The 72,089-nt window shown below is 40.9% G+C and overlaps 1 protein-coding gene across 2 annotated transcripts; it reads right to left on the bottom strand.

Moving 5' to 3' along the window:
- Window positions 1–12,140: 12,140 nt before the first annotated feature.
- LOC133755275 (nucleoporin p58/p45-like) lies at window positions 12,141–49,312 on the bottom strand. 2 transcript variants are annotated; one of them, XM_062185449.1, is made up of 6 exons: window positions 44,344–44,418; window positions 38,668–38,754; window positions 36,873–36,914; window positions 22,149–22,350; window positions 13,575–13,670; window positions 12,141–12,434 (listed from the first exon to the last, which is right to left on the bottom strand). In XM_062185449.1, exons 4-6 carry the CDS (start codon window positions 22,315–22,317, stop codon window positions 12,265–12,267), a joined length of 435 nt encoding a protein of 144 aa, XP_062041433.1. In that variant the 5' UTR covers window positions 22,318–22,350; window positions 36,873–36,914; window positions 38,668–38,754; window positions 44,344–44,418; the 3' UTR covers window positions 12,141–12,264. The 2 variants fall into 2 exon arrangements, 1 of the variants encoding a protein (XP_062041433.1); XR_009865366.1 differs by lacking the exons at window positions 12,141–12,434; window positions 13,575–13,670; window positions 44,344–44,418 and adding exons at window positions 44,579–44,637; window positions 46,439–46,534; window positions 49,185–49,312 and having other exon boundaries at window positions 22,008–22,350.
- Between the last annotated feature and the right edge of the window lie 22,777 nt (window positions 49,313–72,089).

Genomic DNA, 72,089 nt, shown 5'->3' with positions numbered 1-72,089 from the left:
CTCTCCTTTAAGCCTGAATGTAAACAAACAAGATGGCTGCTTCCCGCCCGCTGCAGCTCCGATTTGGGGGAGGAGGGGATCCTGGATTGTTTAGTCCCTCAATTAGTCCCCCTGAATCACACACTCTTTCCGTAGGTGCTACTCACTCTGTTCCATTTTCTATTTCCTCCCCCACTCGGTCGTGTGTGTCTCAGTGTCCATCCCAGGGTGGGCTAGGGGAAGGGTGGCGACGGCTGGTGCAGCAGTGCCCAACGAGCAGTGGCTCCCAATGAGCGGCGGCTCCCAACAAGTGGTGGCTCGGCGGGGCTGGGCTTCCACGCGGTGGGCGACCTCGTTCTCCCCATAGGTCCTCCGTGTCACATCCACTAGATCCGGGAGAGTTTCCTCTGCAATTTTTCCCTGAGCCTTTTCCTGAGGCTACAGTAACTCCACTTTTATTAAACTATCTTTTCCCAGACTATCGGTGTGCGCCCTCACTATTCCACCATCTTGGCTCCTCCTGCTGTTCATTTATCGGTGATTTTGTTTTAGCATATAATCACTCTGGTTAAATTTAGTTATTTGTTTTTATTTTTTAAAGATTTATTTATTTATTTGAAAGTCAGAATTACACATAGAGAGGAGGAGAGGCAGAGAGAGAGGGGTCTTCCCTCCACTGGTTCACTCCCCAGATGGCCGCAACAGCTGGAGCTGTGCCAATCCAAAGCCAGGAACCTCCTTTCGGGTCTCCCACATGGGTGCAGGGGTCCAAGGACCTGGGCCATCTTCTACTGCTTTCCTAGGCCACAGCAGAGAGCTGGATGGGAAGAGGACCAGCTGGGACTAGAACCGGCACCCATATGGGATGCCGGCGCTTCAGGCCAGGGCATTAACCCACTGTTTTGCCTTCAGGACTTTGAGTCTCAGTACAGTTTTCCAAGCATTTGCTGCCTTGATTTGCATCTGCTCTGCACATACATGGTCAGGTACTTTATTCTCCAAATGGCCGCAGCAGTCAGGGTTGGGCCAGATCAAAGCCAGGAGCCAGGAGCTTCCTCCTGGTCTCTCATGTGGGTGCAGGGGCCCAACCACTTGGGCCATCATCCACTGCTTTCCTAGGCTATTAGCAGAGAGCTAGATCAGAAGAGGAGCAGCTGGGACTTGAACTGGTGCTCATATAGGGTGCCGGCACTGCAGACAGCAGCTTTACCTGCTATGCCAGACCCCTGTTGGACTTTTAGTCAACTGAGTTGTACCAGTCAGGTATTGGGGATTGGCCTTGGGGAAAAACATTGAGGGAAAAAAGTGTAAAAGCAAGGAAAAATCATCCCCCCCCCCAAAAAAAATGTGGAAAATAGCCCCTGTGGAGTTCTGTAAATTTTGACTGTCTTCCACAATCTGCCTGTTAAAGACAATTTTAAAAATCCTCAATTAGTTGTTTTTGTGTTTTGTCCAGAATTTATATTTGTAATAAGCAGGAGAGATGGACTACTGGAGGGAACAGGCTGAGAGTCTCCCCCTCTCCTGATACTGCTCTGTAGCCTGGTCTCCCATCTCAGCACTGCAGCCAGCTGCACTTCTCGAGGTGAACAGTAAGAAGTTCTCTCCTCCTTAACAGTTAACTCCATTCTATTTCTCTCTCCTTGGATGGTTTAGGTCTCCTCATGGCCCTGATTTTTCCATGATGGAAAGTCCCAGAACTTTGCTAAGTCACTCCTTTGTTGATCATCTTGCCTAATGAGATTCCCAAATTTTTATCATTACCTTTTTCTGAAATGCAGTACTCAACATGCCTACGTGTATGTCTGAAGATACCTTAAACTTCACGTGTCTGATCACACTCATGATTCTGCAGGCTTCTCTCCACTGATTCCTCCATCAGTTTAACCCTTTTCAATTAATCCCAACTCCATTTTTTCTCAACAATTAGACAAATGTCCTTGAAATCATCACTGAACCTTCTCTATCATTACCCTACATTTCATATCAACAATTTCCATCAACTCCAATTTCAAATGGGCAAAAAACATAGGATAGTAAAAGAATGTTTACAATTCTTAGTCATTAGGGAAATGCAAACCACGAGATACTACTTTGTACCTTCTAAGATGGCTATAATAAAATAGATCCAAAATCAAGACATGGAGGAGTTCGAACATTCTTATATGACTGGCAAGAATGTAACAAGAAGAATCCACTTCAGGGACCATTGACAGTTCCTCAAAATGTTAAATATAGTGTTGTCATCTGATGCAGCAATTTTATTCCTGAGTATATACCCCAAGATAACTGAAATAATTTGAACATACAAAAATCTGCACACAGCAATATTACTTATAAAAGCCAAAAAGTGGGAGCAATGTAAATGTCCATGAGCTGGTGAATGGATAAATTAATAAAATAAAGTACTGTTACATGCTGCAATTTTCTTGGAGGTGATAAAAAATTTTAAACCTAAACTGTGATGAGACTGTATATAAAACTTTATGAAGATACTTAAAACCATTGTATACTTCAAATGAGCGAATTGCACAGTATGTAAATTATATCTCAACAAATCTATTTTAAAGTGAATTGTATAATTAAAACAAATAAATGTTTAATTAAGTATATTCGGTCAATTTTATTTTTTATTAATTTTTCCTACTCCATTTGTGAATTCTCCACAATAAACAATTGTGTAACTCTGTTACAATTCACAATTGTATAACTCTGTGTAACTCTGCCTTCTGAATAAAATAAATAAAAATATTTTTCAAAAAGGTCTCAGACAAAAGGAAAAAAATCTGTGGTATTAGAATGTAATGGTAATGTGGTATGTGGTAATGTAATGGTAATGTGGTATGGAATGCAATGTGGTATGAATGGGGGTAGTATTCCAGATGGCCTTGGAGTGTGAAAATATCAGAAGGGGTGGATAGGAATACTAGAAACTGGACTGTGAGTTGCCTTCTATATCATGCTAAAGAGTTTGGAACAAAGAACTCCAATAAGTATGGACTTGATATAATCCTATTTGTATTTTGAAAAGATAACTACAAGAACTCTGATGATGCATCAGGTAGAGACAATGAAATCTGAAATACCAGATAAGAGGCTGTCTCAACAGATGACATGAGATTTTTCTTTATAAGAAGCAAATAAAATATCTGCAATTTATGGGGCCAGTGCTGTGGGTTAAAGCCCTGGTTTTATATGCCGGCATCCCATATGGGCGCTGTTACTAGTCCCGGCTGCTCCTCTTCCGATCCAGCTCTCTGCTTTGGCCTGGGAAACAGTAAAAGATGGCCCAAATCCTTGGGCCCCTGCACCCACGTGGGAGACCAGGAAGAAGTGCCTAGCTCCTGGCTTTGGGTAGGTCCAGCTCTGGCCATTGTGGCCATTTAGGGAGTGGACCAGAAGATGGAAGACCCCTCTCTCTGTCTCTACGTCTCTTTCTAACTCTGTCTTTAAAATACATAAAATAAATCTTTTTTAAAAAAAACCCTCAATTTATTTAGATAAGCTATAAATGGTTTCAGGTCCATGGACAGCACTGTGAAAAGCCGTTCCGTCAGAGAGCCACATATAAAATTTCAAGTTTTATACTAATTACATTAAAACAAGTAAAAGAAACTAGTGAAATTAATTTCATTTTATTTTACAAATATATTATCATTCCAACATGACAAACATAAAAATAATAATGAATTGTTTTGCATTTTTTCTTGCACACTAAATCTTTGAAATCCAGAGTAAATGTTATATATAAACAATTCTCATTTTGAATGCTAATTTTCCTTGAAACTACCTGACTTAGATTTCATAACATTTGAAGATGTAGTCTCACACACCATGTTGTTCCAAACATCCACAAATGTTGCCATATTTTATATGCCCAGTCACTGCCTATGTTAGACAGCGCAGACTTCACCACCATCCAGCTAAGGCAGAATGACTGCCCAAACACCCATGGTGGCTCACTATTGGTATCCGCTCAGTATGTGTCCAATTATCAGTGGGCACAGGATTTTAAAAGTAGGGAGTCACTAATTCTAAACCAACTGAAAATAAAACACAGGATATAGGAGAAAAAGGAACTCCTGAGACCAGAGGAATAGATGCCAGATGCATTATTAGTTTTGGCTGAGTTATTGAAAAGAATATTATTCTTGAGATTGATTCTTTGTTCAGCTAATACAGGGGTAAACAATGACCTGAGTCATTCTCTTCATATTAATGCACTATAAATACACCCATTGTAGCCCCATTATAGAACTGTAATTAAGGCCTTCTGTTTAAAGCTATGTTTGGATTAGAGCACAGCCCTGCTACAAAACACCTGAAGATGATGAATACAATTTGTAAAAACACTTTTTAAATGCATATTTGTGTTAGCAAAAAAAATAAGGTAAATTCTTGGAAGCCAAAAAGGAGGTGAAAGTGTGAGGAAAGCAGGACACTGAGACTGGTGGCTGCTAGTAATCAAAGGCTTAGATGTTCCAAGAGGTGCTCTGAAGACCAGCCAAGATCCAGGCTACTGGGCCAGTCTCCTTAGCTGTTCTCCCAGTAAACTCTCTCCTTCTTTGCATTATAAGTTTTAGAAGAGTACATAATATCTGTCAAAAAGGCATTTCCCAGCCCTACTTGAAGTTTAGGACTTAGTTCTGGCCAACATGATGTAAGCAGAAATGAAGTATGCAACTTCTAGATGTTATTCTTAAAAGGAAAGGTGTTCTCACCTTTTCCTTCTTCCTGTGAACTAGAATGCAAATACACCTGGTCATTCAGACAAGGACATAACTCTGAGAATAGACGATCAACACTATTAGAAGTCTAGGCTTAACACTTAAGATGTTTTAAAAATTAAATAAGTGGCTCTTCATAAAAAGTTATGTTCATATTTATTACAACTACCTATTTTTAAATTTTTCTAAGTCAAGTTAATCTTTCCTTGTACATTAAAGAATTTCCTTTGTATGTTCACCACATCAGTCAACAAGAACTCTCACCTTCTAATCTGCATTTGGGAAGAGTTAAAAGACTGGCCTCTATTTAGATGGCCTTGCTTGAATCTGCATCCATCCACTAACTATGTGAGGGACTATTATGTTCCTTAACATCTGTGTGCCTATTTTCTGTCTGTAAAAAACGAATAAAAAAGTAACCACCTCCCACAACTGAGAGTTAAATGAGTTCACAGGAAAGTTCTTAAGAGTAAGTCCTGACAACAGTAGTCACTGTTCACTTGCTCTCCAGGTAGAACCTCTGTTTCTATTGAATAGTAATATGAGAATTGATTGCAAATTCTCTCCCCACACTGTACTCTTTATGTTGTGTGTGGGCATGGGGGCAAATTGTTGAAATCTATGATTAACATAGAATTGGTCCTCTGTATATAAAGTCATACTGAAAATGATCCATAATAAAGAAAGAGATGAGAGGGAGTGGGAGGAGGATGGGAGCTGGGGGTGGGGGGCATGGGGGAAAGAATGACTATATGCCTAAAGTTGTATCTATGTAAAAATGTATTCATTAAAGAAAAAAAAAAGAAAAAAAATGGAAATAATGAAAGTTTTATAAATGAAAAAGACTCCACAACAACTGATCTGCAGTTCCATAGTATCTATCAATTTTTGCCCGTGTATATCTAATTCTACTTGCACAGTTTTAATTATAGCATAGGATACGATGTTATTTCTAAGTAAAATTTTGACAGATCTCATGTTTATTAAATTCATGAATTTACAAAAGTCTGGTTTTGTGAAAGGATGTAGCCATGTTTATAAAGAATACAATTTTTTAAAAAAAGAGTAAGGCCTGGCTCTCAGTTAGCACTAAGTGCTAGCTAACATTATCAAGTGCAGACAACATCCTGCCCATATTTATATTCTCCTAAGTGTCTAGAGGTGGCTTGCATACAGCAAATGATTAAGGAACATTTGCTGAACTCAACTGACTTGCTAATGGGTTGCAAAGGGGAATTGGAATGACAAGTATTTCTAAGTAAAACCACTGTGAGTCTGACAGGCTTTTGGTTGTTAATTGACAAATAACTTAGGTAGAAGAGGAAAAATGCATTAGAATGAATGAGTGGGAAAAGGCAAAAACCATTCTGGACCCCAACCAATTTTTCCTATAACCCTTGTTCTTTCCTCTCTGCTGTTTCTCAGCACCTGAAGCTTCTTGCCTTTGTTCCACTGTTGTCTCGGGCTCTTTAAGGGATTGCTCAGTTTCCTCTCTGTGTACTGGCAAGAAAAATATCTAGTCTCACTGAGCCTGAGCACATGGTACTCCTGGGTTACAGAATTTAGGCAAACCTTCCTAGGAAGGATTCTTTGTTAAACAGTTCCTAAGGTTCCCGCCTTATTCTTTCCAGCACAGGGATGGACACTCCCCACCCCTACTTGCTGAGATGAGTGGTTGTCAACAGTAGAAGGTCAAAGACAAGTTGCACCATCTGGCTCTTACTTCTTCATGAAGTCCTTTACGCTGTCAACATTACTTTCCCTCCTGTGATGTCCATAGCTCTTGGTACTCACCTTCCCTTGCCCTGCTCTGTGGCCTATTGTGTATTTACTCCCCCATAAAAACTGCAACCACACTGCCCTCAGAGCCTTTGTAGGCACATGAAAATGTGCTATTCCTGTATCACAGGTAGGCAGTCTAACTGCACATTGGCAGATGTGGGTTCAAACTCAGTTCTGTGATTCACCAACTAAATGACCTTGAGTAGCTGTTTAACCTAAGCCTCAGTTATTCCATCCATGAATTAGGGACTTCTGTTTTTTACATATTTAGATTAAATATGATCAAGTACATAAAGTACCAAATATGGTATCCTGAATTGATGACGCACTCAATAAATGGATATGTTGAGATGGGCAAATAGAATTGTCAATTAGATTTAAAATAGGTTGTTCACCTGATTTTCCAAACACTGGTCAGTGTTGGTGAGCCTCAGGGACTTGTCACCCAAGAGTCCTGTCTTGGTGTGTGCTTCCCAGAGTGCAGTGAAACCAAGTTTATTCACAGTAAGAGACTGAGGTGCCAACAGAGGAACAGGAATGCCGAAGCAGAATTTTTTTTTTAAGATTTATTTGTTTATTTGAAAGCCAGAGTTACACAAACAGAGAAAGAGAGGCAGAGAGAGAGAGAAAAAGAGGTCTTCCATCCACTGGTTCACTCCCCAATTGACTGCAATGGCCAGAGCTGCACTGATCTGAAGCCAGGAGCCAGGAGCTTCTTCCAGGTCTCCCACGTGGTGCAGGGGCCCAAGGACTTGGGCCTCTTCTATTGCTTTCCCAGGCCATAGCAGAGAGCTGGATCAGAAATGGAGCAGCCGGGACTCGAACCAGAGTCCACACAGGATGCTGGTACTGCAGGCGGTGGCTTTACCCACTACGCCACAGCACCAGCCCCTGAAGCATATATCTTGACAGACCACTCAAACCCAAGTATTTCAAAGAACACGCATGCCATATCAGTATTTACAAAGGTACCATTCAAGTTCTCTTCTTGCAAAAGACATTCGGGATTAGGAGATTAACTTGTACTTACTCTATTATCACAAAAGGACAATTAATTGGCATTTGTAATAATGCAAATGAACATCTATCTACTGCAGGATAAAGATCCACACTCAGAAATAAAACCAAGATGCTGCTAGGAAAAAAAAATCAAATAAAAGCCACAAAACCTTGAGAATAAAAGACCTAACATGTACCATGCTATACGTTTTTAAAATGTCAATTCTCAAGGTGGATGTTCTGGCAGAGCCCGCATCCCACATCAGGGTGCTGGTTCGAGTCCTGGCTACTCTACTTCATATCCAGATTCCTACTAATGAGTCTGGGAAGGAAAGAGATGATGGCTCAAGGGATTAAGAACCAGACAGAGTTCCTGGCCCCTAGCTTTAATTTGGATGAGGCCTGGCTGTTGTGGGAATTTGGGAAGTGAACCAGTAGATGAAGATCTCTTTCAACCTTTCCAGTAAATGAAAAGTAAGTTATTTTTTAAAATGTCAGCTTTCTACAGATCACACTGTTTTGTAAGAAAATGCAATCAAGGTTCCCACAAGTTTTTTTCTTTTTTTTTTTTTTAAAGCAAATCAAACTTCATAAAATAGGTACTAAAATTCACCTTAAAGAGTAAGAGTCCTGGAGCTGGCCCTGTGATGTAGTAGGTTAAGCCTTCACCTGCAACACCAGAATCCCATATGGGAACCAGTTTTGAGTCCCAGGTGCTCCACTTCTGATTCAGCTCTCTGCTAATGGCCTGGGAAAACGCAGCAGATGGCCCATGTGTTTGGGCCCCCGCGTCCATATGGGAGACCTGGAAGAAGCTCTTGGATCCTGGCTTCTGATTGGCCCAGCTCCAGTCAGTGCAGCCATTTTGGGAGTGAACCAGTGGAAGACCTTTCTCTGTCTCTCCTTCTCTCTGCCTCTCAAATAAATAAATCTTAAAAAAAAAAAAGAGAGAAAGAGTCCTAGAACCACCACCTTACACAAAACAAACAAAATAATGTACAGTGGCTTCCCTCCCAGGTACCAAAATAAGCAACTGGCTACAATGATTAAAGCAGTGGAGCACTGGTACAGGACTAGCAGATGCTGTAGTGTGTTCAGGGTCATGCTATCCAAGTGCTTTACAGTGGATGGTATTATCAATACAACTGCCCATGTAACATTTTAAAAATTATGAGAGGAAACATCTTCTATTTGTTGGTTCACTACTCAAACGTCTGCACCAGCCAGATTGGGTGAGGCCAAAGCCAGGAGCCTGGAACTCAATGGAGCTTTCACCTGCTGCTTCCCAGGATACACATTAGTAGAAAGCTGTACTGGAAGCAGAGGCGGGCCTCAAACTCAGTCTAATAAGGGAATGCAGGTATCCCAAGTAGCATCTTAACCAACGTGTCAAATGTCTGTTCCTATCCATGTATCTTACCCTGTTTGGGAATGATGATACCAAGATTTTAAAAGGTAAGTAAACTGCCCCATGTCAAATATGGCCAAGGCAGGGTTCTAAGCCTGGCTGACTCCAGACTTATCTCCCTGAACAAACAGTAATGTTCATTACTGACAGAGTTCCTATACAGCACAGAGTTCCTATACAGCATTACGAAAGAACCCAGGACTGATATTGCAGCACAGCAGGCTAAGCTGGTGCTTGCAACACTAGCATCCCTTATGAGCCTGGGTTCAAGTGCTGGCTGTTCTACTTCCAATCCAATTAGCTGCTCATGTGCTTAACAAAACAGAAGATGGCCCAAGTCCTAGGTCCCCTGCTAACCACAGGGGAGACCAGATGGAATTCCAGATTCCTGGTTTTGCCTGGCCCAGCCCTAGTAATTGTTGCCATTTGGGGAATGAAGCAGTGGATGGATAGAGTATCTGTCTCTCTCTCTAATTCTGCCTCATCAAATAAATAAATAAACCTCTTTAAAAATGATAGGTATATTGAAAAAGAAAAAAAAATCCCTAAAATAACCTGGTATAAAAATGGAAAGTATGTAACATGCAAATACATTATTAATGTGCAAACACTTTATACATATGTTAAAAAGCTCATCCTTGCAAGTACTTACTATTAGGATGTTAATAAGTAGGACTATAGAGAATGCTAGAAAATGATATTCATACATGCTGATAAGAATGTACCTTTACAAAGCATTTTTGGAAGACAATCTGATATCAAAACCTATGATCTATATATCTTTCCAGCAATTCTTCTAAACACTGAATCTTAGCACAAAAAGTCACATACATGACTACTCACTCCAAGCTCTTCCACAAAATCAAAATAATGGGAAGAACTTAACTGTTCATCAGCAGAGGAGTCGCTGGAATAGATCACTGTAAATCCATTTATAAAGTATTATATGAAAAGGAAATCAATAAGGACTGACATGGAAAAATGTTGAGGGCATACCATTCAAGGGGAGAAAAGAAGTTATAGAATCCATAGGTTTAAAATATTCATTTGGTAAAAGAAAGGGAGTATCTAAAGGTGAATGACAAAAGACAAATAATACAAAAGAAAATGAGAACGAGAAATGAACATGCAGATACACATATTGAAAAAGACAATTTTTATAGAGTGGACACTCTAGGGATAGAAGCGGGATTGGGGCCTATGAGTTGAAACAGACATTTGCATTTTAGTTAATAGTTTTCTATAAAAATGTGCAGTGTTTTTGTAATTTTGAGAAAGCAAATGCAAGTGACAAAGAAGTCACTATTTTGTGTTTAGTCTTTTGTTTAGAAAAATAGCAAGATGGGTAAACACTAAATGGCAAAACACTAAAGAACAACTAGAGAGAATAAAAGAGCAGTACTAAGAATGTTACAAATTAAGAATAACCACTGACACCTACATTCAACTCAACTGACACAATAAATTTTATTGCTTCTATAATAATACTCTGGACAAGGTAAAGAAAATGGGCACAATAAAAACACATGTAAACTCCTGTCACAAATTAATCTTATATATTTCCAGTGGTTCAACACAGTAAATGTAAGATACAGAAAGAAAAAGACAAGAAATACAAATATTCAGATTTTATGGCACAACACAATGTTTTCTAAAAAAAAGTTTGTCATAACTGTTTATGTAATTCTGACAGTAATTCAAAACAACAAAAATTACACCTTTCTCCTAACCTTCCCTACAATCTGGATGTGAGGACTGTAGTATTAAAGAAATATGTAAAAATAAGTTTAGTGCTCAGAGACAAATAATTTTCCTAATTTTAATGCATCAAGGTGCAAAAATTTCAATTAAAAAAGCCAACCATTCATTACCCTATGTAGATAAATAAGAGACTTGACAATACTTTTATAACAAAATCCAACCAACATTATACTATAAATACATGTGTGTGTATTTATATATGCAATACCTATTTTTAAAAAGATGATTTAGTGAAAATGACTCTGAAAATATTCATAGATGCATATTATGTACAAACCCTTCTATATAAAAAATTAAACTATTTTTAATGAAATCTCATGTTCACATGCACCTGAAAATTGTACTTGAAAGATAAATAGGTCTATCTAATGGTTTCTTTCTGAAATCATGGCTAAGGCAGTTCTTTCCAAGGGTTCTACCCACTCAACATCACTAATACTAACCAGTATAGACAAACAATACACAGATTCAGCCTGACATTTCTAAGCATTATTTCCTGGAGCTCTGCTCACTGCTAAAAGAGGGGAGAGTTTATTGTTGTGCTACAAAGAATATTTTTGTTTCTTAAAATATACAGTTTCTCTATTCCAAATGAAGCACTTACTTAAGACATTAAGAGGCTAAGAAGCCACTCCATTTGGTGTCACTATGAATATCCCTATAACAAAGAACTCTGTGTTGGAATAACTAGAAACGTTCTCACTAAAGTAATAGTGCATCCTTCACCTGCATAGAATCCATTTGGCTTAATCACTCTTTGCCCCCCAGAACACCAGTCTGGAGTTCAAATGCGCTCCTGGAGGTCCATCTCAACTACGAAAAAATATTTCACAGAAACCATCTGAGGATATATAGGATAATCAATAAATCTGTTTGATGAATCTTAAAATATTAAGGTTAAGATGGAGTGAAAAATGGGAAAGAGTGGGGGCAATGAAGTTGGGCAGCTCAAATAACCACTTCTCTAAGTCTTTAAACAAATAGCTGCAAATATCTAGTTCCTCTAACTTTTTATTCTACTAGAACTGAGGATCTGAAGGTTTTAAAAGGTGAAAAATTGAATACCCCTAAAGAGGGAACAGTCTGAGGCAAAAATTGTAGATCTTTAAATATGTTTTATGTGTACACACAATTGTGTGTATTACTCTGTATATATTTACATGCATATTCACAAGATGCCCTGCAGTGTAGTTCAAAAGGCCTTTATCAAAAATCAGTTTCTAATATAGGCCCTAGAGTTCATACCACCTGTACAGGAAACAAATGTGCATATATTCACATATTGTAAGCCTTATCAACAAAAAACATTTCTATTAACACTAGGTTAAATAGGTTAACTGTTTCTTCTATTATCAATCAGTGATGTAATTAGAACATTTCTAATACTGAGAATCAAAATAATGAAAAAAATACAACTGAGTCTTAAATTCACAAGAAAAAAGATACTAAGTATGGCAAACATGAACAAAGTTGAAATTCCAGAGTAGGGAAAATATCAAAACTTTATAAATCTCTTGGGATGCAGTTTAATTACCGCATCACTAGAAAAATAGACTCATCAAATTAACAGCACTGCTATGGATTCTCTCAACATTTCAACCCATATGTTTATCTTTTTCCTCTTTTGTTTCCAGCTGGAGGTTTCTTCAACTGAAGGAGTTGTCCTCCTGTTCCAAAACCTGCAGAGGCAGGATTGGACGCCCCAAATGTCAAACCAGCTGATGCCGTGATGCCAGGATTGCTGAAGGTAAACCCAGATGTACTTGAGCTGCCAAAGCCTTATGATTAGGGAAGAAAATATTCATATCAGAAGTTAAATCACAGAAACAAATACAAAAACTGGGCTGAGTGGTAAAATTCTATCTGAAAGAATACATAATTTGTAAGACCAGCAAGTAACTCAGCTTTCTGAATTTCTAACATGGAATTTTATAGGCAAATAGTTTAGCCAGCAATCAAGTGGCACCTTGAAAGACAGAAGTTTAGTGATGTAGGCCAGAAGAGATACATTAGTACAATAAATCTGCAACAAACTTCAAGTTACCAGGAGCTTTGCTGTTAAACATATCAAGGCACCTTCCTCCTCAGCCCTATGGAAAGATCTTAGCAACACCCAGAAGACACTCTCATGACATCCTGGACCCAGTCCTGCAACCCCAGGTCCTCGAAGAAAGCCTCAGCTTACAAGGCTCTGGACAGAGGACACAAAGAGCAGCACTTTCTGTTTTGAATTCATAAAAGCCCTTGCAAAACTAAGATCAAATCCTACTTATGCAGTATTTAGATTATAATCCTGGTATCACTGAATTCTGTTTTCTTACTCTGCTGGAGATGTTGGTTTTCATTTAATATTAATTCTCTAAATTTAAACATATCTTAACTATTACATCATCATTTCAGACATGCTACTTATCCTTAAACATTGCACATTAAAATAAGCTGTTATCTAAAAATAGAACAAATGCAAGCAGAGACAGAATCTGGAATTTTCTCCTAGAGGAGTCAAAAGACAGTGCCTATTTCAAAAATAAACAAGGAACTCAACCATCACTTGTAAGGTTGTAGAATTCTTAAAGCCAGAGGAACTTATAGTTGAAGAGTATCTCTTTGGAATAGAAAAGGTTCTCCTTCATCAGTAATGATAAAATCTTGGTTAAATGTTCATCATTATGGGTTCATTTTTCCAATAAGGAAGAAAACATTGAACCGTGAAGCTAATCACTGGGTTCAAAATGAATCTCTACTAGTTAAGAGAAGATACAAAAACTGTATGATTATGTAGGTTTGCATGCTTCATCTAGGAAATATAAACTGAAGTAGGAATCTTTTTGAGTTACTGGAATAATAACACTTATACTTTCAAATAAAATAACTTGAAACTTTAAATTTGCCTGAAATTCAGGCAGAAAAACACAAACCTGCACTAAGACTTCCTGAGGGCTTATTTGTTGTTCCAAATCCAAATGTTGAGGCCCCTGTGGTGCTGCATCCAAAACCAGAGCTAGTTCCAAATCCTAGTGGAAGGGTAATAGAGAAATATACAATGGTACATAAAACACAGGTTAAAGGATGCTTACAAATAAGATCAAATTTATCAAAGGTATAATAAATACAGTGTTGAACAACATGACTTCATTAAGGAAATCTATTTGTCCTGTTGCATAAGACTTCTGTAAGAACAAGATTAATTTTGAAGTAACACATAAGTATTTAAACTAAGTTTATGACCCCTCAGTAATTTTTTTTTTTAATTTTTTTTTTTTTATTTTTTATTTTTGACAGGCAGAGTGGACAGTGAGAGAGAGACAGAGAGAAAAGTCTTCCTTTTTCCGTTGGTTCACCCTCCAATGGCCGCCGCGGTAGCACGCTGCGGCCGGCGCACCGCGCTGTTCCGATGGCAGGAGCCAGGTGCTTCTCCTGGTCTCCCATGGGGTGCAGGACCCAAGCACTTGGGCCATCCTCCACTGCACTCCCTGGCCACAGCAGAGAGCTGGCCTGGAAGAGGGGCAACCGGGACAGGATCGGTGCCCCGACCGGGACTAGAACCCGGTGTGCCGGCGCCGCAAGGCGGAGGATTAGCCTGTTGAGCCACGGCGCCGGCCTGACCCCTCAGTAATTTTTAAAGAAGGCCATATAAAAATAAGATGATAATAGCAGTGCTTCTTCTAAATGTGAAATTTTATTGAACATTCAAGAATGATTTTTGAAAAAATTATAAACAGATCTACTTGAGGAGTATTTCATTTTACAAAACAAAGATTCACTAGGTTAATTAATAAACATGACATGTACAGCAAGGTACAATAGAAACATACAAAAGGTAATTTTATTCCACTCTTTACTAAACCATTTTTGGCTAATCAAAAATCTTTACCATTGAAAAACTGCATAACCACATAATAGTCAATTTCTTTTAAACTATTCAATAACAGTAGATTCCCACTACACTACCAGCCAATGCAACAATGAAATATTGGGTTTGAGGTGTTATGTCTTTCCTCTTAACAGATTTTCACAATTGGAAAAAAACCCTAAGTATTTTTCATCACATAGAGTTCATAAATATAATTCTCAGTGCTTGATGACTGGTATCCAAGATGCTCTTGAAATAAAGGTGAAATTCATTTTAGAATGTTGCTTTACAACAGCTTATATAAAATTACTGAGTTTGTTGGTCATAGCCTGTTACTGAGGAATACATGGCAAACTGGATTACAGATTGCGAGAGTTATACTGTCTGCCATGATTCTTGTAACTCTTAGTGAAGAGCAAACTCTATAATAAATAACCAAAATACTTTATATGCTTCCTTCTTCTTTTAGTAGAAATAAATAAGAAAGTCTTACTCATCCTGCTATAAGGTGCTTGGCAAAACATAACCAACTCTCAATTATCCATACCAAAGGATTGTGAATGTATTTGTATTTAGCAGGGTGTTTTCTGCAGAGGACTTACCTTACCAATTATAGTTAACTTTGAAGCTATTAAAATAAGCTTAATTACTTATAGAGACAAGTATAGATATAGGCAAATAGGCCAAAAATACTTAGACATGGACAGAAGGTGTTTAATTTATAATAAAATCATTTCCCCATTTAACATGCTTATTTTCAGAGAAAAAAATATGATTATCCATGGAACAGTTTGGATTCCAAACTAATATTAAGACTAACACTTTTTATACTTTTAATTACACTTGTTAAAACTAATTCTCAAGTTCATATTTCAGTATATTGCTTTGAAAAGAAGAATATCCCTACCACTTATTTTTTAATACTTTTTATATTTACTATTCATAGAAGGAATGATCCTTTCAAGTTTGAAATCTAATATGAGAAAGCAATGACTATGTTTAGAGAATCATTTTTGCAAGATGGGAACTTAACTTTCCAAAATAGCGGCAGATCCTCTTAGAAATATTTTTAAAGCCTAGTATCAATTCAAGTGTACTAATAGTTCAATGAAATATTAGAAAAGTTAAAGTGTACTTCCAAGGCTTGAAGAACCTAAGCCACTTGATTGCAAGCCAGTGTCAATACCTGAGTCGAATGGCATTCCAAAACTAACTGCCAGAGATGGTTGTGGCCCTGGTATAAAAACAAATGGGGGGGGGGAAACAAATTTGCCTTACTCTTTCAAGATTAAAGTTTCTTTATGAAATTATTTTAAATGAACAGTGATTACTTTTAACAAACTCCATTTATTAAAACTGTTTTCAGGATATCTCTCCAGACTAATCTGTCCCAAATGATTTACCTAACCAGTAAAAAAAAAAAGTTAATTAACTTTTTCAGAACTAGACGTTAAAAGAGACTTACCACAGTGAAAGATATTAGTTAAACCTACTAAATAATTTGAAATCTTTAATGTATCATAAATTCTATTTGTTTTAGATTTACTTCTAGACTTATTTTAGATCTCCCCACTTGTTTCCTGAGTAAAATCTCCCCACTTGTTTCCTGAGTAAAACTATTTGGTGCAATCAGTAAAGGGGTTTACAAAAAAAAAAAAAAAAAAAACCAAAACCTTCTTAGTTGTTAGAGTCAAGTCTCAATTGATCAAAAGAGACTGAGACTAACATGGGAAAACTATCATGTTACTTCATAAGAGTTAATACCCAAAAAACTAGGCAGCAATTTTTTATAAAATATAAATGATAAATGCAATAAATAGATAAAAACAAGACAATGTTTTATTTTGTTAAATTTATTGTTCATTTTAAAGCAAACCAATTACACAGTAACATGACAATTCCAACTTGTTCACAAAAAGTGATAATTGAGTTCTCTTCTTAAGCTCTGCTACATTACACCACTTATCACCTGATTAAATAAGATAGATAATGAACATTTACAAAGGCATCGCTGTATACCTTGACAGATTCAATACATTCAATATTTCAATTCAGAATTTTCTTCCCAACATTTTGGAAAATGTATTTAGATGCAAAATGATTAGCCATCCTTTTCCCATTGATACTTTAAAGATTTTGGCTGAGTTTGTTTGGCAAGAATAGCATCAAACTTACTAGCCTCTCTTTCTAACACCTATTTTTTTTTAAACTAAGTAGAATACAAAAATCTAAAAATCTCTCATTTGATAAATAATTTATGAAAATTAATAAATTTCATAGTACAATCTTCAGTCTTGTCTTTTTCAAGCACAGTGATCAGTGCATCTCAAAATTGAGGGAAAACATAATATGCATATTAAAATTTAAATTTGCAAAGAAATCAAAGCCTTCAAGTTGTCCAATGAAGAATGAGGTTTATATATTCAAATGGTAGTGTAAAATTATAATAAAACATTAGAAAAAACTGAGGAACTACATTCTACTACACTGGGACAGAAACTGGACTTTTCAAATAGCTTCTACCCAGAAAGTAAAGGGCAATAACTAATAGCAGCCAGAGTTCGTATACTATTATCAAAATAAAAATAAGGAAATTAAAAAAGGATTTATATTTTTATATCCAGTTTGAGGTCAATTTGAGAATAAAATATCTGCCTAGCAGCTCTTTTGTAAAATGTTACCATAGGAAAAAGAAACTAAGCATATTACTTTCTTACTTCTAACAAAAAGATTTTAAAAACACACATCCAGTTTCTTTAACATTGAGAGACTTAAGTGTTACATTTTAATAGGAGGCACTGCTGGTGGAAGACCCAAAAGAATAATCCACACCACAGCCCTCAGCCTTCTAAGTCATAAGAGTTTACTCAAATAGCATGTTTTTGTTGTGTGTGGGTCTGTTTTAAAAGAACAACAGAACATAATTTCTCTAATCATCAATCTTCAGGATATAGGTAACCAAGAACTCATTATCTAGTAATCATAAGACTTTCCATTGCACAACAGATACATAATTTGAGTTTTGTACATTCACACAAATTCTGAAGGCAATATCATTTATAAAACTAGTAGGCAAATGTATAACATTTTAAAATAGTAAATACTCATGATAAATATCTCTAATGCCAAAGTATTACCATATATTACACTCTGGCCACCATATCTATTAGTTTCATGGTTAGAAAGCAGAATCTATGGCCGGCGCCACGGCTCACTAGGCTAATCCTCTGCCTTGCGGCGCCGGCACACCGGGTTCTAGTCCTGGTTGGGGCACCGATCCTGTCCCTGTTGCCCCTCTTCCAGGCCAGCTCTCTGCTGTGGCCAGGGAGTTCAGTGGAGGATGGCCCAAGTCCTTGGGCCCTGAACCCCATGGGAGACCAGGAGAAGCAACTGGCTCCTGCCATCGGATCAGCGCGGTGCACCGGCCGCAGCGTGCTACCGCGGCGGCCATTGGAGGGTGAATCAACGGCAAAGGAAGACCTTTCTCTCTGTCTCTCTCTCTCTCACTATCCACTCTGCCTGTCCAAAAAAAAAAAAAAAAAAAAAAAAAAAAAAAAAAAAGTTAAAAAAAAAAAAAGAAAGCAGAATCTAAACCCTTCAGGCAAAGTTACCTAAACAATTCAAGAAGTCTGCTATGAAATCTTCATGAATTCAATGAGAGACTTAGTTCCATAAATAAAAACAAGTCAGTAGTAACAGATACCAATGATTGCCAGTGAAATCTTCATGTAGAGTAACATTTTACAAAAGTTACCATGTGATATGTTCACACAAAACAAAAATCAAGTTTAGCTCTGTAATTTATATTTACCAAAATAAATTCTACTTTTTGAAAAGTAAAACTGTGTTCACAGGAAAAGGACTGAAGTGCTAAAATTTTTATAATTTTCCATGATCACTCAAAATGACTAATGTAATTAGTATGGTTAACTCCTAAATCATATTTTAAGGTGATGATTTAAAAAAAAAGAAAACCAAAAAATGCCTTTTGCCCAGACTGAAAAATTTTACTTATTCTGATTTAATGGGGGAATGTTCCTTTGGTTATTAAATACACAAAATCACAGAACCACAAGAAACTGAGAAAAAATACTTAAGGTTTCCTATTTCCTACATCTTAAATTTCCTATTGCCTACATCTTAAATGTCCAAACCTACACTAAAGCTACAAAAGAGGAATTCCTAACAAATGTCTAGGCTCTCCTTTTTTTTTTTTTTTTTTGGACAGGCAGAGTGGACAGTGAGAGAGAGAGACAGAGAGAAAGGTCTTCCTTTTGCCGTTGGTTCACCCTCCAATGGCCGCCGCGGTTGGCGTGCTGCAGCCGGTGCACCGCGCTGATCCGATGGCAGGAGCCAGGTGCTTCTCCTGGTCTCCCATGGGGTGCAGGGCCCAAGGACTTGGGCCATCTTCCACTGCACTCCTTGGCCACAGCAGAGAGCTGGCCTGGAAGAGGGGCAACCGGGACAGAATCCGGTTAGGCTCTCCTTTAAAACAGCAGCCAAGTCACATGAGAAAAGTCTTACTATGTAAACATCAACAACTTTAACCTAAGTGTCGAAACACAGTAGCAAAACTCCATCCCAAAACAATGATCCAAAAAAAAAAAAAAAAAAGAAAGAAAGAAGGAAAGAAAAGTAAAGAGCAAGAAAGAAAAAGAAAAAATCTAAAAACTTATCCTAAATCTTAAGGAAGCATGGGAAGCTCTGGTGGAAATGTGTACTCAAGCTCTGCCAGAATAGAAATGATACCTGCATGACATTCATTTCATACACAAGGTTTTTCAACAATTCTCTCCAGTATTTAGGTCCATTCCTCCACCTCCAAGAAAGACTATATAGAAACCACCTTCAGAAGGTAGCAGTCTAAGAAACTAGCTGATCTGTGCCCATATTTACATAAACACAGTCAAGAATCTATACACCCATAAAAGCAAAAAACTGAAATCTGTACAAGTCCACAGTGAAGTGTATAAGTAATGTACAATATCTAGCTTCTTATAGATGGTATAAAACTTATAATTAGCACTTTAAAAAGATTTCATGTTACAGAGCATAAGGGATAACTCACTGAATACAAAACAATGCAATACACAGGGACACTGTTAGCCTGTTTGCCCAGCAGTAATTTGTGAAATCATTACATATGTATATAACAGAACTCATAAATCTCACATTCATGATGATAATTAAAGACTAAAATGCTAAAGATTCTGACTGGGGAGGCAGAAAGAAATGGTCTACAGAGCATAAGAGACCTTTTAAGAACAAAGTGGAAAAGGGAAGACAATGCAAAATTGTTATCACTATTGGTTAATGTCTCAGTTCTAAAAATATTGTACATTACTTTTACACTTCACTGTGGACTTGTACAGATTTCAGTTTTTTTGCTTTTATGTGTGTATAGATTCCAAATGAAAACACTGTAAGATTCTTAGACTGATAAATCACAACCTGCCGCTTGGTTAGAAAACCCTCATGTGGACTTCAAAAACTGCAAAGAACACTAAAAGCAATCAAAATTTCCCCTGGCAAAAAAGGCTTGGCAGAAGTCAGACAAAGCACATGAGCAAAAGGGCTCCTTGGCTTGATGACTCTGAGTTAAGTTAATGTTCTCGACAATCATAGAGGTCAAAGACCAAATCTAGGTTGTTTACCTTCCTATCCTCTCAAGCATAGCACATAGTAGGAACTCTTATTTATAGAATGAACATATATTATCACATGTCCATGATCCCAAAATACATGAAAGTCCACAACTTCTCAAGACTGCCTACATAAGAAAGTAAAACAAACAAACAAAAAAACAGGTCGCTTTGCTTCAAGTTTACTTATTTACCATACTCATTTACAGTGAACATTTTAGGTAACTGACTTTTTTCAAGTTTTATTTACTACAGTGGAAATCAACTATACTTAAAGAATACTTAACCACACCCACACTTATCTTAGCTACTTCTTTAGGATTAATACTGGCTCTAAAATGAAAACTGGTACTATGATTGGTTTGATTAGCTGGTTAAATAATCATGAGAACAAATGGTTGTATCACAGGATTGATTCTTCAGAGGAATCAAACTCATGACTTTTCCCCTCTATAACTTGAGATTGCAACCCTATACTACAGCCAACTCAAAGCTTCTAGACAGTGCTTATGTGAACCACCAGTCACTAGGGTCCAGCCATGGATTATGGCTGGTTTGGCATAAATCCATCAATTCTTTTTTTTTTTTTTTTTGACAGGCAGAGTTAGATGGTGAGAGAGAGACAGAGAGAAAGGTCCTCCTTCCATTAGTTCACCCCCAAATGGCCACCATGGCCGTTGCGCTGCACCAATCCCAAGCCAGGAGCCAGGTGCTTCCTCCTGGTCTCCCATGCGGGTGCAGGGCCCAAGGACCTGGGCCATCCTCCACTGCCTTCCCGGGCCACAGCAGAGAGCTGGACTGGAAGAGGAGCAACCGGGACAGAACCAGCAGTGCCCCAACCGGGACTAGAACCCAGAGTACTGGCGCTGCAGGGGGAGGATTAGCCTAGTGAGCTGCAGCGCCCGCCAATCCATCAACTCTTTATGGACAGCAAGTCGATTCTGTCATCTCCAAATGTGAAGAATAATTTTCTAAACTGCCAATAGGGAAATCCAGATTGCTTCCCTAATAAAAGCAGCCTAAATGCAATCTAAATACATACTTTCTCCCTTTTTGCGTACTATAATTTCCTACTGGACTCTATGGAACTCTCAGAAAAAACATATACTATAGCATAACCAATAAGCATCACTCAAAAATTTAGGAATGATGAAACAAAAATCTATATCCATTAAGGCTATCCTTTTCTATGATAAGTCTCAAGCCTGATAATAGGTACTGGATGAGTAAGATGACAAGGCATAAGCTTGGAAATACCTCAGGAAATACTGTAGAACTAGACCTCAAAAATGTTCCTCTGATTAGAAGTGGAATTACACAGGTGACTAAAAGGTTCTGCTTTCTAGTATTTCACTAAATATTTTCAGCTCCCACATCTCAAAATATCTTGTTTCTGCTCTTGCTACCGGTCTGTTTTGAGAAGGTACAAACAACTTTAGCATGCGTCTTCAAATTATTAAGAGAGCCTGTATATTCTGTTTTCGGTCAACACACAAACAAACCTACTGATCTTCAACATACCTTCAGTCAATAAAAACCTACTACATCCTGAAAGAGGGTACTTTGCAATTTTTATATTTGAAGGAAATGAGAATGCACCATCTATCAGTATCATACATGAAAAATGCAATGTTTGGACTGATGATCTCTGACTTTAAAACAATAAATGATACAATCATGATTTTAGAATCTGATATTCTTAAGTGTAATTCAGTAGTGAAACACCATATTCTAAAGGGCATTTATAGCAATACAGCAAATAACATTTAGTTCACAATATTCAATATCTAATTGATATATAATTATTGCTAAACTACCCTGTGTGTTTTTTTTTTTTAGGTATGTTTCTAATTGTGTCCATCACAATTTCTAGACTGTATTGGAATCTCTATTCATAGAAATTTTTTCAGTGCTCACACAAAAGGAAGACTTATGAAAATGCACATAAATGTTCTGCATTTGAATGGTAAGAAGCTATAACTTGAATGCATTCACACCTGTAGCAGGCTGTTGCTGCTGTGTAAGTGTTGCAGCCATGATAACAGCTGCTGCATTTGGCATGGTGCCGAAAGGGGTGGGTCCAGTAGTAACTCTGGGTGCATTCTGCCACTTCTTGGCTTCTGCTCGCTTGGCTTCAAACACATCTACTGCATCTCCCAAGAACATTTTCCTGTAGCCAAGGTACTGTTCTTTAAGCACCTAAAGGAAAGCAAAAATAAGTAAGTACATAAACAACAACAATAACAAAAAATGGCCAATCAAGCTCTCTGTTGACTTTTATAATATAACTATGAAATAAGTTACCAAAGACAGAAAAGACACTGTCAATATTATATGAACAAAGTTCATAGTTCCAGAGCAGGAAGAATCACAGGTTCATAAAGAGGTCTGGTTTATACAACGCAATATCTGCCTTGATTAAAGTATTAGTAAGAATTATTCTATTTTAAACCAGAATTGTTAAATACTTTATTTAGCCTAATTTAGACAAGTTTCATGAAACTTTTTTTCAAGAGATACAGTGTTTTCATATTTCCTACCTTTCTTAGGAGAAACCTATAATTAAAAGCTATTTTATCCTTTGATATGGATGTCAGTATTTGATGTTTTAGCTCCAAATTTTGCTACCATTATAATAAACTAAGTGGGCTTGCCATGGACTGAAAACCAAGGAAAGTGTGGAGTCAAAAACAGGATATACAATGTAAGAAAAAAAATCTAAAACATATTGTTCTATCTCAAATCCATTCTACCTTCTCCTGTGCAATTCCATGCCACAGTCATATACTGTTTGGCATCAGTATCCCACCCATTTTAATTTTAGCTCCACTTCACATAATGGGAAATAAAGAACTAATTCACTGACTCGAAAAATAAACCATTAAAAAGACCTGATACCAGCCATGATTATTATAACTAGTTGCTAAAATTAACAAATTTGTTAATGTTACTGAGGTCTGGCTGTCTAAACAGATTATCTAGTGAGAAACAAAACAAAAAAAAATTTCCTGTGAGTTTTTTTTTTGTAAGTTTTTTTATTCATTTATTTGAGAGGCACAGTTACAGACAGAGGAGGGAGAGAGAGAGCGGTCTTCCATCCTCTGTGCAGATCGGATCGCCGCAGCTCTGGCCATTGCAGCCATCTGGGGAGTGAGCCAGCGGATGGAAGACCTCTCTCTCTGTCTCCATCTCTCTCTCTGTAACTCTGCCTATCAAATAAATAAAATAAAAATCTTTAAAAAAAAAAAGGATTTAAAAAAGATTTTAAAAAATCTTAAAAAAAAGGTTCACTGCCCACATAGCCATATTGGCTGGAGCTGGGCCAATTTGAAGCCTGGAGCCAGGAGCTTCCTCCAGGTCTCCTACCTACATGGTGCAGTGGCCCAAGCACTTGGGTCATCATTCACTGCTTTTGCAGGCCATAAGCAGTGAGCTGGATCATAAGAGGAGCAGCCTGGTCACAAACCAGCACCCATATGGAGGCTTAGTCTACTGTGCCACAGCGCAGGCCCCGAAGTTTCTTTTAAAAAGGGACAAGCCTAGAACTTAGTTTGCAGGGCTGGTGCTGTGGCACAGGGGGTTAAAGCCCTGGCCTGATGCTCCGGCATCCCATATGGGTGCTGGTTCTAGTCCTCGCTGCTCCTCTTCCGATCTAGCTCTCTGTTATGGCCTGGGATAGTAGAAGATGGCCCAAGTTTTTGGGCCTCTGCACCAATGTGGGAGATCTGGAAGAAGCTCCTGGTTCCTGGTTTCAGATCAGCACAGCTCCAGCTATTGTGGTCATCTCGGGAGTGAACCAGCGGATGGAAGACCTCTCTCTCTCTGTCTCTACCTCTCTCTGTAACTCTGTCTTTCAAATAAATAAAATAGATCTTAAAATAAAAAGAATTCAGTTTGCTTACTAAATTGAGGTGAAAACAAATGGTAACATTAAATCTGATCACAGAATATCTTTGATTCTTGAGAAGGTATTAACAAAAATTAGGTCAAAATTTCATGTTAAATTTATTCAACATAATCTAAGATTGTTTTATGGGACTCTCAACCTCATGATTTTACAGTTACTTACATTACCAAAAAATGGTATTTTTTAAACCAAGAAGAGAGTATCATTGGATAAACATGTGCATTTACACATTTATACCTGCAATTTACTTTAAAATACTTCAGGAGAACCAAGGCATCCCTGGGTGAAGAATGGATAAAACAGACTCAGCAGGGTCTTGATAATGGTTGAAGTTAGGCACCTGGGCATTCATTACAATAGTGTTCTACTTTTGTGTATATTTGAAAACCATCACAATAGAAATTAAGGAGGAAAAATATTCACACAGCAGACTTCAAAGGGCCAACAGAGAATCATCTCTAACAACTGGAAAATTAAAGTACCATTTATTAGACTAAATTTTCCAGAAAATCTGATAAAAATCCCTCCTTTAAAACAATTATTTTAAAGCAGAAGGTCTAAAGTGTGCACGATCATTTCAAAAATGGTGTCATTTAACTTTTTAAAAAAATTTAAATTCTATTTAAAAGCTTAGTTGAATTAAAAAACTTTTTAAATGGAAGATTAAAAGTGAAACTATCAATAATCTTGATTTAACTAGATTTATTTTAATTCAGGTTTGGCTACTTTGAATTTTAAAGGTATCTGTTAGAAGTCTACATAATTCTGGGGCTGCCACTGTGGCTCAGCGGGCTAACGCCCTGGCCTGAGGCGCCGACATCCCATATGGGCGCTGGTTCTAGTACCAGTTGCCCCTCTTCGGATCCAGCTCTCTACTATGGCCTGGGATAGCAATGGAAGATGGCCCAGGTCCTTGGGCCCCTGCACCCATGAGGGAGACCTGAAGGAAGCTCCTGGCTCCTGGCTCCTGGCTTCGGATCAGCACAGCTCTGGCCGTTGCGGCCATTTAGGGAGTGAGCCAGCGGATGGAAGACCTCTCTCTGTGTCTCTGTCTCTCTCTGTAACTCTGCCTGTCAAATAAATAAAATAAAAATCTTTAAAAAAAAGAAGGAAGTCTACATAATTCTATGAATTTCATCACTAATTTATTTTATTTACATTAATAACTTTGCATGTAGGTGCCTTAAATTCTCCAATTAAAAGATACAGAATGACTTTAAGGAATAAAAGAACAAGACCCATCTATTTGCGGCCTACAAAAAAAAAAAAAAAGAAAGAAAAAGAAAAGAAAAAAGAAAAAAACCTTATCAACAAAGATACACACATACTGAAAGAGAAAGGATGGAAAAAATATTTCATGTTACTGGAAAACAAAAATGAGCATGTATAGCCATCTAAATGTCAGAAAAAATACACATGAACACAAAAACTCTCAACAGAGACAAAGAAGGACAATTTATAATGACTAAGGGAACATGTGACTATAGTAAATGTATATTTACAAAATGCCAGGGCACCTTGCTATTTAAAACTAATGCTAATAGATAAAAAGAGAGACAGAGTTCAATGCTATGATATTGGAGGACTTCAACACCCCACTTTCATCACTGGACAGATCAACTAGAAAAATAATAAACAAAGAAACAGAGATAATCTAAACTATGGACTAAAAGGACCTAATTAATATCTACAGAACATTCCACACCACAGCTGCAAAATACACATTCTTTTCAGCAGTGCATGGAACTTTGTCTAAAATAAACTATATGATAGGACATAAAGTAAGTCTCAACAAATTCAAAAATAATTGAAATCATAGCACTATCATTTCTAACCACAACGGAATGAAGCTGGAAATTAACAACCTAAGAAACTAGAAAATATACAGCAACATGGAGACTGAAGAACATGCTCCTGAATGAACATGGGGTCATAGAAGAAATCAAAGGGAAATTAAAAAAAAAATCCTAGAAGTAAATGAAGATGATGACACACATGTCAAATCTTATGGGATACAGCAAAAGCAGTGTTAAGAGAGAAATTTATAGAAATTAGTGCCCACATCAAGAGATTAGAAAGCCATCAAATAAATGATCTAACAATGCATCTTAAGGACCTAGAAAAAATAACAACAAACCAAATCCAAAATTAGTTGGATGAAAGAATTAATTAAAATTAGAAAGCAAATAGATAAAATTTAAAAAATACAAAATATCAGTGAAATGAAGAACCAATTTTGAAAAAGAAAAAAAAAATGATGTACCATTAGTCCAACTAATCAAAGAAATGAAGATGTAAATTAATAAGAGATGAAAAAGGAGATGTTACAACAGATAACACAGAAATAAAGGAATAATCAGGAATTACTACAAACAGCTATATGCCAACAAATTGGAAAATCAAGAAGCAATGTATAGATTTCAGGACACATAAAACCTACCAAAACTGACTCATAAAGACAAAGAAAACCTAGACAGACCAATGAAAAAGAAGGAGATTGAATCAGTAATAAAAAATAACTACACATTTCATGATGCTCTGAAATATAAGTCCTTACACCAGGATGGTGCTCTCTGACCCTGAGTGGGCCTGAGCATTAAAGGGAGGAATGTGGTAGAGGATTTCCTGAGGTGAAATAGAAAAAATCCTATCCTAGGAATGATCAACATCTGATTGCAATGTAACTAGGATTCTGCTTGCTGGCACAAAGTGATGATGATAACACTTGCCATACAACATATAGCTCAGTATATGTGTAGAAAAAACAATATTAGCAACCATGTATGTATGCACAGTATTGTATGTGAAATTAGAATATCCAATGAAATGTATTTGTGTAGCTAAATATGGGAGAAAAAGAAACTAAAATGATATATGAGAAAATGTCCCTCTTTGGGGCACAGGCTTTGGATAAAAATCCAATTGGAGGGGGCCGGCACTGTGACATAGCAGGTAAAGCCACTGTCTGCAGTGCCAGCAACCCTTATGGGCACCAGTTCAAGTCCCGGCTACTCCACTGCCAATCCATCTCTCTGCTATGGTCTGGAAAAGTAGTAGAAGATAGCCCAAGTCCTTGGGCCCCTGCCCACTGCACGGGAGACCCGGAAGAATGTTTCTGGCTCCTGGCTTCGAATTGGCCCAACTCTGCCCAATGCAGCTATCTGGGGAGTGAACCAGTGGAAAGAAGACCTCTCTCTCTCTGCCTCTGCCTCTATGTAACTCTGCCTTTCAAATAAATAAAATAAATGTTTAAAAAAATCCAACTGGCCCTTATGCTGACATAACAGTAATAATAATAAAAGACTGCTTCCTGCCTTGATGACTCATCTATGTTCAAATACCACTGCAATCCACTCATAATTTATCACTAGAAGGGAATTTAAATTGGGCCCAAACAGAGTGGCACAGTGGGCTAAGCCACCCCTTGGGGCACCTGCATCCCACATAAGTGTGGTGGCTCCTGTCCCAGCTGCTCTGCTTCTCATCCAGCTTTCTGCTGATGTACGTTAGAGATAGCAGATGTTGGCTGAAGCATCTGAGCCCTTGCCAATCATGTCAAAGACCCAGAAAGACTTCCAAGCTCCTAGCTAGGTCCTCACCCAGCCACAGTAGCTGCAGGCATTTGGGGACTGAAACAGTAACTGGAAAATCTTTCTGCCACTCTGCCCTTCAAAGAGATGATAATAAATGAACTATTTTACAAAAGAAATATAGACAGATCGAGAAACTTAAAAATAAATTCATGATTAACTTCACTATTAACAACTCAATTTTGATAGTGTGGTATTCTTAATTTTATATATGAAATAAAAAGTAAAAGATTTGCTGTATCCTTGTAAGGAGTTAAGCAAGGAGGCAGAAACAGAGAGAGAGAGAGAGAGAGAGAGAACAAGAGAGAGAGAGAGAGAGAGGTCTTCCATCTGCTGGTTCACTCCTCAGATGGCTGCAATGGCCAGAAGCTACACTGATCCAAAGCCAGGAGCCAGGAGCTCCTTCTGGATTTCTGAGGAGGGTGCAAGGGCCCAAGGACTTGAGCCATCTTCCACTGCTTTCCCAGGGCATGGCAGAGAGCTGCATTGGAAGTGGAGCAGCCAGGACTTGAACCAGCACCTATATACGATGCTAGCACCACAGCCCTGGCCCCAACTGCATTTTTTAAAAGATAGCAACTGATATAAATAAGGGCTTCAAAAATTTACTTCAAAAAACATATATTTTCCATAAATGTCTGGTAGAAATTAAACTTGTATTAGTGTATTTATATAATTTGTTAAATAGTATAATTATATTTTAACTTATGTGTCAAAATCTCTCAAGCCATTGGGTGCAAATAGTTAACTCCATAGTTGGTGAAATTTTTATTACCTATTAAAAGCACCCTACCTGGGCCAGAACAATTCATTGTAAGTGAGTAGTTTAATGTCCAATATCCCTTTATCTGGGTCAACAGTTATAGATAGGGCTTTCCAATTTCTTTGTATGGTTGCACCCAACCCCTCCTGGCCATCAGCTTAAAATTGCCCTGGCACAGCAGCTTAGCATGCTGTGCCACAACACCAGCCCCTCTGTTCCTTTAGTAACTCTTAGTATGTACCAAGTGTTCAAAATAGTACCCAATCTCTTTATTGCATGGTCTTTGTGCAGTACTTAATGCCATCATTTTGGTTCACTCTCCCCTCCAAAGTGTTTAAAACTATTAAAAATGATTAAGCATGATAATTTTCCAGACTAGAAAAAAATAATTGGTAGGATTGTCTTCAAAACATAATCTGCCTGGAATGTATATGTAAAAGAAAAAAGGGTGGGGATAGGGAATAAACATGCCCAGAGAACTGTCATCCAAAAACAATAGTTTTGAAGTAAACATGCAAGGTATTGACATTTGTTATGTCACCTGCTCCAGCACCCCTGTAGATAATGGAAAACAAAGTAGATGTGCTCCAGTTAGTAACAAAGTCTTCCCATCCAAACAATTGAGGTAAAACAGCCATTCCTGAGCTAGCCATCACATATTTTATCTTTCTAAATAATATATATTTTTAAAGTAGAACTGTAGAATTAGACTTAAATAGAATAAATTTATTTAAAAATCCAAAACGAGGGGCCGGCACTGTGGCATAATGGAGAAAGCCTCCTCCTGAAGTGCCAGCATCCCATATGGGTGACAGTTCAAGTCCTGGCTGCTCCACTTCTGATCCAGCTCCCTGCTAATGCACTTGAGAAAGTAGTGGAAGATGGCAAGTACTTGTACCCCTGCGTGTATATGAAGACGCTCTTGGCTCCTGTCTTCAGCCTGGCCCAGCCCTGGTCACTGCAGCCATTTTGGAAGTGAACCAGTGGATGGAATCTCTCTCTCTCTCTCTCTCTCTGTCGCTCTCTCTTTCTGCCTCTCAAATAAATAAATCTTTAAAACATTCTCAAATCCAATAATAGGTTTTGATATTTACATTAATTTTATTCTATCAGTCAGCCTATCTGACACCTGACCCCTGCCTCATATATAGCTGAGGTCTGTCCCTTTATATGAGTAGTAAGTAAGGTATTCACTGCCTTATTGCATTTCCACAGTGAGAGGGAAGAACCAAAGAGAATGCCCCACAATAAAGCACTTTAGGGTGATCGCTGATAGATAACATGGTGAGTGCAATACGGACAGAAGCTTCCCACTGGGTGAATGGGAAGACTAGTTAAGGGCATCCAGAGTTCCAGAGGAAGGGGATACTTTGGTTCTTTTCACATCGCTAAGAACAAAGGGCCCAGGACCACCCAACAGAAAGAACAGAACTTCATAATGCCCTCAGCCTTTCAGCAATAATACATCTGTTGATCCTGAAACTTCATAAATATATCTGGAAGACATGTGGAGGAAAGCAGGCTGAGTCACCCGAAAAGGAGCCATAGAAGGGCAGTTCCAGTTGTCTGATAGCTGAAGGGACCACCATGGATGTCTTCAAGTGACTTCAGACTGCTGTCACCAGTGGTTTGACTTGATGTCTGAAGATTTCTACTCTATGTGTACTACATACTCTGTGATCAACACTTGGGCCTCAATTAAAGTCATATTATGACATGACTCAGTCTTGCACAATAACAATTTTTTTAAAAATTTATTTATTTGAAAGGCAGAGTTAGAGAGAAGGAGAGAAAGAGAGATCTCCTTTCTGCTTCATTCCCAAATGGCCACAATGGCTAGCGCGAGGCCAGGTCAAAGCTAGGAGCCAAGATTTCATCTGGGTGTGCCATGTGTGTGCATGGGCCCAAAGACTTGGGCCATCCTCTGCTGCTCTCAGGGAGCTGGATTGGAAGTGGAGCAGCCAGGACTCTAACCAGCACCCACATGAGGTGCCAATGTTTCAGGCAGTGACTTTACCTGCTATGCCACAGCACTGGCCCTCACAATAACAATCTTAATGATATCCATGTGAAGGACATAGGTGAAGTCACTTTTAAACAAGAGGGTGGAGAACAAAAGGGGAATACTAAGAAGACGGGCCAAGACACAGGGAAGGTTGGGGCAGAGAAGAATCACCCTGGAGAGGATTGTGCAGTATTGTGGAGAGAGCTGCTTAACACAAAGGCTTTTCTCCTACAAGCATGATGCTGAGATGTTGAGCCCCTCACTTGGTGGCATGAGTGGCTGGCATAGCACAGGTGTTGAGACTCTAGGGTCCCCAAGAGAACCCTAGCCCTATCCCATGCACTGGATCTGAACTTCCCAAAGAGCAGTTAGCATCCTTGGCAAGGAGGTGTAGCCTTATGGAACTTCCCCAAACTTCCCAAAACTGCTGCTGTGCTCTCACACCTTTTACCACCACTTCAACCACTTCTTTCCAACTGAGCCTCCTACTCATTTTACACTTTGCTTCCTTAGGAAAAGAGTGTCCTGAAAAAGGAGACATTTGCCAGTGCTGCAGCTTAATAGGCTAATCCTCTGCCTGTGGCGCTGGCACACTGGGTTCTAGTCCTGGTCAGGGCACTGGATTCTGTCTCGGTTGCTCCTCTTCCAGTCCAGCTCTCTGCTGTGGCCCAGGAGTACAGTGGAGGATGGCCCAAGCGCTTGGGCCCTGAACTCACATGGGAGACCAGGAGAAGCACCTGGCTCCTGGCTTCAGATCAGCATGGTGTGCCGGCCTCAGCATGCAGGGCATAGTGGCCACTGGGGAGTGAACCAACGGAAAAAGGAAGACCTTTCTCTCTGTCTCTGTCTCACTGTCCACTCTGCCTGTCAAAAAAAAAAAAAAAAAAAAAAGAAAGAAAAAGAAAAAGAAAAAGAAAAAGGAGGGATTCCCCCAGAAACTTAGGCCTCTAACGTGGTTCCTCCACCCCTAATCCCTGGAATGCAGCCAGCAGAAGGAAGGCAATGGAGGGCACAGGACAGTTTGAGGCAAGAAGTGAATTTCAGCAGCTTCAATGAGCAAGAGGCACAGTACAACTCCTGACTGTGACTGTGACTGTCTATGAGTCAGAGACAAGAAGCAAGAGTGTAGAGGGCAATGGGACTGTGGCACCCATAGAGGGTAGAGATTCCTGCTGTGTGTTACAAGAAAGGAGAGGGATGACTTGCAAGGGCAGGGAGGAGGTGCATGTTTTACAGCTCACTGAGTATTTGGCCATCTATTACGAAGCGGGTTTGAAAATTGGCTCCTGGTTTAAAGAGACTTTGGAAAGCAGCACTGAAAATGCAACACACTGTACACAAAGGGACCTCCAGAAGACTGTCTCTGCAGGCCAGAAGGTGATGGTGTGGTTTATTCAAAGTCCTAAAAAAAGTAAAGAAGAAAATTGCAAACCAAAATACTGTATTAAGTGATTATGTATTTCAAAAATGATACATAGACAAACCTTCCCAGAAAAACAGGTCAAGGTGTTTATCACCACTCGCTATTCCTGCCTTATATAAATACTAAAGAAAATTCTTCAAGTAAAAGGAAGAGAATGGTAACTGAATAAGGAAATCATGTGAAAGTAGGAAGTTCATCAGCACATGTGCATACAGTGTCAAATTCAAACCACTAATATCAAGGTAATATCAATTGCATTAGTATAAATGTTAAAAGACAAAACAATGAAAAACAACTATGGCAGCAATACTTTCTGAATGATATAAAAACACAAAATGTGACATCAAAACATAGATCGTTGGAGGAGAAGAAGTAAAGGGATAGTTTATATGAATTACCAAAATTAAGGGTATCAACTTTTTAAAGGAATTATCTATTTGGAAGGCAGAGTGACACACACAGGGAGAGGCCTTCCAACTGCTGGATCCCTCTCAAAATGCCTAAAATAGTTGGGTGTGGGCAAGGTCAAAGTCACGAGCAAGAAACTCAATTCTGGTATTCCAGGTGGATGGCAGGGGCCCAAGTAGCTGGCCACCTATTGCTGCCTTGCCAGTCACCTTATCAGGAACCTATAGCTGGGACTTGAGCTGGCACTCAGATCTGAGACACCAGCATCACAGGCAGTGGTTTAACCTGCTGTATCACAATGCTGGCATCAGATTAAAACAGCATGTTATGAGATGTTTTATATAAGCAGAAGTGCAACTACTAGGAAGAAATCTATGAGAGATCTCTTAAAATTCAAGGCAATATGTATTTTCAAAAAACCATGGGAATATTTTAAAATAATTTTCACCAAAATAACCTAACCTTTTAATTCCAATGTTTTTGAAACATCCTCATAGACAACCAAAAGCTTTTTGGGGGCTGGCATTATGGTGTAGTGGTTAAAGCTGCTGCCTGCAGTGACAGCATCCCACATGGGCACCTGCTCAAGACCTGGCAGCTCCACTTCTGATCCAGCTCTCTGTTATGGCCTGGGAAAGCAGTAGAAGATGGCCCAAGTGTTTGGGCCCCTGCACCCATGTGGGAGATCCAGAAGAAGCTTCTGGCTTCTGGCTTCTGGCTTCAGATCAGCTCAGCTCTGGCCATTGCAGCCATTTGGGGAATGAGCCAGAGGGTAGAAGACCTCCCTCTCTCTTTCTCTCTCTCTCTCTCTCTCTCTCTCTCTCTGCCTCTCTGTAACTCTGCCTTTCAAATAAATTAATAAATCTTTTTTGAAAAAGCTTCTTTAAAATATTCAAAATATTTGATACAAAGTAATCAAGTCACAAAGGACATAGAAATGAGAAGAAAAAGTTGAATAAATTTACAAAACAAGAAATGTTAGTAAAATCTTAGTAATAAATCCTTTTTTTAGTGAACAGTTCTCTTTTTTAAATATTTATTTATTTTAAAGTCAGACCTACAGAGAAAGAGGGAGAGACCAAGAGAGAGAGGTCTCCCATCTGTTGGTTCACTCTCCAGATAGCCACAAAGGCCCAGGGCTAGGCCAGACCAAAATGAGGAGCTAGGAGCCTCTTCCAGGTCTCCCATGCAGGTGGCAGGAGTCCAAACACTTGGACCATCTTCCACTGCTTTTCCCAGACTATTAGAAGGGAGCTGGCTAGGAAGCAGAGCAGCCAGGATACAAACCAGTACCTACATTTGATGCTGGCATCACTGGTGGCACCGTAACCCACCAGGCTCAATTCTGGCCTGAGTAATAAATTTTTAACTATTAATAATTTTTTGGAAAGTAAATGAGTTAAATTTTCAAAACAAAAGCCATGGAGTGGATGCATGAATAAAACAAAACTAAGATATGACTATATGTTGGATACAAGAGACTCATTCACTCTAAATCATACTGACAGAATGAAAATGAAAAGACAGAAACACAGTTCAATTGAACAATGCATGAGAACAAATGGGTCTAACAGAAATATACAAAACCTCCATCCAAAAGCAGTAAAATGAAAATTCATCTAATGTGCACATGGAATATATGTGGTCACACATTAGGTCACAAAGCTACTCTTTTCCTTTCTTTCTTTCTTTTTTTTTTTTTTTGTTGGACAGGCAGAGTGGACAGTGAGAGAGAGAGAGAGAGACAGAGAGAAAGGTCTTCCTTTTGCTGTTGGTTCACCCTCCAAAGGCTGCCATGGCCAGCAAGCTGCAGCCGGCACACCGCGCTGATCCGAAGCCAGGAGCCAGGTGCTTCCCCTAGTCTCCCATGGGGTGCAGGGCCCAAGGACTTGAGCCATCCTCCACTGCACTCCTGGGCCACAGCAGAGAGCTGGCCTGGAAGAGGGGCAACTGGGACAGAATCTGGTGCCCTGACCGGGACTAGAACCAGTGTGCCAGCGCCGCAGGCAGAGGATTAGCCTATTGAGCCATGGCACCGGCCCACAAAGCTAGTCTTAAAAATATAAGACTAATATTATGTCAAATATAATTTCAAATCAGTGACATGAAAATAGAAACCATTACAGGTAGTTTATAAAATTTATAAATATGTGGGAATAAAGCAATATGCTCTTAACAACTATTGGTTCAAAAAACACTTAAAAATGAAGTTAAAAATATCTTGAGGCATGGCCGGCACCGTGGCTCAACAGGCTAATCCTCCGCCTAGCGGAGCCGGCACACCGGGTTCTAGTCCTGGTTGGGGCGCTGGATTCTGTCCCGGTTGCCCCTCTTCCAGGCCAGCTCTCTGCTGTGGCCCGGGAGTGTAGGGGAGGATGGCCCAAGTGTTTGGGCCCTGCACCCCCATGGGAGACCAAGATAAGCACCTGGCTCCTGGCTTCGGATCAGCGCGGCCTTTGGAGGGTGAACCAATGGCAAAGGAAGACCTTTCTCTCTGTCTCCCTCTCTCACTGTCCACTCTGCCTGTCAAAAATTAAAAAAAAAAAAAAAGAAACAAAACATAAACAAGCTTATAGAATGCAGCAAAACATATCACAACATCACTCCAACATAAAAGATCTGGAGGCCAGATCTAAGCTTACACCTGTAGTGCCAGAATCCTATATGGGCACCAGTTCGGGTCTGGCTGATTCTCTTCCAATTCAGCTCTCTGCTATGACCTGGGAAAGCAGCAGAAGATGGCCCAAGTGCTTGGGCCCCCTGCAATCATGTGAGAGACCCAGAGGAAGCTCCTGGCTCCTGGATTCAGATCAGCCCAGCTATGGCTATTGTAGCCATCTGGGGACTGATCCAGTGGATGGAAGACCCTATTCTCTGTGTCCCCCTCTCTGTCTGTAACTCTATCTCTCAAATAAAATCTTGGGGCCAGTGCAATGGTGCAGCCAGTTAATACCCTGGCCTGAAGTGCCGGCATCCTATATGGGCGGTGGTACTAGTCCTGGCTGCTCCTCTTCCAATCCAGGTCTCTGTGATGGCCTGGGATAGCAGTAGGAGATGGCCCAAATCCTTGGGCCCCTGCATCTACATGGGAGACCCAGAAGAAGCTCCTGGCTCTTGGCTTTGGATCAGCATAGCTCCAGCCATTGCAGGCATCTAAGGAGTGAACCAGTGAATGGAAGACCTCTCTCTCTGTCTCTACCTCTCTCTGTAACTCTGTCTTTCAATAAATAAATTAGATCTTTAAAAAAATAAATAAAATCTTAAAAAATAAAATAAAAATAAAAGATCTGAAATAATCTAGTAACCTAATGGTATCTATAACTCAGTAAATTAAGAAAAATCTAAACATAAAGTTAGCAGAAAAAGAAGCAACAAAGATCAAAACAGTAATAAAAAATAGATCATGAAATAATAGAGGTAAGCATATTCTTAAATCTTGACAAAACTGACAAATTCTTACATCAAATAAAAAAAGCGCAAATAAAACCAGATATGAAGAGATGCTATGATTGATAGCAGTGCAAAGGATCATTACACATTAATATGAATAATTATGCATCAATAAAATTGATAATCTAGGTGCCCATGCTGTGGTGCAGTGGGTTAAAGCCCTGGCCTGAAGTGCCAGCATCACATATGGGTGCTGCTTCTAGTCCTGGCTGCTCCTCTTCTGATCCAGCTATCTGCGATGACCTGGGAAAGCAGTATAAGATGGCCCAAGTCCTTTGGCCCCTGCACCCACATGGGAGACCCAGAAGAATCTCCTGGCTTTGGAAGGGTGCACCTCTGGCCACTGCAGCCATCTGGGGGTAAACCAGTGGATGGAAGACTTCTCTCTCTGTCTCTATCTCTCTCTGTAACTCTGTCTTTCAATAAATAAAATAAATCTTCAAAAATAATAAAATAAAATTGATAATCTAGGGGCCAGCAAGTGCTGTGGTGTAGTGGGTAAGGCCACCATCTGCAGTGCCTGCATCCCACATGGGTGCCAATTTGGGTCCTAGCAGCTCCACTTCTGATCCAGGTCTCTGCTATGGCCTGGAAAAGCAGTGGATGGCCCAAGTCCTTAGGTCCCCTGCACCCACATGGGAGACCTAGAAGCTCCAGGTACCTGACTTTGGATCACTCCAACTCCGGCCATTGTAGCCATTTTGGGAGTGAACTGGCAGATAGAGGTTCTCTCTCTCTCTGCCTCTCTATAACTCTGCCTTTCAAATAAATAAAAAGAAATCTTAAAAAAAAAAAAAAGTAACAGGGGCCAGTGCTGTGGCATAGCAGGTAAAGCCACTGCCTGCAGTGCCGGCATCCCGTATGGGTGCTAGTTCGAGTCCCGGCAGCTCCACTTCTGATCCAGCTCTCTGCTGTGGCCTGGGAAAGCAGTAGAAGATGGCCCAAGTCCTTGGCCCCCTGCACCCATTAGGGAAGACCTGGAGGAGGTGCTTGGCTCCTGGCTTCGGATCAACACATCTCTGGCTGTTGAAAAAAACTTTCAAGAAATTTGGTATAAAAGAAATGTATCTCAACACAATAAATGCCATTAACAAGCTCAAATGTAACACCATAGTCAGTGAAAAGTTGAAAACTTTCTCAAAATTCAAAAACAAGATAAAGATACCCAGTCTCACCACTTCTAATGCATCTAGTCACATGACCTCCAGTCCAAGCATCTAGGGAAGAAAAAGAAATAATGACACGCAAATAGAAATGAAGAGATTAGATTTTCTGTGTGCTGAAAACATAGCTTTATATATGCAAAACCAAAAAGATCAGTTACCACAATTGAGTGATAAAACGGAAGCATGGTTAAATATATACAAATCAATAAATGATTCATCACATTAACAGAACAAAGGACAAAACCTATATGTGTATGTAAATAATATCTACATATGAAGTGAACAAGAAAAAAATGTTTAAAAATATCAAATCCCAAAATATAAAGCTGAGGAAAAAAACCCATGTGATCATCACATCAGATGCAGAAAAAGCATTTGATGAAATTCAATACATTTTCATGAATAAAAGGACTCTCAAGATTAAGTGTTCAGGGTCCACTGCTGTGGAATAGCATGTAAAGTTGCCACCTGCAGTGCTGGCATCCCATATGGGCACCTTTGAGATTCCCAGCTGCTCCACTTCCAATTCAGCTCTCTGCTATGGCCTGGGAAAGCAGTGGAAGATGGCCCAAGTCTTTAGGCTCCTACAACCATGTGGGAGACCTGGAAGAAGCTCCTGGCTCCTGGATTCAGATAGGACAAGCTCTGGCTGTTGCAGCCATTTAAGGAGTGAACCACCAGATGGAAGACATCTCTCTCTCTCTCTCTCTCTCTCTCTCTCTCTCTCTCGGCTGTTGCAGCCATTTAAGGAGTGAACCACCAGATGGAAGACATCTCTCTCTCTCTCTCTCTGCCTTTGCCTCTCTGTAACTTTGCCTTTCAAATAAATGAATAAAATCTTAAAAAAAAATTAGATGTCATCCTAGAAATATACCTGAACACAATGATGGTCATACATGAAAACCCCGCAGCTACCACCAGAGTCTTAGTGAAAATCTGAAAGCTTTTCCTTTAAGACTTAAAAAGACAAGGATATGCATTCTCATCATATCAATTGCATATAGTACTTAAATTTCTAGCTAGAATGATTAGGCAAGAAAAAGAAATAAAACCACATGAAAGTGCACAGAAGTAAAATCATCTGTTTGCTGATTACACTATCTTACAAGATGCCTAAACTATCTTTAAATATCTTGCAGTATTTAAAGAGTAATATAAAAATAATATAAAAGGGGGGGGGGCGGCACTGTGGCATAGCAGGTAAAGCTGCCGCCTGCAGTGCCAGCATCCCAAATGGGCTCCAGTTCAAGTCTCGGCTGATCCACTTCTGATGCAGCTCTCTGCTGTGGCCTGGGAAATCAGTAGAAGATAGCCAAAGTCCTTGGGCCCCTACACACACATGGGAGACCCAGAAGAAGCTCCTGGCTCCTGGTTTTGGATCGATGCAGCTATAGCCATTGCAGCCAATTGGGGAGTGAACCAGTGGGTAAAAGACCTCTCTCTCTGTGTGTGTCTCTCCTTTTCTCTCTGTGTAACTCTGATTTTCAAGTAAATAAATAAATTTTAAAATAATAATAATATAAAGGGTGATAGACAAGATTACCAATAGGAAAGAAACCCAGGAAAAAAAACCTGCAATTTAATTTCTATAGCTATAAAATAGAGTAACTATAATAAAAATCCACTTGTAAGCTAAATAGTTCAGAATAGGAACAAAAAATTAATAGAATTTGAAATACGGTCTGATTCCAAAAGCATATGTCAGGAACCTGATCCCCAAGGCAATAATTTAAGTTCTTAGGAACAGATTAACACTAGTTTTAAAATGGCCTGAGGCTATGAGATTTTTCTCTTACTCTCTCACCATGTAATGATGTTTGTCATATTAGGATGCAGGAATATGGCCCTCTTCAGGTGGGTCTTCTTGGCCTTGGACTTCCCAGATTCCAGACTATAAGAGATAATTTTTTCATTATAAAACTATCCATTTTATGCCATTTTTATAACAACACAAAATAAACCAATACATACTTTCTAATCTCTTAAAAATGTTTATTTATTTTGAAAGGCAGCGTGATAGTTAGAGATAGAGAGAGAGATAAGATCTACTATTTGCTGGTTTATTCCCCAGATGACCACAATGGCCAGGGCTGAGCCAGACAAAAACAGCAGCCTAGAACTCCATCTAGATCTTCCACATGGGTGGCTGGGCCCAAGTACGTAGATCATCATCTGCTGCTTCCCTAGGTGCATCAGGTAGGGAGATGGGTTGGAAGAAGAGTAGCCAGATCCAAACCAGCACTCCAATATGGGATGCCAGCATTGCAGTTGGTGGTTTAACCCATTGCACCTCACTGGCCCTGATATTTCCTCATATTTATGAAAGAGAGAAGGGAAATGCAGAAAGCTTTAGCAAACCATGAAACCAATATACTAAGCTAAAGTACTTCAAAAAGTTTGCAGAAAGTGGAAGTAAACATAAGCTCACTTTGGTGAAAACATTTTTAAAATCATATGGAATCTTTAAAATTTTTTAAAAAGATTTATTTATTTGAAAGGCAGAGTTTACAGAAAGATAAGAAGACAAAGAAAAAGATAGATTTTCCGTCCATTGTTTCACTCCCCAAATTGCCTCCATGGCCAAGCTGCGTTGGTCTGAAGCCAGGAGCCAGGAGCTTCTCCCAGATCTCTCACAAGGGTGCAGGGGCTCCAGGACTTGGCCCATCCTCCATTGCTTCCCCAGGCACATTAACAGAGAGCTGGATCTGAAGTGGAACATCAGGGACTCAAACCAGCGCCCACAGGGGATGCTGGCATTGCAGGTGGCAGCTTTACCTGCTATGCCACAATGTCGACCCCTGAACTTCTTTTTGTCCAAAAAATATTATCTATTTATTTTATAGGCAGCATGCTAGACAGAGATCTTCCATCTACTGGCTCAAAAAACAAATGTCGGCCGGCGCCATGGCTCACTAGGCTAATCCTCCGCCTGCGGCACCAGCACCCTGGGTTCTAGTCCCGAGTGGGGTGCCGGTTCTGTCTCATTTGCTCCTCTTCTAGTTCAGCACTCTGCTGTAGCCCGGGAAGGCAGTGGAAGATGGCCCAAGTGCTTGGGCCCTGCACCTGCATGGGAGACCAGGAGGAAGTACCTGGCTCCTGGCTTGGGATTGGCGCAGTGCACCGGCCGAAGGGGGTGAACCAATGGAAGGAAGACCTTTCTCTCTAACTCTGCCTGTCAAAAAAAAAAAAAAAAAATTCTGCAATGGCTGGAACTGGTCTAGGCTGAAGCCAGGGACCAGGAACTCTATCCAAGTCTCTCACACCTTTGGAAAAGCTCCAATTGCACGGAGCTGGAGCAGAACTGGAGCAACTGATAACTGAACTGGCAGTATCAGTGTCCCTATTGGTGACTTCATCTGCTATGCCACAAAACTGGCCCCATCAATGAACTTCTTGGAAACTCCTAGTGTGAGCACTTCAAACAAAAATTTTTGCATTAAAATAACCTTATCTTTTATTTCAGCTCTCCAAAATCTGTTTGGAGTATCCTCATACATGCAATTGGAGCTTCAGGTAGAAAAAGAGAATGAATAAATCACAAAATGTATGTGTAGTCATGTGAGCACTGGGTCACATCCTGGGAGGTCCACTTCCAATCCAGCTACCTGCTAATACACCTAGGAAAGCAGCAGAAGATGGCCCAAATATTTGCACCCCTCTCACCCATTTGGGAGACCTGGATGCAGTTCCAAACTCCCAGCTTTGGTCTGACCCAACCCCAGCCATTGTGGCTGTTTAAGGAGTGAATCAGGGGATAGAAACTCTTTCTTTCTTTCTTCCTCCCTCCCCCTTTTCTCTATAATTCTGCCTTTCAAATAGGTTTTTTTTGTTTGTTTGTTTTCAAATAAGTTTTTAAAAATAATAAACCTTCGGGGCCGGCGCTGTGGTGTAGCGGGTAACGCTGCTTCCTGTGGTGCCAGCATCCTATATGGGTGCTGGTTCGAGACTTGGCTGCTCCACTTCCAATCCAGTTCTCTGCTATGGCCTGGGAAAGCAGTAGAAGATGGCCCCAGTCCTTGAGGCTCTGCACCTACATGGGAGACCCAGAAGAAGCTCCTGGCTCCTGGCTTCAGATCGGCACAGCTCAGGCTGTTGTGTCCAATTGGGGAATGAACCAGTGGATGGAAGACCTCTCTCTCTCTCTCTCTGACTTGCCTTCTATCACTGTGTAACTCTGACTTACAAATAAGTAAATAAATCTTTAAAAAATAAAAATAATAAACCCTCATAAATTTCCTAAAATACATGGCTGAAAACAAGCTGAGGAATAACTAAGTAATGAATTTACTGGAGATACATTCACTTTCTTTTGTCTTAGAAACATGTACAAATCTCTGGAATCATATCTGGAAGAAAAGGTATGGAGGGAGTTCAAAGAGAAGTGACTGGGCTTGATTCTAGATTCTACCGTGAAAAGCAAGATCATGATAGAAACGACTTGAGAATAGTGGACACATCAGCTAAAAAAAACAAAATCAGATTCTCCACAGGGGAAGATTTCCTTCTACATAGAGAGGCAGGAAAATGCTCCCTGAAAGAGCATTCATAATTCTATCACTCAGTAGAGATTAAATACATTATCTAAAGGTTAATGAAAACATTTATTTGCTATTGATTTTTTATAAAAAATCAATACTACTGCAAAGAAATGCTATAATTTTGAGAATTATTATTTAAATAAATTGTAGTATAACAAAGAAACAATCAACATGGTGTGACTAAAATTCATGAAGAAAATACTGGGTAGAATTAGCCATTTTTCTACTGATACAAGTGTTCCATAAAGGATTCCACATTAGTGCTTTCCATAGAACTTCTATTGCTTTTATACATCTAATATTCCATAGAAAGTATGACTCTTACAATCAATGTGTGTTTTTCCAGGAGCCAGGAGCTTCTTTTGGTCTCCCACATGTGTGCAGGGGCCTAAGCACCTGGGCCATCCTCCACTGCTTTCCCAGGCACATCTGCAGGAAGCTGAATCAGACATGGAGCAGCTGGGACTCAAACTAGTGCTCATATGAGATGCCTGTGCCACAGTTGGCAGCTTTACCTACTTCACCACAGTGCTTGCACTACTACATTTTGCAATTGCTCTAAACAGCATACCTCTTTTATTTACACTTTTATGTATTTCTTCCCTTCAATGTTGGCTTTGTCATTTTACTTGCTTTAGCCCATGGAACATCAGGAAAGATGATACAAAGTTTTAATAATTAACTGCTTACTGGGATTTGCTTTACTGGACATAATTACCTTGTGAAAAAGCCTGGGAGTTGCCTGTTGGAGACACAGGATCCAGCTGAGATATAGTGCCAACCACCAGACACATGAGTGAAGCCATCTGCAAGGCACCAGCTCCAGTACAGGCCCCAAATGACTTAACCCTCATTTGTGTGCTCGCTTCAGCAGCACATATACTAACGCTCATTTGTGATCCCAGGCAACACCCACAGAGGAAGTACCTACCTGAGCCCACCTTAAAATGTTGAATCAGGATTATAAATATAGTGGTTATACTTTAAATTTGCATTTTTTTTTTTGTTGACTTGTTGAAAATAAAATGCTGTTATGTACTGGTGAGAAAAAAACTGATTTACATGCCAAATACAATGATTAAAACTTCATGATCACATGCAGATATATTCATGAGCATGAGCCATGCCAACCAGAGGGATGTCAGCAAGGTCACTGCCACATGATAGTCTGGAAATCATAGACTATGCTCCAGGGGCTGGTGCTGTGTAGCAGATAAAGCTGCCTCTGCAGTGCCAGCATCCTATATGAGCACTGGTTTGAGTCCTGGCTGCTCCAATTTCAATCTGAGTCTTTGCTATTGCCTGGGAAAGCAATAGAAGGTGGCCCAAGTCCTTGGGCCCCTGCCCCTACATGGGAGACCTGGAAGACGTTCCAGGCTCCTGGATTTGGATCCACACAGCTCTGGCTTGCGGCCATCTGGGGACTGAACTTGTGGATGAAAGACCTGTCTCTCTCTGCCTTTGCCTCTCTGTAACTCTGCCCTTCAAATAAATGTTAAGTTTTAAAATGACTATGCTTCAATTTTTTACATATATTTTGCATTGTATGTCATTTCACTTGTATTTATCAAAACCATTAATAAAGGGATTGATTGCCATTTTAAACATTTGAAAAAGTTTAATATTAAATGTCTATAGAATTTATGACTATCAACCATTGATAACGAATTAAGTGAGAAAAACTTGAATTACAAACCTTTGGGGCTCACACAATCCATATACATTATGGGGAGAAAGGATAAAGACATTCATGGTCAAGCCAAAGTCTCTTTAAACAGTTCTAAATTGACTGTGACTCCTAAAATCCATCTCAAAACTAAACATGAGTTTTGAACTAGCTGCGGCAAGACAGCACTGCTCAAAACTGAGAGGGCCTGATATCCACAAATCATGTGACACTGGTCCACTCAATTATCTCCTAAAAATCTACTCTGTTCCTTCTCTCTTATAGGCAGGTGGATTCTTGCCACCTCTCTTGTCCTGCCAGGAAGAACTCTCAGGACAGAGGGGGCATCATCACATCTCTATACCAACTGTGGTTATAGACTAGGCTTCAGAGAGCTCCAACTCTGGAAATAATGGAAGCAGAATGAAGTACTGGGAATAGGTTTGGGGGCAATATAGATAGACTCTCAAATAGGACAAATTACCCCCTCCACTGCAGGCAACACCTTCAACACCCTTCCAATAAGTAATATTTCCTAGGGCCTTGCTTCTCATAGATCGCACAAACTTTCCAAAGTCACCTGGTCTGTAGTAGCTTATGCATGAGCTAAGATAGCATCACTCAGATCTCTGGGCAGTAGGATGCATGGTTGCCTCAGCCATACCATGCTAGGATTCTCCTTTAAAAGGGATTCATTTGTTCGCCTGTGAAGCACTAAGCTGGTGTGGACCAAAGGGTTATCCTTTAGGTGGATTTCCATTCATGAAATCATTCTTCCTTACAGCAAACTACTTTTTTCTAAAGAAAATAGGATCATCCTTCAGCACTCCAATTTCCCTTAGATATCCAGTATTCTTGGAAACTAGCATCTGTGTGACTATAAACCCATACATTGTTATGGGCAGGATACACAGGTACAGCATGGGGCAGGAAGTTTCACTTGCTGAGGAGACACAACAAACCCCACAAATACAACTACACTCTTGTGAACAGGCTGCACACACTTCACAATGATATCTCTGGGAAATCAGGGCTATGTCACTGGTACTGGGAATGCCTTCAGGTTACAGATGGATAAACCAACATCATATAGGTCAGTAACAGGATCCTCTAGGGGCTGAGCTGGAACTAGACTCACTCCAAACACCTCCTGGCTCATACAATCTGCAGGTGCTCCTTGCCCCACTGCCATCTTGGATTGACCACACCATTGTGGAACATGTGAAATCAGATTCTGCATGATGGAATAATACAGGCCTTCTAGCAAAGCACCTACCTCCAGCAGAGTAATCACTCGAAGCTCAGTCCATGGTGGGCTTCCTCACCCTCAGACCTTAGGTTTTAATGACTGCTCTCCCTCACAGGCCCAGAGCTGTGGCAAGCATCTCCCTATCAGGCCTCACCCACCTGAGAACCACGGATGCTTCTGTTCCTAAAAAGAGGAAAACACATGTTCCACTCCCCAGAGACCCCCGTGGTCTGTGGGCCGCATCTTTCCCTCTGGCACTTACCTTCAGGAACACAGAATACAGTCAGTGCCTTTGAACCAGCATCAGGACAGTTGCAGAGTCTAGAATTTCAGGGAAGGAGAGGACAGGAGTGAGCAACATGACCTGCACTGAGATAGACCTGAAAAATCCCTTCCCATGGACCTGTGCTGGTGCTGTCATGGAAGGGAGAGACTTCATTTCCCCTAGGCCTCTGCACCCCTTCACAAAGAAACAAGAAAATGATGTGTCTATTTCCTGGGCACTCAGCCCTGCTACCTTGAGACCAGATGTGATGCATCAGAATTGGCCTCTATCTGCCAACCATGTAGAATACTGGTGACTAATTTATGGATTCACAAGCTTACATTTTAAAGGAATGTGTGAGGAATAGAGAAATTATACTGTGGACAGTGGTGATCACTGTCATAATTATTTTAATTTTTAGTTCAGACAATTGCACTGTATTTATAGAACACATATGTTTTTAATACAGATCTTCCATAAAGCATGGGAAAAATTGCAATGAGTATTTTACTTTAAGATATTTGAACAAGAAATTGATATTACTATGGCACTCATGTCTAACCTTTAAAAAGATGTTTGCTTTGCAGAGATGGTAAGAAATGTAGACAAGAAACCAAAAAAAAGCTAAAAATGATGACCATGAGAAGACAAAGAATGAGAGAAAAGTGAACAGTTCTAGAAAAGAGATAGATATCACAAAGTGAGGGATCACACTGAGCTAAAAACTAAAGGTAAAATTCACAGGCTGCTTCAGGAGTACATTTACATAGCACTTAAATGTTGCATTTAAATCGTATCTCTGTATGAGATTGCTCACTCAGATTGTACCACCTTTTACATTTTTACTACTGGTGGTTTGCAGAACAATAAATCCTGTGTTTTGTTGCAGTGTGTTCTATACCAGTGCTCACCATTCCTCCTTCAAATTGACTGTACATAGTTCTAGAATTTTATAGCTTTTAAAATTTTACATCGCTATATATCCAAAGATTTGTTTTATTAATATGCAATAAAGGCTTAGAAATTAAAAAATAAATAAATAAAAAGATGCTTGCTCTACTCTATTAAAGTAATTTGTGAATCTTCCATGGATCATATTTGAGAGTTGGGAAAACTCTTCTATTGTATACGCTGGAATAAGATATGAGGTCCTAAGGTGTGTGCCTCCCAAATTCATTGTACAAATACAAAAATTACAATGTCTGATAGCTACTTGCCTAGGAACTCCTGAAATCCATCTGTTTATCTGTGTCCCTTACACTTTTGAGAGCAGGACCTCAACTTTCCCTGACATTTGCTGCTTTGTGCCACCCACTAGACAAGGAGGTCAAACAGAATTTCATGGATCTCCCACTACTTAAGAAGCTCCTCTCCAAATAGAGATGGGCATGGCTCCTGTGGTCAGGGCTGATATGTTCTTGAGTGGGAGTATGATGTGCTAACTCTTGGTTAACAACCTACCCATGGTTTCCTCTATACCTAAGATATCATTTGCACTGCTCAAATTCCTGTGGCTTCTCTGATTCTGCCCTTGCTCCACAGTGACTTTATTTCCACAAATTAAGGAATGAGTCTCAAACATCTAAGCCTAGACACCTGCATCTCAGACCAGAGAAACAACCCTGCCATGAATATATAGATCTCAGTTATACTCCTTGAGACAGAAAATGAACTTGCAGGTATCAAACAGCTAGTCCGTACCAAAGAGCATTTGGTCCTTATGTCCTTTCCTAGGAATGGTTCCTCCTATTTAGGTGGTCATACACCTCTGCCACCAGGAGCTGCTCGTACTAGGATTGGAGGTGTGGATTCTGGGAGACTTCCTGAGAAGAGAGAAAGTAGGAAGACCACACTCACTGAGAGTTTGCTGTACGAGGCACTCATTTTCTCTGTGTCCAAGCTGTATACTCCATGCATTGGCTGGACTTCACAATTTGGAGGATTTATCTTTTCCTGTATGCAGAAGAATGAATAGTCCCTGTTATGAAGATACAGGGACTGACAATCAGGGAGCAGGATTGACAAATGCAGAATCCAACAAAGATTAAGAACTATGGACAACATTTTCTGATTACTGCTACTAAAAATATTTAGTCATGTTCATGTGCAATCTGGCCATGTTTGGTTTATATTTATTTATTTTACAAATATATTCTTTAAACAGATATTTACATAAAATTAATATCACCTTTCTTCACAACCCCTGTCCTCCTATCACTTTTCTCTTGTATTTATATCCACATGTCTCTAGAAATATGCAATGAAGGGAAGACAGATTTCATGTGGATTTGAGATTGGAATACTACAATATTAAATATTGCATAAAACTCTGAAATAATCCAATACATACTTTTAAAAATATCAGAAATCATATAACTTTCTTATGTAGTATAATTGAGTCATCACTATAGCTCACTTATCATGGGATTCATGAACTAAAAATATACATACAATTCATTCCTTTCCAGTTCTTGGTAGCCATCTCTGCTACCAATTTAGAACATTTTAGCACCTCTACAAGACAGTAGGAGGTGGGGGCAGTTGGCCTAGTGCTCAACATGCTGCTGGGGACACCCAGATCACATAGTGCCAGGGTTTGTGTGCCATTCCCACTGCTGGTTGAATTCAAGCTTCCTGCTAGTGGAAACCCTGGGGACACATCCAGCATGCAATGGCTCAAGTGATTGGGAACCTTAAGCCATTTTGAGACCTGGATTTAGTTCCCAGCTCTCAACTTTTTAAAAGTTGTTTTAAAAATAATCAATTTGTTAAAAAGAGAGAGAGGGAGAGAAAGACAGAGAGAGGAAGAGAGATTGTTCACCCAGTAGTTCACTCACCAAATGCCTACTACATCTAAGACTGGGCCAGGCTGAAGCCAGAAACCTAAGATCTCAATCTGTGTTTTCATGCAGGTTGCAGGAACCCATGTACTTACTAAACATCGCCTACTATGATCACCTACTGCTTCCCATGGTGTGCACCAGCAAGAATATGGAATTGGACGAGCAAGGTTCAAACTCAGCTACTCTCTGATATGGAATGTAGACATCCCAAACAATTTAACTATTACACCAATCACCCATCTCAGCATAAAAAATTTATATTAGAGTATCAAGTAGATGTTACCTCTTTTGCTCTCATGGAAAACATTTACAAACAGAAAACAAACCTTTGAACTATTGATTTTCCATGGGAGAAAATGGTTTATAATGCGGTAAGTTTCAGGGTAGAAGTTGGCATCTGGCTACTTGGGGAGATCTCTGCATATTTATGGGTTTGTTACCAGACTCAGTGCTCTGGATTGGAAATGATTTGTCCCCTCTGAAACTCATGAGGAAATTTAACCCCAATTGTGAGATATTAAAAAGTGGGTCCAAGGGCCAGCGCTGTGGCCTAGCAGGTAAAGCCACCACCTGTGGTGCCAGCATCCCACATGGGCACCAATCCAGCTCTCTGTTATGGCCTTGTAAAGCAGTAGAGGATGGCCCAAGTCTTTGGGCCTCTGCACCGGAGTGAGAGACCCAGAAGAAGCTCCTGGCTCCTGGCTTCAGATCAGTCCAGCGGGTTGTGGCCACATGAGTGAATCAGCGAATAGAAGACACCTCTCTCTCGTTCTTGTTCTCTCTCTCTCTCTCTCTCTCTCTCTGCCTCTCCTTCTGTGCCTAACTCAGACCTTCAAATAAAAAAATGAATCTTGGCCGGTGCCATGGCTTAACAGGCTAGTCCTCTGCCTTGCGGCGCCGGCGCACCGGGTTCTGGTTCTGGTTGGGGTGCCGGATTCTGTCCCGGGTGCCCCTCTTCCAGGCCAGCTCTCTGCTGTGGCCTGGGAAGGCAGTGGAGGATGGCCCAAGTCCTTGGGCTCTGCACCCGCATGGGAAACCAGGGGCTGGCGCCTGGCTCCTGGCTTTGGATCAGCGCGATGTGCCGGCTGCGGTGGCCATTGGAGGGTGAACCAACGGCAAAAGGAAGACCTTTCTCTCTGTCTCTCACTATCCACTCTGCCTGTCAAAAAAAAAAAAAAAAAAAAAGAATCTTAAAGGGGAGTGGGGGGAGGTCCAGGTCAGACTTTGTAAGAGGTGATTAGGATAAATCCACTTATGTGATTAATGGGTTAATGGCTGATCTCTGGGGGTCTGCCATGAAATCCACTTTAATTGGCCTCTCTCTCCCTCCCTGTATTTGTCTCCGAGCCACCTCAGGCCTCTGCCAGACGCTGCTCAACCTCGGACCAAAACCTTAAGCCAAATAAACCGTTTCTACCGCCCACCCGGCATGGGACGCTGTGCTCAGGTAACAGGACAAGGACTCAGTGCCCCAGGAAGAGCTACTCCAAGAGAACCTGGCGGTGTACCTGAGACTCCACTCCCTGTGTAGTTAGAAAAGTCAGGGGAATCAGGGCACCCTGGCCAGAAAGAGGGGCAGGAGGACCCGCAGACCACAGCTCCTCCCCTCAGTGCAGTCCACAGTCTCCCTGAGGGCCGTCCCGCCCTAACTGCACAAACAGGGCAGACCTGGGGCTGCGGTCCCTGGGCTGAGCCCGCACGGGCAGAAGCCCGGGTCCTGGCCACCAGCGCAGCTCCCACCCGGTGGGCCCCACACTCACCATTTCCTCGCTTCCAAGGCATTCTGGGGTCCTTGGGCGGCTCCTGAGATGAAGAAGTTCACACAGCGCAGCCACTGAGGCACCCGAGCCCGCTCAGCAGCAGCACAGGGGACCCCTCCCAGCGCTGCCACAAAGCAAGGTCCCGCGGGGTTCCACAGGGTCGCCCTGACGTGCCTGATTGGACAGTGACCGCAGCCGGCCGCGCGACATCACAGAAGGTGCAGCCAATCAGAATCCCCTAGGCTGGGGCGGTTCCTTGGGGCGGTGCCTGGTAACAGGGGCGGTGGGGCTCAGACTGAAGCTGCCTTCTTCTCCTGCCCGGGTGCTCCGGCAGCAGGGGGTGCTGTCCCTGCTCTGGTGACTTTGGCTTCTGGGCGCCCTCAGCTGTCTGTGGTCCTGCTGGATCCTGTGAGCCCAAGCTTGCTTCCTGAGAGCTGCAGTTCACAAGATGCTTGCTGAACGCTGCCTTTCCGGCAGTCTTGGCTTCTTGCTGTTAGCTCACGTGAGGTTTTGTAAAGCTGTTTATCTGAATGTACTTAAAGACATCACATGGACTATTTTATCTTTGATTTCTCTTACAGGGATTTGTTTGTTAGTCTCTGTTTTGTCCTTCAAATCGTTTTCTGTTTATTTCCTGCTGGTGAATAGCAAACCAGTTGAGGGCCTATATTGACTTTCTACCCAGTAATCTTGTTTAATTTTGTTAATATTTTCTGTTATATATGAATTATGTTGGATTATCTGTTGATAGTGACATCACCCACATATATTGACAGTTTTGTTGCTTTAAAGTTGGTCCTTTCACCCAATATTTCATTTTTATTAATTTATCTGACCAGAACTCATGTACAATGTTGAAGAGAAATAATGAGAACAGACAACTTTGTCTGGGTCTGCTTCCAGAGAAAAAGATTTAAATGTTCTGTGTCAATTATGCTGTTTTTAATAGGCTCACTATAGTAGGTAATCTTAGTTGGAATAATGAAGTTGCTATGATGTACTATTCTAACAGCTTCTTATTTAAGGTTAGATACTAAATTTGATTAAGTCTTCTAATCTAAGGGATTATGTAACTTTTTCTTGTATTTTCACTTACACGGATAATCGACACTCATTTTTAATTGTCAGCCACCTTTGTATCTTTTAGTATATCCGGCTTGTTATTAGTATATGACTTTATATATTGTTTAACACAATAATTTTTCTTAGAGTATTTGTATTGCTTTTTATTCAAGAGATGTTCCTTAAATTCCTTTTTATTTCATGTCCTTATTTGATTATGCCATCAATAGAATATTGGATGTACAAGGGACGTCTTTACTGCATTATATGATGATACTACTATAGGCTTCGTAAGAGCAGGACAAGGTAATCTTTATTTTCCCAAAGAAACTGTTTATCTAATGAGTACAAATTTCATAAGTACAACCTTAGGAATATAGTAATTCTTCTGATCATGCTCATCCTTCACCCCAACTCCCACCCACATCCTCCTCCCTCTCCCATTCTCACCCATTCTCCATTAAAAAAAAAAAACAACAAGTCTTTCTATACAGTCAAGAAAAGTGCTGTTCAAGTCATTGCTTCTTAAAGTGGCAATTTCACTTCTACAGATTTCCTTTCAATTTATTTATTAGTTATCGCAGTATATTTCCCTTTCAGAATGGCTTATTTCACTAAGTATGATGATTTCCAGATTCATCCATTCTGTTGCAAATGACAAGATTGCATTTTTTAACCACTGTGTAGCATTCCATAGAGTACATATCCCATAATTTTTTTATCCAGTTTTCAGTTGACACACATTTGGCTTGATTCCATGTCTTAGCTACTGTGAACTGAGCTTCAGTAAACATGGGGGTGGGGTGCAGATAACTCTTTTATTTGCTGATTTCATTTCCCTTAGGTAAATTCCCAGGAGTGGATGGTTGGGTCATATGGTAGGTCTATATTCAGATTTCTGAGGTATCTCCAAACTGATTTCAATACTGGTTTTACCAGTTTACATTCCCACCAACAGTGGATTAGGGTACATTTTTTCATACATCCTGACCAGCATTTTTGGTTTGTTGGTTTCTGTATGAAAGCCATTCTAACTGGGTTGAAATCAAACCTCTTTGTGGTTTTGATTTGCATTTCCTTGATGGCTAGTGATCCTGAACCATTTTTCATGAGTCTTTTGACCATTTTGGATTTTCTCTTTTGAAGTAGGTGTTCCCACAGGGGGCTGGCGCCATGGTGCGGGGCCCTCGCGTGTCCCTCTGCAGGCTGGCTGAGGCCCGCGGCAGATGCAGGGTCCTCCTGCCAAGTGGAGGCGTCCGCGGACTCCTGCGCTGGGCAGGCAGAGCACGGCAAGGCTTGGAGCTGGTGTGGAGGAGGCTCGAGTGTCCGCGGCTCGAGCTCGGAGAGCCTCCTGGGCCTTTTGTGTCCATGGGCAAGCTTGGTGGGCTGGCTCCCGACGGTCTTACCAGGTTCTGGGGCGCCTCTGTCGGTTCGCTCCTCCTCCTCCTCATCGTCAAGAGCAGCCCACAGCAGCTTTCAGGAGTGGCTTGGTTTCGAGCCTTGCTGAGCCAGCCCAGGGCATGGCTGCGCGCAAACCAGCTTCTTCCACTGGGCTGCCAGGTCCCTGGCCACGCTGCCCACGATCTCGTGTCTTCGCAAGCCCTTCACGGTGTTCCGCACACAGGTCTGTGCCAGAATGTCTGAGGTCATGGGCAGGGCCGAGAGTCTCCTCAGATACTTGTGGAGTTTCTGGGGGTTGGTGCTGGTGGCCAGGCGTGCGTGCAGCCGCCTGACCTCTTGCAGTGGCCATTCTGCCTCCATGGCTGAGGGTGTCCCGGCTCGGGGACTGGCTCGGGGCAGCGGCTGGCTGGATGCGGGGCACCGGGGCCTTGCTGACTGCCGCTGGGCTGGTCTGTTCCTGGGCCCTCGGTTCGCAGGGCCGGGGGTTGCAGGCAGTGTGCTGTGCCTGGAGGCTCAAGCGCTCTGGCTGCAGACCCTGGCCTTACATAGCCCTAGATTCCACCCCCTGCAGGCACCGGTGAGCCACGCCCTGATTGACACCCTGTGCTGCCCCGCCCACTGCCCAAGGCCTTCACTGCTCCTGATTTGTTGGTTTGGCAGTACAGACCACCTTTAAGATTGAGTCTGCGCAAGGTCCCGCTCCACCAGTTCTGTGTTTCCCCCTTGGAGAGGAGAGGTGTGGCAACAGGCTCTGGGTGGTCGGGGAAATGTGCATGAAGTCCCCTAAGAGTTAGAGGTGATGGGAACCTGTACCAAAACTGAACAGCCCAGGCTCCTGTAGAGTCTCACCCTTGGATAGAAACCAAGGAATTGGGGCCTCAGTGGAGGGGCATGTGTGCTGTCCACCAGATCAGTGCCTGAGGGCAGAAGTCGACCCTGTGTCTGGGTGTCCATCACCCCAATGTGGAGAAAGTGGGACACAGATTCATTCTTCTTGAGGGAAAGGATTGGCCCTTCCTTCTCTCTGATGAACTGAGTGCTAGCCCTAGAGCCTGATCGAGACCAAATCAGTCCCCTGCTCCTGTTTGAAAGGGAGTTTAGCCCTCTGCTTTCCACAGTGATGATGCAGCTCCTCTGCATCCTCTTCATTGTGGAGTTTTTTTGCAACTGGTTCGTAGTGTATGTAAGCATGAGCTTTGGTAACATACAGACAAAGATTACAGTTCCTTAAGCTTTTTCAGTGTTTTAATCACAGACAGTGAAAGTGTGCTGTGTTTATTGGGCTGTACAGCCTGCTCTGAAACCTGAAATATCTCTAGCTAATTCTATTTCTTATTTAAAACAAATGCCCCTTTGCATCTAGCACTTGTCTCTATGTTCCTGAGCATGGTTGATGAATTTTGACCCTATTTTATTTTATTTTATTTTATTTTATTTTATTTGGCCAGGCAGAGTGGACAGTGAGAGAGAGAGAGACAGAGAGAAAGGTCTTCCTTTTCCATTGGTTCACACCCCCATTGGCCAGGAGCCAGGTGCTTCTCCTGGTCTCCCATGGGGGTGCAGAGGGCAAATTACATTTGGACAAAATGTATCAGACAAACATAATCACAAATTAAGTAAGTGCATATTCCATATTGGAAGTAGAGCAGCTGGGATTTGAACCAGGACTCACATGGATACTGGTATTACAGCTTAACCCACTGCAGCACAATGCCACCTCCAACTTGATTCTTCATATTCATAATTTAGGATTTGTTAACTCTCACTGAATAAAAGTCTCTCACAGAGCACAGGTAGGGATGTGCCCCGTGGTAATGCAATGACCCTTAAACACTTTTAATGCTCTCTTTCCTGTTATCAATTCAGTCCTTGAGGATGAACTGGAATTCTAAAAGTAGTCAAATCTGTTAAGAAATTTGTGTTGGGAAATTGGAAGAAGGATACTGTTATATGTATATATATTTTTTTGACAGGCAGAGTGGATAGTGAGAGAGAGAGACAGAGAGAAAGGTCTTCCTTTTTGCCGTTGGTTCACCCTCCAATGGCTGCTGTGACCGGCACATCTCGCTGATCCAAAGCCAGGAGCCAGGTGCTTCTCCTGGTTTCCCATGCAGGTGCAGGGCCCAAGGACTTGGGCCATCCTCCACTGCCTTCCCGGGCCATAGCAGAGAGCTGGCCTGGAAGAGGGGCAACCGGGATAGAGTCCGGTGCCCCAACCAGGACTAGAACCCGGTGTGCCGGTGCCGCAAGGCAGAGGATTAGCCTGTTAAGCCACAGCGCCGGCCATTTTTTTTTTTTAACCACAGTTTGGTGTTCCCCAGAGATCCTTGTGTTATGGGTTTATTAATGGATTAAGAATGAACTTCCGCTGGCACCGTGGCTCAATAGGCTAATCCTCCACCCTGCGGCACTGGCACACTGGGTTCTAGTCCTGGTCAGGGTGCCGGATTCTGTCCCAGTTGCCCCCCTTCCAGGCCAGCTCTCTGCTATGGCCCGAGAGTGCAGTGGAGGATGGCCCAAGTGCTTGGGCCCTGCACCCCATGGGAGACCAGGATAAGTACCTAGCTCCTGCCTTCGGATCAGCACAGTGCACTGGCCACAGCACGCTAGCTGCAGCATGCCGGCCACAGTGGCCATTGGAGGGTGAACCAACAGCAAAGGAAGACCTTTCTCTCTGTCTCTCTCTCACTATCCACTCTGCCTGTCAAAAATTAAATAAAAAAAACCTTGATCCAGGTGTGCTATTTGAAGGTGGGGCTCCTGGGAAGTGATTGGATTTGACTACATTGTGAGGGTGGAGCACATGATGGGATCACAGTGCTTTTTTATAAGGTGGAAGGGCGTGCTCCTTGCCTCTCTGTCTTGCTTCCTCACCATGTGATCCTTCCTCTGCACACATCCTGTCCCCCCATCAGAAGACTGTGAAACTCCAAATCTGGAATCAAAAAATCCCTTATTATTTAATAAACAGTAACAATTTGATCAATACACCTTTAAGTAACAGGACTGCAGCTGGTGTTGTGGGGCACTAAGTTAAGCCACAGCCTAAAATGCAGGTATCCTATATTGAAACTGATTTGAGACCTGTCTGCTCAGCTTCCAAGCCAGCTTCCTGCTAATGAGCCTGGGAAGTCAGCAGAGGGTGGGTCCCTGCCACTCGTGTGGAAGACCTAGATGGAATTCCTGGTTCCTGGTTTTGATCTGGCCCAGTCCTGTCCATTGTGGCCACTTGGGGAATGAACCAGCAGCTAGAAGATACCTCCACCCCCCATCTACCTTTCAAATAAATAAAATAAATGTTAAAAAAAAAAGACTGGGGCTGGTGCTGTGGTGTAGTGGGTAAAGCCACTGCCTGCAATGCCAGCATCACATATGGGTGCCAGTTCAAGTCCCAGCTGCTCCACTTCCAATCCAGCTCTCTACTATGGCCTAGGAAAGCAGTAGAAGATGGTCCAAGTCCTTGTGTCCCTGAACCCATGTGGGAGACCTGGAAGAAGCTCCTGGCTCCTGGTTCAGATCAGCACAGCTCTGGCCATTGCAGCCATCTGGGGAGTGAACCAACAAATGAAAGACCTCGTTCTCTCTCTCTGCCTCTGCCTCTCTCTGCCTTTCAAATAAATAAATAAATAAATAAATAAATAAATAAATAAATAAATAAATAAATAAATCTTACCAGGAAGGCAGTGGAGGATGGCCCAAGTGCTTGGGCTCTACACCCCCATGGGAAACAAGGAGGAAGTACCTGGCTCCTGGCTTTAGATTGGCCATAGCAGCAATTTGGGGGGTGAACCGATGGAAGGAAAACCTTTCTCTCTCTCTCTGTCTCTGTCTCTCTTTCTCTCTCTTTCTCTGTCTAGCTCTGCTTGTTAAAAAAAAATAGAAAGAAAGAAAGAAAAAAAAATCCAGGTTTTCAACCCACTCCACATTAAATCTTTGGGGGGAGATCTAAAGAGGGTGATGAAAATGTTTTCCTTTTTCTTTTGCCTTTATGCATTGTCCCAATTATTTACACAGGCAACATATTATTTTTGTAAATGTAGGCTAGGGGAAGACTGTGTTCATTAGTCTACATTGCAAACACTTTTAAAATAGACCTTTGAGAAGTGTTTTCAGCAATAGAATAAGAACACTACCAGGCCAGCGCCGCAGCTCACTAGGCTAATCTCCTGCCTGCAGTGCTGCCACACCGGGTTCTAGTCCCAGTTGGGGCACCAGTTCTGTCCTGATTGCTCCTCTTCCAGTCCAGCTCTCTGCTGTGTCCTGGGAAGGCAGTGGAGGATGGCCCAAATGCTTGGGCCCTGCACCCACATGGGAGACCAGGAGGAAGCACCTGGCTCCTGGCTTCAGATTGGCGCAGAGCACTAACCATAGCAGCCATTTGGGGGGTGAACCAATGGAAGGAAGACCTTTCTCTCTCTCTCTCTCTCTCTCTGTCTCTCTCTCTCTCTCATTGTCAAACTCTGGCTGTCAAAAAAAAAAAAAAAGAACATTACCTGCCTGGGGACTACTTTGAAGGGATAAACATCCACTTAAATATAGAGTAAGCCTTCCGTTTCCATAGATTCTGCATCTGCAGAAGATCCTGTATCTTCAAATAAACATATGCAGAAAAAAACCTTCATCTAGACTGTGTGTATAGATTTTTCCCTTCATTGTTCCATAAACAAACCAGAACAGCTCTGTACGGTAGCATTTACACTGCATTAGGTATTATGATAATCTAGAGATGGTTTAGAGTGAACAGGAAGATTGTGTAGGTTATATGCAGGTACTACACCATTTAGTATATACGGGACTTGGTATCTGTGAATTTTGGTATCTGAGGGGTCACCAAGAATGCTAAGGAAGGAGTCTATTAGACTTGACATATTTGTTTAAGAGTCAGTCATTGCTTTTAAAAATTAAACTTTAGAGAACTTTTATGCTTATAGCCAAATTGAGCAGGAGAATACAGACTCCATGTGCACCTCTGCCTGATGCAGGTGCACTTTCTCCCACTGTCAACATCCTGGACTAGAATGGCACATTGGTTAAATCAATGAAGCTACACTGACACAGCATTATCACTCTAAGTCCAATTTACAAAAGGGTTACTCTTGGTGCTGTATACTTGGTGAAATTGCATAATGGCATGTGTATTTGTCATTACAGTATGATGTAGAATACTTTCACTGCCCAAAAATCTAGCAGTCTGCTTTTTATCCCTCCCTCACTCCGTCTCAGCCCCAGGCAACCCTTGCTTCTTTGCTTGTCTCCATAGTTTTGCCTTTTGCAGATAGTCATAGAGTTGGAATCCTACTGTAGGTAGCCTTTTCTGATTGGCTGCTGTCACTTGATAAAATGTACCAAACTTTAAGTTTCTATAATGGAAAATGCTATTAATACAAATGTTTGAGAATTAAAAAGTCTAATGAATTTGTGTTACTAGACAGGATAATTATCTTAATGAGAAAGCCCCAGAGGCCTAAAGGGTTAAATACTTGTAAAATCCTACAGGTGCTTTCAAAAATACTGTGAAGTAAGCAAGTGCCTCTTGTTGGTTGATGAGTTTATAATTTTAAACATGGCGACTTAAAGTCTTTTGTCATCCACAGTTATATATGATTTGCTGCTCATAAAACTAAAGCGTTGTTGGTTCTGTGTTTAGCTGTCCTCCTATAGGTTCCTATGGACTTTTTCCAGCCACTTGTATTGTATTCAGTACTTTGGGATGGCTCTGTAAACAGATGAAGCCAATAATGTATTAACAGTACCAACTGAGAGAAAGTATGGTTAACTGAGGTTACTAAAAACAAAAAGCAATTCAAATCAATTGGCAACCTACAAAAAGAGTTAAAGATTTTAAAATCTATTATTAAAATTGCTATATTGGTCTATTATGCTATGTTATATGTGTGTACATATTGTATGTCCACATGGGGAAATTTTATTAAGAGTTTTGTTTTAAATGGCTTATAGATAAGATTGTCCATAAATTTAAGCTGCTAAAATCAATCAAAGATACATTTTAATTTGTGTGACCTGAATATGTGTATCATATGTTTCAAATGTGTTGGTAGAAAGAAACTAAAAACATTTTATATGGTTGTGCTTATGTTTACTGGTTAAACAAACTACACCATGTTAGATATTTAAGAGGAGTTTTCAAATACATGATCCTTAAAATTTATAGAAGGCATTGGACCTTCTGGTAAATGTTTTCTTAAGTTGTTATCTAATGGTTGAAATGGTTTGCTAAGTATTCATGTAATATTGCTATTCTCAGCAAGCAATCTAGGACTTGCTCCCTCATTTCTCTATTCTAAGCCCAGCTTGTTCTTTCATTTCTCTATTCTCTTCAAGGTAGGAAACTAATTCTATTATGAAGGAATCTGTAGGACACACAATTTAACCTTTAGACCTTATAAAAGAGATGGCTAACATTTTTCTGTAATAGCATAGCCAAAATAAGAACTTAAATAATAATCTCACAGCTAGATTCACTTCGCCATCAGCGAAGTATACAGTAAGTAGAAAAAACCTCCCTTTCAGACCAAAGGGAAATAAAGTTTTAAAGTGAGAATATAATTTTCCTCATGAGCATTGTCTACCCTAGAAAAACTACTATAGAACATGCCTGTGACTATAGACTTGTAGTTCAGGCCACAGAAGATTAGAGATGGGACATGGGCACTCCCTTGACTTGCATCCTCTGGTCTGCTTTAACACAAACCAGGAGGAAAAGAAAGCTAGGCATCAGAAGCAATGCGTGGCAGGCCTATTAATGGCTGATCCGTACAGTGATCTGCCCTCAAGGAGACCCAACAGGCCATTCCACTGCAGTGGCTTTCAATGTGGTAAGCCTGGGCTTCAGCAGAAGTCAGCTTGTGAAGAGCCCTGGCAGCTCTGCCAAGAGTTGGATCACTGGAAATGGACCTGCCCTGGAGTCGAAGGATGCCCAGGTCAGAGCCACAGATCTTATTGGCTCTAAGCTGAAAAGCCCTTCACTCAGCCCAACTTCCAAAGTGACCACTGCAGCTGAGGGTATGGCCAAGTAGGGTCAGCAACATTGCAGGCAGAACTGTAAATTTCTTGTTAGAGATGCCCCCTGCCTTTACCTGGCCAGCTCTCCTCCCAGGCCAGCCAAGTAATGAAAGTCAACAGAGTGCCTTCCCCTAGGAGGTTCACACCTCCCTTAGGATATGCCCCATGTGAAGAGATAGATAGGTCTGGGCCTCTTAACTTACAAGGCCTAAAGCCCACCAGATTATTATCAAGCCCCTTCTATCAGGTTCTATTTGCCTCTCAATCAGAAAACTTAATTGTAGCTTAGACTGCACCTTTCTTAGCTCCTCTAATAATGACTCTGTCCTTTGTTCTAGAGCCTGTCTAGTGCACTTGGGCCTCATTCCTTTGTAATCATAACCTCTACTCTACCACCAATGGCTCTACTCCCAACCTGTGTGTACTGATGGTGCTCTTCCCCACTTAATGCTGTATAATTGTTCAAACCTGGTAAATGCCACTCTTAGGATCATTGGTTACTATCCTCACCCTGTCTTTTATGACCTTGTCTAAATATGATCAGAGTCAGCAAACTTGGAAGGCTTCCATAGCCTTGGCAACTCATGACGACAGCCTAGGATGGTTACTGGCGCCATAAACTAGAGTGTCAATTTGTTGGGTCAACAACAGGAGCCACTGTGCTCTTGCTCCTCATGTGGGATCTCTGTCCTTAATGTGCTGTACATTTTGATTTAATGCTATAACTAGTACTCAAACAGTATATTTCACTTTGTGTTTCTGTGTGGGTGCAAACTGTTGCAATCTTTATACTAAATTGATCTTCTGTATATAAAGAGAATTGAAAATGAATCTTGATGTGAATGGAAGGGGAGAGGGAGCGGGAGAGGGGAGGTTTGCGGGTGGGAGGGAAGTTATGGGAGGGGGAAGCCATTGTAATCCATTAGCTGTACACTGGAAATTTATATTCATTAAATAAAAGTTTAAAAAAGTGCCTAAATTTCCTTCATGCTTTTTTATGTCCTATTAGCTGGTTTCTTTTAGTGCTGAGTAATATTCCATGGTCAGAATCAGATACCACATTTACTTGTCCATTACTCTACTGAAAGATATATTGTTTCTTCCAAGCTTTGGGAATTACTAATAAAATGTATAGTGCTGGTTTTTGTGGACATAAATTCATTTGGGTAAATACCAAGGAATGTGATGGCTGCATCAAAAATATATTTAATATATTTTTAGAATATATTTAGTGTTGCAAGAAACTTCCAAACCACTTTTCCAAAATGGTGTACTGGCTTGCATTCCCACCAGCAGTGAATGAGCGTTTATCTTGCTTGACATCTTAGCCACAATTTAATTTGGTCGTGTTTTGGATTTTCACTATCCCAATTTGTTTTTTTTTTTGTTTTTTTGTTTTTGTTTTTTTGTTTTTGTTTTTGTTTTTTGATAGGCAGAGTGGACAGTAGAGGGAGACAGAGAGAAAGGTCTTCCTTTTTGCCATTGGTTCACCCTCCAATGGCCGCCATGGTAGGCGTGCTGTGGCCAGTGCACCACGCTGTTCCGATGGCAGGAGCCAGGTGCTTCTCCTGGTCTCTCATGGGGTGCAGGGCCCAAGAACTTGGGCCATCCTCCACTGCACTCCCTGGCCACAGCAGAGAGCTGGCCTGGAAGAGGGACAACCGGGACAGGATCGGTGCCCCGACCAGGACTAGAACCCGGTGTGCTGGCGCCGCAAGGCGGAGGATTAGCCTGTTAAGCCACGGCACCGGCCCACTATTCCAATTTGTATGTAGTGGTATTTGCTGTTTTTATTTGCCATTCCTTAATTTCATTTGCTTATTTTTTATTTGTATATCATCTTTTGTGAAGTGTGAGTTGATGTTATTTGCCTTTTAAACTTGTTTTTTTAAATTGTCAAATTTTAAGTGCTCTGCATATTTTGAATAGCAGACTTTTATTAGATTTGACTTCTGCAAATTTTTTCCTAGTCTGAGTCACTACTGTTTGTGTGATCTGTGCTATAAATTCAAGGGTTGTAATATTCCTTCCATCTGTCTTTTCTTTTGTACTTTTGAGAACCCTGACTTTTATTTATTTTAGACTGAATTCAGAGAAGCAACTGCCTTTTTTGTTTTAAAATATATATTTATTTATTTGAAAGGCAGAGTTACAGAGGCAGAGAGTAAGAAAGAGAGAGAGATAGAGGGAGGGAGAGAGAGAGAGAGAGAGGTCTTCTATCCCTTCTTTCACTACTCAAATGGCCACAATGGCTGGAGCTGAGATGATCCAAAGCCAGGAGCCAGGAGCTTCACCAGGATCTCCCACTTGGGTGGTAGGGCCCAAACACTTGGACCATCTTCTGCTGCTTTTCCATACCATTAGCAGGAAGCTGAATGGGAAGAAGAGCAGCCAAGACTCCAACCAGTGCCCATATGAGATGTCATCATCACAGGCAATGACTTTACTGCCCATGCCAGAACATCAGCTCCTCTAATTTTGTCTCTTAACACAAGAAAAAACACATCTGAAGCAAAGGATCAGGGATAGGAATGGTGATATTATACCCATTTAAATTACCAAATTTAAAATAGAATAAAGACATTCTTTGGCATGTAAATTCTTAGTAACACTTATTTCTCATGAATCTTTACTCAAGAGAACATTTGCTATTAAAACAAGGGAGTTCCCAGGGGATCTGATGCAGAAAGGTGTCCACATATCTGACAGGTGTTAGTCAAGCTGTCTGTCATGGAGTAGAAGGGTGGCAGCTCCAGGAAGGCCACCCCTGTGCACAAAGATGTCATGAGCAACTTCTCTGATGTGCTTCATGGTATGGAAAGCGGTTTGACATGTATCAGTGTTATAACTAGCAATAGTAATCTGATAAAAAGGAACTACGTATTCAATCCAAGAAAAATAAGATTGTGCAGAGTAGAAAAATGACCACTGGAGTTTTTGTTTCTGCAGTGAGACTATTTGCATGGGACTAATAATATATAGTCACCGAATATTGACCTAACCATAAAGGAAGGATAGGAAGAGAAGAGTGTAAGTCAGTTTAATTCTCCTCCACCTGAGCAGATGTGAATGCTTAACATTCATACATCATGAAACGGTGATATGTAATTTAGAAACCTGAAAGGAAATATCTGAATAAACAGGTACAATAATTGAGGTTGGCACCTCTAGGGAGTGAGACTGAGGCATGGGGTAGTGAAATGGAGTAGGTAACTTGTTTTTCTTCAAAATGTTATAGTCGTATATTATTTTCAGTCTCAAAAAGGACTTTTTAAAAAATAGTGACATCTTTTCTGACCTGGTGGTTATTTATTTATTTATATTTTCATCTACTTGAAAGGCAGTGTGACAGAGGGGAAGGGAGAGAGGGAGGGAGGTAGGGAGGGAGAGAAAGAGAGAGAGAGAGAAAGAGAGAGAGAGAGAGAGAGAGAGAGAGAGAGAGAGAGAGAGAGAGAGAGAGAGAGAAATGCTTTCATCTCTGGTTCACTTCCCAAACAATCACAGCTGGGCCAAGCTGAAGCAGCCAAGAAGTCCATGCTGGCCTCCTGTGTAGTTGGCAGGGGCCCAAGCACTTGAACCATCATTCACTGCCTGTCAGGATGAAGTAACAGGAAGCTGGATTGGAAGCAGAGTAGCAGGGTAACAGTCTTTGGGCCCCTACATCCTCATGGGGGACCCGAGAGAAGCTCCTGGCTCCTGGCTTTGGACAGGTGCAGCTCTAGCCTTTGCGGCCATCTGGGGAGTTAACCAGTGGGTGGAAGTCTCTCTCTTCCTCTCCATTTGCCTCTATGTAACTCTGCCTTTCAAATACATAAATACATCTTTAAAAAAAAGTATGCATGGATTTCAAATTTTTTTGCACCAAAATAAACTTACCTTTTAATTCCATTTTCCACGAACTTTTGGAAGCAGCCCATCCATTTCAGGGGAATTTGAAATACCAGATCACTAAACATAGCACATTAACACTGTGAATAAAGGTACAAATTGACCCAGTTTGAGTACGGATTTATTATGGCAAAATTTTCCTTTTAAGACCTCTGTTTATCCTCAGTGCTGTTCTGAGTGCCTGATTCTGGGTGGTTTATTGGAGCTCATCTCTGATTTTGTGCAGGGGCTGGGTGGGACTCAGCATGAATTAATGAGAGGAGCAGGTAAGTGCCTATGAGGCCACAGCTGGTCTCTGGCTTGTGAGTTTATTTTATATTCACTCTCCTTAACCTGGTCCAGATACTGCAGTATGAATACTTGTTGCTTCACACTTCTAAAGAAGAAAAGCCCAAGGAACTTGGCAGTAAGAAGTCTGATAATAAAGCAGGATCTTGATTCAAATCATTATCCCTTAAATTTACAGTGGTGAAGGCAGCTTTAAGAAGAAAATAACAATGGAAAACACCTACATGTACCCTCAGAGACTTCCAACTGCCTGCCCAGAGTTCACCGTTGTAAAAGTCTGGTGCTGTACCTGCTTGTGGCAATTAAAATTTTCTCTCTGTTCACAGTGCAAGGTTAGGATGGAAGCACACTGAGAAAACCTTCTCATCTTGATTTTGCATTATTTAACACAAGAAGGGTATGTTCTCTTACAGTTCTTTGCAGAGGCGATTCCTCTTTCTCTGCTCTCCACTTTTCCAGACACATCCTTTCAAGAACAATGAATAAATTTCAAAATTTTTGGAGCAGTTTTACATTTACAAAAAAATTGAGCAGAATGTAGATAATTTCCATTTAGTACAGTTTTCCCTATTTTATTTTTTTAAGATTTATCTATTTTTTTGAAAGGCAGTGTTACAGAGAGGCAGAGACAGTGAGAGAGAGAGAGAAAGAGAGAAAGGTTTTCTATCTACTGGTTCACTTCCCAGATGGCCCCAATGACTGTACCTGTGCCCATCTGAAGCCAGGAGCTTCTTCCAGATCTCCCATACAGATGCAGGGGCCTAAGGACCTGGACCATCTTCTACTGCTTTCCCAGGTCATAGTAGAGAGTGAGGTTGGAAGTGGAGCAGCTAGGACTTGAACCAGCACCCATATGGGATACCAGTAAAGCCAGTGCCTGCAGTGCCTGCATTCTATACAGTTGCTTGTTTGAATCTCGGCTGCTTCACTTCTGATCCAGCTCTCTGCTATGGCCTGGGAAAGTAGTAGAAGATGGCTCAAGTCCTTGGGCCCCTGCAACCATGTTGGAGACCTGGAAGAATCTCCTGGCTCCTGGCTCCAGATCTGCACAGCTCCTGCCATTGCAGTCATTTGGGGAGTGAACCAGTGGATGGAAGACTTCTCTCTCTCTCTCTCTCTCTCTCTCTCTCTCTCTCTCTCTCTCTCTCTCTCTGCCTCTCCTTCTCTCTGTGTAACTCTGACTTTCAAATGAATAAATAAATAAATCTTAAAAAATTGATGAGCCAATATTTACACATTATTATCAACAAAAGTCTGTAGTTGATGTTAGAGTCACTCTTTTGTACAGTTCTGTGAATTTTGTTTAAAGACTGTGGTGGGGGGTAGGGAGGAAGCGGGCTTGGGAAGAGGCAGAGAGAGAGAAACAGAGAGCATTCCCACCTGCAATGGCTGGGGCTGTGCCAAGCCAAAACTGGAGCCAGGAACACAATCTGGGTCTCCCATCTGGAGTCAGTACCACTGCCTCCCAGGGGCCCCATCAGTGGGAAGCTGTAGTCAGGAGCCAGAGCTCAGAATTGACTCAGGCACTCAGATGTGACATGTGACAGTCCCAGTCAGTGTCTGAACCACCAGGCCAGGTGCCTGCCACCGCTCTGTGAGTGTGACAGGTGCATGATGATGTGTGTGCACCATTGTAGTGTCACACAGTGTAGCTGCATGCTCCCCAAAACACTCCGTGGGCCACTCTTTGGTCCTTTAGACACATACTCTTTTTTTAAACTTTTATTTAGTAAATATAAATTTCCAAAGTACAGTTTATGGATTACAATGGCTTCCCCCCCCCATAATTTCCCTCCCACTCACACCCCTCCCATCTCCTGATCCCTCTCCCATTCCATTAACATCAAGATTCATTTTCAATTATCTTTATATACAGAAGATCGATTTAGTATATATTAAGTAAATATTTCATCAGTTTGCACCCACACAGAAACACAAAGTGTAAAATATTGTTTCAGTACTAGTTATAGCATTACATCACATTGGACAACACATTAAGGACAGATCCCACATGGGATGTAAGTACACAGTGACTCCTGTTGTTGACTTAACAAATTGACACTCTTGTTTATGGCGTCAGTAATCTCCCTAGGCTGTCGTCATGAGTTGACAAGGCTATGAAGCCTTTTGAGTTTGCCAACTTCGATCTTATTCAGACAGGGTCATAGTCAAAGTGGAAGTTCTCTCCTCCCTTCAGAGAAAGGTACCTCCTTCTTTGATGGCCCCGTTCTTTCCACTGGGATCTCACTCGCAGAGATCTTTCATTTAGGTCTTCTTCTTTTTTTTTTCCAGAGTGTCTTGGCCTTCCATGCCTAAAATACTCTCATGGGCCCTTCAGCCAGATCTGAATGCCTTAAGGGCTGAATCTGAGGCCAGAGAGTGTTGTTTAGGACATCTGCCATTCTATGAGTCTGCTGTGTATCCCACTTCCCATTTTTTATTCTATCCCTTTTTGATTCTATCAGTTAGTATTCACAGACACTAGTCTTGTTTGTGTAATCCCTTTGACACTTAGACTTAGTGTGATCAATTGTGAACTGAAATTGATCACTTGGACTAGTGAGATGGCATTGGTACATGACACCTTGATGGGATTGTATTGGAGTCCCCTGGCATGTTTCTAACTCCACCATTTGGGGCAAGTCCGATTGAGCATGTCGCAAATTGTACATCTCACCCTCTCTTATTCCCACTCTTATATTTAACAGGGATCAATTTCAGTTAAAATTTAAACACCTAAGAATAATTGTGTGTTAATTACAGAGTTCAACCAATAGTACTAAAACAAAAAAATACTAAAAGGGATAAAGTATTACATTGTACATCAATAGTCAGGACAAGGGTTGATCAAGTCACTGTTTCTCATAGTGTCCATTTCACTTCAACAGGTTTCCCCTTTGGTGCTCAGTTAGTTGTCACCGATCAGGGAGAACATATGATATTTGCCACTTTGGGACTGGTTTAATTCACTCAGCATTATGTTTTCCAGATTCCTCCATCTTGTTGCAAATGACAAGATTTCATTGTTTTTGACTGCTGTATAGTATTCTATGGAGTACATGTCCCATAATTTGTTTTTTTTAATTAAACTTTTATTTAATGAATATAAATTTCCAAAGTACAGCTTATGGGTTACAATGGCTTCCCCCTCCCAAAACTTCCCTCCCACCCACAACCCTCCCCTTTCCCGCTCCCTCTCCCCTTCCAATCACATCATGATTCATTTTCAATTCTCTTTATATACAGAAGATCAGGTTAGTATATATTAGGTAACAATTTCAACAGTTTGCCCCCATATAGTAACACAAAGTGGAAAAAAATACTGTTGGAGTACTAGTTATAGCATTAAATAAGAGTGTACAGTACATTAAAGACAGAGCTCTTACATAATATATTTTTTAAAAAAAATAATTAATTTTCTATGCCATCTCCAATTTAACACCAGGTTTTTCCTTTTTTCATTTCCAATTATCTTTATATACAGAAGATTGATTCAGTATATAATTAGTAAAGATCTCATCAGTTTGTACCCATGCTGAAACACAAAGTGTAAAAATACTGTTTCAGTACTAGTTATAGCATCACTGCACATTAGACAACACATTAGGGACAGATCCCACATGGGATGTAAGTCCACAGTGACTCCTGTTGCTGACTTAACAATTTGACACTCCTGTTCATGGCGTCAGTAATCTCCCTAGGCTCTAGTCATGAGTTGCAAGGGCTATGGAAGCCTTTAGAGTTTGCTGACTTTGATCTTATTCCGATAGGGTCATAGTCAAAGTGGAAGTTCTCTCCTCCCTTTGGACAAAGGTACCTCCTTCTTTGATGGCCCTGTTTTTTCCACTGGGATCTCACTCCCAGAGATCTTTCATTTGGGTCTTCTTCTTTTTTTTTTTTCTTTTCCATGGTTTCTTGGCTTTCCATGCCTACAATACTCTCATGGGCTCTTCAGCCAGATCCGAATGCCTTAAGGGCTGAATCTGAGGCCAGAGAGTGTTGTTTAGGACATCTGCCATTCTATGAGTCTGCTGTGTATCCCACTTGCCATGCTGGATCTTTCTCTCCCTTTTTGATTCTATCAGTTAGTATTAGCAGACACTTGTCTTGTTTGTGTGATCCCTTTGTTTCTTAGACCTATCAGAGCCATCGAATGTGAACTGAAATTGATCACTTGGACTAGTGAGATGGCATTGGTACATGCCACCTTGATGGGAATGTATTGGAATCCCCTGGCACATTTTTAACTCCACCATTTGGGGCAAGTCTGATTGTGCATGTCCCAAATTGTACATCTCCTCCCTCTCTTTTTCCACTCTTAAATTTAACAGGGATCACCTTTCAGTTAAAATTTAAACACCTAAGAGTAATTGTGTGTTAATTACAGAGTTCAACCACTAATACTAGAACAACAACAACAAAAACAACAACAAATACTAAAAAGGATAAAGTATTACATTGTACATCTAGAGTCAGGACAAGAGCTGATCAGTTCATTGTTTCTTATAGTGTCCATTTCACTTCAACAGGTTTACCCTTTGGTGCTCAGTTGTCGCCGATCAGGGAAAACAAATGATATTTGTCTCTTTGGGACTGGCTTAATTCACTCAGCATGATGTTTTCCAGATTCCTCCATCTTGTTGCAAATGACTGGGTTTCATTGTTTCTTACTGCTGTATAGTATTCTATGGAGTACATGTCCCATAATTTCTTTATCCAGTCTACTGTTGATGGGCATTTGGGTTGGTTCCAGGTCTTAGCTATTGTGAATTGAGCTGCAATAAACATTAATGTGCAGACAGCTTTTTTGTTTGCCAATTTAATTTCCTTTGGATAAATTCCAAGGAGTGGGATGGCTGGGTTGTATGGTAGGGTTATATTCAGGTTTCTGAGAAATCTCCAGACTGACTTCCACAGTGGCTTTACCAGTTTGAATTCCCACCAACAGTGGGTTAGGAGACACATACTCTTATTGCCTCATTTACCTAGATGCTTTGCACAGCATACTCTGGAAAACTTGAATAGACCTACCCAGTGCATAAAATACATTCCCTGGTGCTTTCAGGTTTGAAGAAAGCATGGAAATGAGATTTCCTAGAGACTCACTGCTGGTCACACAAAGATAATTCTCTTCTCAATTTTCATATCTTCAAAATATTGGTCTTTCTTGAGAGGGAATTTAGCCTATTAAGATGCTCACATCTCGTATCGGAGTGCCTGGGTTTGTTTCTAGGCTAAAGTATGACTAGGTTTGAATAATGAATCTAGAGAATTTCCTCTTGGGGAAAAAATGGCTAAGTTTAAATGCTGTGCTAGCATTGTGGCTATTTTTAGTAGCCTTAATTCTGAGCTTTGTGGCTGAAAGTTTGACTACTCCCAGTTCTGGTTCCTGACTTCATATACCCACCAGAGCAGACTCTCAGAGCAAAAGTGACAGTTTGGGGCCAGCGCTATGGTGTAGCAGGTAAAATCACCACCTGCAGTGCCAGCATCCCATATGGGCACCAGTTCAAGTCCTGGCTGATCCATTTTCAATCCACCTTCCTGCTATGGCCTGGGAAAGCAGTGGAAGGTGGCCCAAGTCCTTGGGCCCCTGCACTCATGTGGGAGACCTGGAAAAATTCCTGGCTCCTGGTTTTGGATCTGTGTAGATCCAGCCATTGCAGCCAGCTGAGGAGTGAACCACTGAATGGAAGACTTCTCTCTCTCTCTCTATTCCTCTGCCTCTCTGTAACTCTGCCTTTCAAATAAATAAAATAAATCTTTTAAAAAAGAAGTGATTGTTCCACTAATTGGGCTCCTCACACCCAGGTGAGAGACCTAGATTGCAATCTTCAGCCTGGCTTCATCCCTGCCCAGCACTGACTGCTGCAGGCATTTGGAAGGGAACCAGTGGATAGATGCTTTTTCTGCCTGCTTCTCTCTCTGTGCCTTTCAAAAAATAATTCTAAAATTGGCCCTTCTCATATCTATCACCTTAATATCAGAATTTTGGAAATGAATTTTTTCCCATGGTAACAACAAGAACGTAAATCATTCTCCCACACCACTTACAAAACACATGATTTTATAGCACGCCTCTCTTTTTGGTGTTGAGAGATTTGCATTTTATAGAGAGAATGGTTCATTCTTCCCACATCACCAGCTGAAATGAAGGATACCCTTCATGTGGTTAGTGGGCAGGCCATCAGTTGATGCCCAATTGCTAATTCTCTGTGCCCACTCATAGCAGTGGGACCAGAAGCAAGAACCAGTGAGGAGCAGGGCTGGCTTTGGTCCTCTCTCTGTTCTGCTTCCCCACCTGTAATAGGAAGGCATCCTTGCTTTGACATGTCAGGCAGTCTGCTTGTGGGCAGTGAGTTGCTCTGCACTATCCACTAGCCACTAAGGCAGGGAACCCCCAGACAGAATTTGAGCAGGTGCTGGGTGTCTACTCCTAGGCAGAGCTGCAAGGTTTGTTGTAGGAAGAAGGGCTTCCTCATATAAGCACATAGACTTGGAAGCCAGACTTTTCTCTTTTAAGTACCCACTCTACTCTTGGCTAACCTGTGACCTTGGGCATGTTACTTGTTCTCTTTGTGATTCCATTTCCTTATCTGTAAAGTGAGCTGATGCAGGAGAGCTAAGTATTGAGTAGTTATCATTATTCTGAGGATTACATGTGTGACCTGCCTAGAATAGTGTCTGATGGAGCAGTGATTAATGGGCCACTTGGGATGCCCATGCTCAATTCTCAGCTCCACTTCTGATTCCAGCTTCCTACTAAGGTACACTCAAATACTTGGGTTCTTGCCACCCACTTGGAATACCTTCATTGTGTTCCAGGCTCCTAACTGGGAGCCCTGGATGTTGCAAGCATTTTGGGAGTGAACCCACAGAAGGAAGGTTTTTATGTCTCTCTTCAGCTCAAATATAAATAAATAAAGATTTTAAAGAATACTGCCTTACATCAAGTAAGCTTATAAGATTTAGTTTTATTTGTATACCACCCAACCTGATTCAGCAAAGGACATAAAGATCTGGAATGTGAGTCTGGCCCATTTTACTTCATCCTGTGATCATGTTAAACTATCTGCAGGCAGTTTTCTGAGTTTTTGAAACAAACATTTTGTAGAATGTTAACAGGTGCTACTTGAAGAGTTTTGTGGTCAGATCACCTTGGCAAACATTAGTCTAGACTGTGGTAAGCAGGATACCTTATTTCAGGACTTTTCAGACCAACTAATTTGCTTCTGCAGTGAGAGAAGCTGTGCTAAAGTCACAGTATCCAGGTTTTGCAAGCCAATTTGGCCAAGGAACACCTTTTTTTCTGACTGGTTTTCCATGGAATGCTTCTTGACTGATGCCTTCATAGATTACTTGACCTAATGGCCCAGAATTATGTTCATGCTATAGATAGATACCCAACAAATGGTATCTGAATAGCCATTGAGGAACTTACTAGAATGTAGATGGGTAGGATGATCAGAAAGCAAGAAAAAGCTCCTGATTTTTATTGTAGTGTATTTTTTATTATAGAAATTGTGTCAGAAAGGAGAACAAAATGAGAAACAAATAAAAGCATCATTGTTAATCCTTTTTAATCACTTGTTCTGTGGCCAAGAGTTTACTGTATTACTACTTTTGAAGCATGCATTTCCCTTTTATGCCACAAGATGTCCCTTTGCATCTTGAATCAATGCAAATTCCACTACAGTTGATTATTTTCTCGAGACCTGCTGGGAAAGGCAGATATGAGTGGAATATCCAGATGAATAGTGAACCATATCTACTTTATTCTTTTAAAGTTTACTTATTTATTTGAAAGACAGAGTGACTGGGAAACATACAAAGGTTTTCTATCCAGTGGCTCACTCACCAATTGCCTGCAACAGCAGGGAATGGGCCAGGCCAAAGACAGGAGCCAGCGACACCAACTGGGTTTCCCACATGAGTGGAAAAACCCATGTGCTTGAGTGATCCTCTGTTGCCTTCCAGGTGCCTTAGCTATAAGTTGGATCAAAGTGGAGGTGGGACTTGGCCTAACCCACTGTTCCACAATGCCTACCCCACTATAGGTATTTTAAAGGTCATATGTCAAACAAGAGACTTGCCTTTAATGAAGTGTGAAGAATTCAGCCAAGAGAATACATTCTTGTGGGTTGGAATGAGAAGCAGAGAATGCTTTGTAGAGAAGATGATGTGAGCTGGGCTTGAAAGATGTGTGGAACATTCCCTCCAGACATGCAGAAGAGGAAGGGGCATGATAGGCAGAACTAGGAAATAAATAGCAAGACCAGAATTCAAATGTCTGAGAGAAAACTGGTGAGAAGACAGTGGAAGATCCTGGATGCCACCCCTTCTAGTCCCACAGGATGATCTTGGGGGACCTCAGCACTGTTAATAGCTTCCTGTTCTTTACTGCTCATTCTTGCCCACTGCTGTGCACTATTCTTCCTAAAGTCCCTTCTGTGACTTTGTTAACAGCCTCACTGTGGTGGCTAGTCCTGACAACCATATCTGGTTCAGGTCCCATTCAAGCTCTAAAAGTGTGAGAGCTACACATAGAATTTGCTTTGTTCACTTTATCCATTAGTTTAGACAACACAGGGACTGGAAGTCCCCTATTTTAATCTTTAAGTCTAATTTCTGGATCCTGGAAAGAGTTCTCATCTGCATTTTCTAGTTCTTTTTTTTTTCTTAAATGAGTATGTGTTACACCACACTAACCAAAAGTAATTTATTATAAAACTGATTTAGTTTTTTTTAATCTATAAAATGGAGACTAAGACACAGTGTAGAAGCCTGGTGAGACCTTAGTAAACTTCAGAGTGGACTGACTCTGGTCAACTGGCTGTGCTTTGCAAATTCTTTAAAACTAGCTGGGGAGAGAGAAATACTTTTCAAGGTCACTGGAAAGAATTATGAGACCCTATTTTTTTTTAAAAAAGTATTTATTTATTTATTTAAAAGACAGAGTTACAGAGAGAGTGAGAGACAGAGATGTTCTGTCTGCTGGTTCACTCCTCAAATGACTGCAACAGCTGGAGCTGGGCCAGGAACCAGGAGCTTCCTCCAGGTCTCCAAAGTGGGTGCAGAGGCCTAAGGACTTGGGCCATCTTCTACCACCTCCCCAGGTGTATTAACAGAGAGCTGGATGGGAAGTGGAGCAACAGGACTGGAACTGGTGCCCACATGGGATGCTGGTGTCGCAGGTGTCAGCTTTATTTGCTGTGCCATAGTGTCAGCCCCTTATGACAGCTT

This window comes from Lepus europaeus, unplaced genomic scaffold, assembly GCF_033115175.1.
Source record: "Lepus europaeus isolate LE1 unplaced genomic scaffold, mLepTim1.pri SCAFFOLD_3_1, whole genome shotgun sequence".
Lineage (NCBI taxonomy): Eukaryota > Metazoa > Chordata > Mammalia > Lagomorpha > Leporidae > Lepus > Lepus europaeus.
The sequence above is the reverse complement of the archived record's forward strand: the minus strand, read 5'-3'. Positions and strand labels throughout refer to the sequence as shown.

Excerpts from the sequence above, each read along its gene's own strand:
- LOC133755275 (XM_062185449.1), bottom strand. The coding sequence starts at position 22,317 with ATGTTCTTGGGAGATGCAGTAGATGTGTTTGAAGCCAAGCGAGCAGAA. Across the intron at positions 13,671-22,148 it reads GCAGCAACAGCCTGCTACAG|GATTTGGAACTAGCTCTGGT; the intron begins GTGTGAATGCAT and ends CCCTTCCACTAG. Across the intron at positions 12,435-13,574 it reads CTCAGGAAGTCTTAGTGCAG|GCTTTGGCAGCTCAAGTACA; the intron begins GTTTGTGTTTTT and ends CCTAATCATAAG.